Here is a 63601-nt window from a genome sequence, read left to right as displayed (position 1 = left end):
GTGTTTGAGCTTTTGATTTTGCGATTTGATAAGGGACTTCATGTTTTGATATTTTCAATTTCATAGGAGTTCGGTATTTTTGTTTTTATTTTTACCTTTTTGTGTGGTTCCATATCTGACTTTCTGATGGTTTTGGGTTGGGTTTTATGGTTCAATCGTTTTGTTTAACTTGGTTTTATTTTACCCATATTTCAGTCCGTTTGTTGAAACTGTGTTTGAAGGTTCAATATCTGACTCCCTCTGGTGGAACTGGGTTTTACAGTAGTTCCTTTTATTATGTTTGAATGACTTATTTAGTTGTAAACTTATTTCCAAATTCGACATGACCAAAGGAAAAACGAACCAATACTGCATTTCCACTTCATATGTTATAACGGTGAAACATGATTGTGTTTATCATAATGTATTTAAATATATCAATCAATATTTGCTACTGGACGTTAACCGATAAAAACTCAATCAATCCATCGATTTGCAATATAATGCAAAATGTCATAATGCGTTTTAGAAACATAACCTTGAGCGTAAAAGTCCTTTTTTGGATAATGAATCAGTGATAATATAAGACAAGCTTTACCACGGGTTCGCCCTTAATTAAGCATTGTCATTTGTAAAACATACCATAAAAGGGGGCATGACCTTAAGGCAACACATTTGTTTGGCGCAGTTCGACTGTAACTAAATGAAATCGAAATTGAACTGTTTTTGCTGCATAATGTGATCCAAACTCAATTAGCTCTTTGATATATGCTGATGATGTTGTCTAATTATCTACAACAGCAAAGGCAACAAATCTGTATTGATTATCTAGCATAGTTTTCAAATGAATAGAAGATTAATGTTATTCTTGAGAAGACAAAATACCTAGTTTTAACAAAGCTGGACCTAAATCAGGCATTCAAATTATATTTTAAAATGAATTATTGAAAATGCTTTACCATATTAATGTTTAGGGAATAATTTACTGCCTCTTAAACTTTTTATGCAGCTAATAATTATTTGGAAAGAATACTGTGTATCACGGTTAATGTGGATACAAAGAATAAAACACTTTTTTATCCCGTAATGCATAGAAAAATGTGTTATGTATTCAGTAAATAATACGTGTTCTCGGTTGATTGTAAACACGTAGTAGTTCATCATGCATTTTCAAAAAGCTCCGTTGTGTTTCCTGTTTAAGCAGCCTTTAGGGATCATTTAGTTTGGTTCAAACTAGGATCAATGACGATCGTTTTTGTTTGAGTTTCCAAATGCTTGTCTTTCCATTTTCAAAATTATCGTTCCTCCGACACATCGTTTAGCAAGAATGTACAGAGAATCCCAATTCAGTTTTGAGATTATTTTTCTTAGAATAAGTAATATCTTTTTTTTAAAGTAATTTTCCAAAGTTGCATGGTACTTAAATGGCTTCATGGTAAAAAGAAATGCATCCTGTTCATAATTAAGATTTGATAATTGTCATTATTACGGCTTATGAACAATTTCCTTTACTGTAACATACAGAGCCGGAGCGATTGAAAGTATGATATATTTTATAGACACCTGTATGTAATGATGATTGTTTGTTGGTGCAGACATGTCTTAAATGTGTTTTAGTCTTTTGTTTCTCATGTGAAAAAAAGATGATAGGGCTACACAATAAGACTCACAAGTTTTGACAAACTGAAAACGCCCTGGAACAAAACAAGACAGACAACTCCATAAAACATTATATAACCCCTACCAATGATTAGGATGGTCTTATGTGCTCAGAAAGGTAAGTAGATCATGGTTCACCTGTAGGACACATCGTACACGCGGTATATATGTTTATACATTATTATAGTACGTTACAATGAATACATTAAAAGGGAGAAGTTAGTTAGATGAATATATGTACATTTCCTTGTGTTGGGTTGCTGTTTCATTGAAGTATATGTCTCATTGGCAATCATAACACATCTTCTTTTTTATATCATATCTCATTGTATTCCGACTAATGAAGAATTATTCAAAAATTTGAGAAAGTGACAATAATATTTTTTGTTGATTCTACAAAATTAATTTTTGTCGATTTATCTCCTCCTTCATTCCCCTGAATGCCATCTAACGAATAATATTGATCACCAAGTCTGTACTTAAATGAGCAACATGACGGGTAGGCAGGATCTGTGAATTCTTTGACAGCACCTGAGGTCACCTCCGGTTTTTGGTGCGTCTTGTTTTGTACAGTCTTTAGACTTTTATTTTGTGGTATGTATTGTGCTGTTTGTCTTTTTTCATGGTATGGTCATATAAAAAAGAAGATGTGGTATGATTGCCAATGAGACAACTATCCACAAATGACCAAAATGACACAGACATTAACAACTATAGGTCACCGTTTATTTCCGACGTATAAGTTTGAATATCCCCTTAATATCTTTTCGTCTCTCTTTTATAATAGGACAACTTTTGGAAGTTAGTAGCAGTGATGTTTTTACTTTAATAAACACATATATTGTGTGATCATCTTTAATATGAAATAAAAATCATAAAGTTTTTACAACAAATAACGCTGTTATTTCCTCAATTTCCCACACTATTCAAGTATGTCAGCATTTCTGAAAAAGAACATTTTAAATGTGAGGTTTGTTATGTCTTGTTGAACATGTTTTTTTGAAAAAAAACAAATCCTATGTATAAAGAGATACTCCGTATTGATATGTATGAAAAGTGTACATTCTTCCAAAGTTTGGTGATTTGATACTTTTTGTACTAACATTCTTTAAGAGTCGCTTTAAATGTTTTTTTTATAAATTTCATGTGTTACACAGATTTTCTGCTTTGCATATTTTTTCATTCAGATGATTATATGATAATTAAGGAAAGGTTGTTATATTATTTCTGTCTATGATGAAATAACATTAAAAATGTGGTTTGTGTTGTGCACCACACTTTCGATGTTATTTTTAATGGACAGAAAAAAAAATAGTCATTCCTTATAATTCCATTTTAAGCCGTAGTATATCATGAAAAAACATTGATGACATCACAGTTGCATAACAAAATTATGTCTATAAGCTGAAAGACAATACACCAAATCTAATCAGAAGACGCATTGCATCTACAATTAAATTATGAGGAGATAATGGACACATGTCAAATTTGATGCAAATCCGAATTTAACACAAAAGCATTTGCAGTATAAGAGATACATGATACAAATTGATTTAATCATACAACTTTTTGTGTCATAAATCTCGATCGATTAATTACCTGTCTTGGTTAACTCGTGATCATTATTGGTATCACAGAGTCGAACAGTCTCTCTGGCATTCTCTAATGGTGTTTTGCCGTCTTTCGGTTGTGTATATTGCGCCAATTCTGAAGCTGATAATCGACCATTCCTATTATTATCAGCTATCCTATACAAAAAGTTGAGTGTATTTTCATAACCTCTTCTTATGACGAGCTGTAGAAATAGTACAAATGTGATTATTATTAACTATATAAAAAAAAAAAACACATAAAATAATAAAAATAAAAAGCAAACATTAGTTTTGAAAACATTATTGTCAAGTTATTCTGGAAAAATTTTGTCAAAATTTAATTTTGGGGGTGCCAATATTTTAAAATGATTTTGACAATTGAAAAGACAATTTCGTATGTGTAATGTTAATCATTTGCAATTAAAATTTATCAAATCCAAAGAAACCCAATTTGAAGGTTCGCACTTGAAACTCTGCAGAAATATTTGATTCTGATATAAATTCTCAATCGTCTCTGATCTAAAATCTACAACCTTCTTAACATTATAGGCGACACTACTAACATTTTCTAAATTTACCACTTGTTATAGTATAAACATGGACAAAACAGTAATATGTGGTGTTATCACAATATTTTTTAAAATTGTCAACAGAAGTATGACCAACTTCCAACGGAGCTTATTTATTTTGTCAAATTTCATCCGTCATTTTACACAAAAATTATGAAATGTTTTAAGTCTTAATGACTTATGTTCTAGAACATATTTCAAAGGGTTTCCAAAATTAATATTGTAAATATACACACTGCGGTTATTCATAGATAAATAAACAACGTGTATCCTAACATCCAAATATAGCGCTCCTAAGTTAACTTCCTTCATATACCTTGGGTACTCAAAAGGTTAACCTAATGCTGGGAAAATGTTATAGTACTTTTTCACCAGAATTACTTGTTCTAAGAATCAGCTAAGAAGATAATAACAAACAAAAACGACTACAAATTTGATGCGACAGTTTAAAATCCGTTCATAATGAAACATTGGGAGGACCTATCTCTTCTAGCTGACAAAACTCACAGAGAACTACTTTTTTTTATCTTTTATTTCCATAAATCAGATGTACATGTATATTCTAATATTCTTATCAATGATATAAATCAAAGAAAGACACACATTTTTACAAATTCATGACACTAAAACTACTTGCAATTCTGTTGAATGTACGTTTTGTTCTTATATATCTGATTTTTACGTAAAGGTACATATTATTGCTTGTTGTCTTTGTGTAACTGTTACTAAACAATCTTTATTTTGAGTATAAAATTACTCACCCATCGGACAGTGTTTGGCAAAATGTCTGTCACAGATTGATCGTTTTTTTTTCGATATTCTCGTTTTTGTAGAGCAACTTTCCGACCTGTTGGTTGTCAATATATGACTGATCTGTCGTTTGTTCTTTATACTACTTACCGATCTTTTATTTTCTTGTATGTTCCCCAAAATATCTTCCAGTAGGCAGTGTCCTACTATAACAAGTGTCGTCAAAACTAGAAGTGTTTTCATTTTCTAAAAAAATGCAAGTTCGAAGAGTATCGACAAGAAAGTTATAATTATTACAGATGTTGGGACTTACAGTGTATCTTCGGGAGGTTACAAGAGATGTTAAAGCCTATAGTATACATAAGGGAGGTAATCCTTATGAGTGATAAATGGGCTTAAACATAAGTGAGGCAATATTCATTGGAAATTTTGGGACTTAAAGTGTACATAAGGGAGGTAATCCAAATAAGATATAGTTGGGCTTAGATTAAACATGAGAAAGTTAATCCCTATTCGGGACGTTGAGGCTAATAGTGTACAGCAAGGAGGAAATCTATAAAAGAGATGTTAGGATTTTTCCTTATAACGTCGGTTGGATCCTTATTTGTACATAAGGGGGATAATCCTTATAAGAGATGTTTGGGCGTTTTAGGTCTAAGGACGGTCTTCAACATGGTGCCTTGGTTCACACCGAACAGCAAGCTATAAAGGGCATTTAATTTTAAAGGTTGCTTATGGTTTTATAATGTTTAACAGGTCATCGGAAGCTAATTATAACTGAAAGTAATATTTGATACTTACTTGTTGTTTAGCATGTGATCAAATTATTAATAAATCAAGATATCTTAAAACTGAGGGAAATTTCGACGAATCATCATTAGAGTTTTATCGACATTGACAAAACATAGTGAATTGTTTAACTCTCATGATTCTAAAGTTTACCTAAAATTTGCTTAGTTTCATTGTATAAGATGATGAAAATATTTTTTTTTACAGCAATCAAAGCTAACGTGTATATGTTAAAAATTAAAGAACAAATACCTTGTACGAATGTTGCACTGTCTGTAGATCTTAAATGTTGGTGTGTCACTTTACCTCTATTATAAAGATCAGTAGCTATTAAACGTTTATATACAGTCCACATAGCGGAGGAGAAGGACTGTCATTATATTTAATAACGGGGAAAATTACAAACTTAAAAATGACTTCTTCTGTAAAATGTCAATATTCTACAATTTGAAAATAAATGTTATAATTTGAGATATAAAGCAAAATATAAAAATGATATAATTCATCACAAATTGCAAGCATTTATTTTTTTCTATGAGCAATTGCTTGACAATATTGTACTTTAAAAGTTTGGCATGGTTAAGAGCAGACGGTGATCTATAGTTGTTAATCGCTGTGTCATTTGGTATCTTGTGGAGAGTTTTCCCGCTAGCAATTATACCACATCTTCTTTTTTTATATTTGTTGTTCACAATTTTGAAATTTAAAAAATGCACATGCTATATGATGAAACTGCAATTGAACTTATGAAGGATACTCAATATCTTAAAATTAAAATCTATTTATTAAAAAATACACCTCTCCAAAACAACACTCTTTTCATTTTCTCATTCATTATAACCGTTGCTGCTACAGTACACGCTTTCCCCTGTCTTTACATTATATTCTGGATTAACATGTTCCCTTTGTTTACTCTTAATGAGAAATATGAGGAAATAGATGTACCAGTTTAATTAATAAATCATGGTTGACAAAGGGACTATTATTCCAAATGACTTATCGTAAAAATGCTCATCAAATGATAAAATTGTTTTGATTTTTTTAGTTTTTTTTTTACTATAATTCTCCCTACTGTTTTTTACGCTCACCCTTACGCTTCGAATTATTGTCAAGCGTCTTTGTTCTTATGAAATATGCCTTATCTGTCATACATCAGATTTATCATGTTTAGGAGATAGATATAGGAAGATGTAGTATAAGTGTCAATGAACCAACTCTCCATTCAAGTCACAATTTGTAAAAGGTAAATCATTATAGGTGACAGAACGGCCTTCAACGGGGTCTTGATGAAGAACTTTGTCTTCTGGGAAGAGGAGATCTTATATCCAACGTGAGGTTTTATGTATTATTAGATTTTTTCAGTCATTTTTCGTTATTCTTTAATCTTTTTAATCCATTGTTTTCTATCCTTTATATTTTAGCATCTATTTTTTTTTAATTTACTGCCCCATTATCTTCTCTACTGTAAACCTCCATCCTCCGCCTCCAATATCAACAATTTAAATTTTCAAGTTTTTCATAATTTGCAAATTGGTTTAGTGAAGATTGATCTATCCTGTTTCAATGTCCAAGTGAAAGGTTTTTTAGACGCTTTCCAGTGTTGTACTAGGAAACATTCACAGCAATACATATTCTGTTAAGACAAACAAAAGAATCCACATAGTTATTATAATAGTAAATGAAACAGCAATTCAATTACCAGAACCTGTGAACAGTCCCGAGGCGACAGCCTGTAACACTATTCTTACTTTACGGCTATGTTTTTCTGATTTGGAAATATATCACAATGTTGAATGATAGTGACTTAAGTTTAAAGGTTTTTTTAATTTGTGATCACAAGGAGAAGCCGACATTTTTGTTTTACATAGGGGAACTTTACATGATGTCTAAAAATAAAATAAATAATGTACTTGTTATTGTCAAAATGTCAAATGTCAAAAATGAAGCTAAATAAAAATATGCAAGTTTAGGAGAAAAAGTCACATTTAATATCATTTAAATATATTATGCTTTTAAAAGAAGACTCATCTGACTATCGATAGGCCATGATTGACCATTTAATTGGACTATATGTTCTACAACACCTCCATGGTATAAAACACGACCTGTCAGTTATCTATCTACAATTATTTAAATATTAAGATACAGCTTATCAATCATCCTCCTACAAAAAACAAAAATGTTTAAATATACAAATTATACCTGCGTTTAAATTCATATTACTGGAACGCTATGATGATTAGTTAAACCTACACCAAAATTAAAAGCAGCGGTGATGAAATATGAGAAATCTCGATGAATCTAACTGCACATATTTGGCTCTTATTTGATTCATTTGTAACAGCATTGTTAGACTAACATCAATACATTTTTTTCTATCTAAGCATATCTTTTTAAATTAATACTAAAATTACTAGGTCCAATTTGTTAGCCGTCATGGAGTAAAACGGACAAATAAAAGAATTCAACTTTATATATAACTAATATAGGAAAAAAATGGTGTGGATTAAAAATTACACCATTCCAAACTCTTTGTTTTCCACATAATTAATATTGCCAATCATTAACAAGTTCCGGGTCGAATCTGATACCGATACCAATAGTATATTCACCTATTACATATAACCTTATTTGTTCGTTCCGCATCTAACAGGCGCACCACCAAACGGTGTTTTAGGATTTGCTATATACACGGGTCATAATCATAGGTTGAAACTACTAAATTCAATCATTGTCACATTGTTTCCTATTGTAATATCAATCAGCATGACTTTATAAGATGACAATACAAATATTAAAAATTAAAAATCTAGATTTAAAAAGGCGTATAGGTTTAGTTTCTAATTTGTTAGCCGGCATGAGAGAGAGAAAAAATCCAGTTGCAAATGATATTTGCTTTTCTTACTGAACAAATTCAAACTTGCAACCTAAGGGCGAATCTAATACCGATTTTTTTTCTGAATACCAACTATACTCGCTTGTCTCTCAACCTACAAAAGTGTTTCATTCGCTTTCTTCTTCACCTTCAAAAGTGTTTATCAGCTTTATCCTCAATCATCAAATGTGTTTTCCTATATACTATTTTTTTTTTTTTTTTTTTTTATAAAATATTGTTTGCAAAAGTATGAATTATTTGAAACCAGGTATAGATAACCTTAGCCATATTTGAAACAAAGTTTTGGAATTTTGGTCATCAATGCTCTTCAACTTTGGAATTCTTTGGCTTTCTAGCTATTTTGATCTGAGCGTCACTGATGAGTCTTGCGTAGACGAAACGCGCGTTTGACGTATTAAATTATAAGCTTGGCACCTTGTATAACTATAAACACCACTTTGACGCTGCCACTACTATTTTCAAAAGTATGAATTATTCGAAAAACTTAGTATTTCGTACCCCAGGCACAGATAATCCTAGCCGTATTTGGCACAACTTTATGGAATTTTGGGTCAACAATGCTCTTCAAATTTGTAATTGTTTGGCTTTCTTACTATTTTCATTTGAGCGTCACTGATGAGTCTTTTATTTTAACTTTTGTTTTTACGTATATATTTCACTTTGATCTAATTCAAAACTCACATTAAAGTATGTACTTTGACCGTATTTTGACCTATAACTTTAACAAATTGTGACTTGGATGCAGAGGTTTCTCATTGGCATTCATACCACATCTTCTCATTTTATTAAAATGAAATGTAAAATATAAGGCAGTATAGGTTAAAATAACTAAGAAAATCACGAGAAATTGTTCAAAGACAACATAACTTTATTGCAAGTGTCTTAGTCTAAAGTAGTAGTGGAAACAATCGGAATCCATGGATCTGAAACAAACTGACAGATTTACATCATTTATCATCACTAATGAACAGTAAATGTCAATTCGAAAACAAAAATATAAGATGACATCATTATGGTTTATCATTTGTGGGTTTACTCTTTAAGCTGTGTGGGTAGGTGAATAATTATGGTCGGGTGAGGTTGTTCCATCTTCGCTTGCCAATGGTTACAATCCCCTCCCCTCCTTTCCACTCTTAACGGACGAAGAGAAAATATCGGATCAACGAGGGAATGGTTTTCATTGGTTACTGTGGTAATACGACGATATTAAGTGAGAATTTAAATATAATACATTCTATTATTCCCTAATGCTTTTAGCCAATAAGAAAACATAAAGTATACAGTGATTTGATAGTCATTAATCAGACAGCAACATGACAACACAATGACCCCAATAAACATAGTATAGTACAGCATTCAGTCGTCAACAATATAATTTGTAATGCATGTCCTGCAACTGTAAAACATATAAAGAAAAGAAACAAAAACTGTCAAAGGTCTTCCATCAACAATAAAATTCAAAACTCTTTTTATCATATTTTTATTGCACGAATTTTAGACTGGCGTCATTTTCAACATCGACGCTTATTATTATGGTTAAAAGTATTCCTTCGCAGGCAGTGAATAAAATCTCGGTCGCAGATACAGACATTCCGTTTACACGATCCATATTTATCTTAAAAAGAAAAAAGGTCAAATAAACTTAAACAGTTAAACATTTAAATATGAAACAGATTAATATATTAATGCAATCCATGTCAATTCTATACACGAGATTAACATTCAAATTATAGTTATTAGCTAGTTGTCATCCCCCTTTAAAACAATTTTCAAATCTAGCATGAACAAAGTTATTGAGTAATATAGCCGTAACTGCCATTAATAAAGTTTAAATAAAGGAAGCGAATTAAAGATATTTTCTGTTTTCTATTCTGAATGAATTAATCAAAAGATTGAATAACAGAAAGCTGCGTCTAGTCAAACGTGAAACTTTTCCCTACTATTTCATCTTTTATCTCTACAAAGTTGACAAAGTTTAAGTCGACAAATACGAAAGGTTAACCTAGTTTATATTCTTCTTAGAGCTCCTATATTTTTGTTTCAATTCATAACAGATCATTAAATGCTTTGATTTACATTTGATTGCTTTTAAGTCATAATAAAGTTTTGTCTTTTTTTGCAAATTTATATTTATTGAAAAATACTGTGAAGGCAATGTCATTAAGATTTGCATGTTTCTTTTTGTAACTCTGTGTTGGTGTAAAAGTGTTAATTGTACAACCCTATAGAACTACAAAAAATACCATTCAATTGAAATAGTTACAAATTCCCGTACCATGCGAATCTCTTTGTTTATTAATATCATTTTATTTTCTGGGGTCTTATTATTCAAACACAGATTTACCTTTACATATCATTGTATACCCCTGGAATAAGTACGAGTATATTATCCATTTTGGATGGCACCTTAAATTTCTGACAAAACAACGATCGTGAGCTTGACAACACCTATAAATAGAAAACATTAAATGTAAACAAACAATTAATCTATCATTATCATGAGATCCGATCAATAAAAACTTTTCTAGATGGAACAAAATCAATCTGAAAATATATAAACTATCATATGAGAATTATATATTTACCTATCAACGCCATCTACCGGTGTACCTCTCCCTCCCTATCCACAATAACACCCATAACCATTCAGTTCCCAAACTCTTCTTGATCCAAACACATGCTTTATCTGATTTCGGAGCTGTACTAAGTTTCTCTTCTCGATGCGGGAACCGACTGTTGAAAGCAAGAAAAACTGTAACATATACACTTATATTAATCTCTGTTTCCCCTGTTATGATAAACGATTCAGAGTTAGTTAAGGGTAAATATACAATATTAGGTCAATGTCAGGAAAGTAAAAACTTGTTTGTATGAGGCTGAGAAACTTGGTACGGGCGAGGTTCTACTGTACATATATTATTAATTGATTATTTATATAAACTAAACAGTATTTTATTTTAATTATACCAATAATTTATCTATGGATTTTAATCAATACGTTCAGAAATTTATGGGAAACACCTACTACATTGAAATGAATTTTCCTTAAATCTCTTTTAATATTTGAAAATTTTAAGAACTTTTGACTGGTTAAGAACATCTCAGCTACGAACATCCCAAATCAGCTTCGATGGGTGGTATGTGATACATGTATGTCCTATGATATATCATATGACAGGTCGTAGGATAGCTTTGTGAAACCGGCCCCTGATATAATTACATTATATTATTAACACATATCTGAGAGGTTGATAGAGCAGATTGTTACCCCGAGAAAATAATGTCCACCGCGTCGAAGCATACGGTGGGTACCAATCTACTCTAAACCCTCTCATCTATGTGTTATTTAATCTATTATACTGAATGTCCTATCATTATTGTCTTTTACAGATGAATTTTATTTACAAGTTTTTCTATGACGTAACGTCTGTTCTATGGTCGGGTTGTTGTCTCTTTGACACATTCCCCATTTCCATTCTCAATTTCACATAACAACATTACGGCTTTTAGAAAAATAAACAGAAGTGAAGCAAGATTTTTTATTTCTTTTTATTTTGACAGTAAAATAATAGAATCTGAGACTGAATGTGGCGCTTAACCTCTTCTTTGATAACTTGGTGTACAAATTCAATTCATTGTTCTTTGAAGTATCGATTTCCGATTGGTCTGGACGACAGGGTGACATTCAAAACAATTATCACCCGCTCAGGCTTGCAATTGGATAAATTAACACCTTCGTTTTAGCCAATCAAAATATGGCATTGTAACGTTAAGTATAATAACATACATTATTTACCAAGTCTACTTCGAAATGTTGCAAATGACTAGTACAGTGCTGGGGTATGTTTTTCCTGCTAATAAGCTGATGTGACCCGCTTAGGTAAGATTTAATCTGTTATCCAATCATCTTGAGTTTCTATTCCATCAACATCAAGATATGATAATAACTGAACTAAACATCAACTTTATCGTATACTTACCCGTAATACATGAACATATGGTACAGGCAATAAGACAGGCAAATAGAAAATTCATCTGAAATAAGATCAATTTCATGCTATTGTAAACAGTTCTTGTACATATCCATTGTCATCATGTTATCATATTGTCCGTAAGGAAATAGACATCATTGGCAGAACTGTGCTAATCTTTATATAGTTCTTTTTAATGCATTTTACATCGAATGTACCTCCGGATTTAGAAATTTTTAACACTATCTTTTATTGCCTAATGCATATACTATCTATTAGAACCCAAGAGACCACCAAATTACTGATTATTCGCCTTAAAATGAAATGAAATGAAAAAGTATTATTGAATTTCAACATTTCATATTTCTTATTACTACTGATCAAGAAATAAATAAATTAAAATGTTAACTTTAAATATTTCTAGCCTTTTCGATTTAAGGAAATAACAAAACACTTACTACAATGTTCGTATTGTCATTATTGACTATTGATTGAAGCAACAGAAAAAAATAAGAAAGAACAGATCCTGCTCCACATGTGGCACCCGTCGTGTTGCTTATGTGATTACAAATCCGGTAAATAGTCTTATTCGGTAGGTCACATTCATGAAAGGGAAGGGGATTGTAGTTACTACGTAAGGAACATATCCGATATCATTTGTGAAACGGTTATTCCATAACGGTCAACCAACTCGTGATGGCGTCCGTAAAATTTACGAAGGGATGATTTAAACTTCACCATTTGGAACTCTTGGTTTAATAGCTTCCTTGTGAGCAGTAACCCTCTATCAAGAAAATCATGATAGGAAATGCAAGCACGGGAATATCGTATCAATTGGGAGATATATACCCCGTATGCAGGTGCTGCTGGAATGTTGCTACTTAGAAATGGAAAGTTCACAATTGGAAAGCTGAAATCATCTCTTTTGTCGTAAAGTTTTGTTTTCAACCGACCCTCATTGTCTTTTTTTTTTATTCAACAACAATATATCACATGCTGTTAACAGATTTCTTCACTGGTACAGCTATTTCAGTAAAGATCCCTGTTTGTTAGTACCTTAAGACCAGGGTATCTTCAGGTAGTATTTTTATAATTTTGTTAGTTTATATATTATTTGTCATTATACATTGTTTATCATTAAATACATTAATTCTCTATAATTTTACAATTATAACTTCGAATATGAACTTTATATATATATATATTGTAACTATCTGATAGATGTTGGGGATAAAAACAGAATCACGGGTTATTTAAGCGTGTTCCGAATTTGATTTGTGGTTTAATGTATTTCTCTGTTGTCCGGTATAACGGTAAATTCATTTGTTATTTTTTGTGTGGATTATAATTACTTTCACCACGTGCTTGCCAAATTTAAATGAATTAGCCACGGAAGGTAGGTTTACATAAGAATCTTGTTCTCATAATGTATTAAGCATAATTTGCATATCTTATGTATAATATAAAGTTACAGTATATAGATTTAAGGAAAAAGTACATTTGTACTTTCACTTTCAAAACTCATTGAAAAAAAACCATCTATCAAACAATTGAAGTACAAGGAGCTCTGTAAAATACATAAAATATTGCAATACTGACAATAATGCTGTCAAATATAAGAATATATCTTTTCTAGTATCCCTTTACCTTCAATATTAATATATTTTTTTTGTAATAATAATCCTATTTTAAATTCTGACCTAAAAACATTATATATGTTGATATTTTGTGTTCTATATTCTGACAAATAATGTATTTTGTGAATAGTAAATACAATAACTGTAAGTAGAAAGTTTATTTCATAATAATGTTCATCATTAATTTTATATCCCCAGATTAAATTTTTTTCAGTGAGAATGTGTCTACCAATCTTAACTAATTCAAGTATCTTATATATTTCTCCCCAAAACTCATCTAAAAAGTGGCATGTTACAAAAAAATGTTTATAGTCTTCTGTAACGTTACAAAAATTACAAGTAGAGTTATGGCTTATTTTCCATTGTTTTAATAAGACTTTGTTTGGAAGAATAAAGTGTAATAATTTCCATCTGCACATTTTCAGTTTATTATCTTTTAAGTAATTGTGAATAAATTTTTGCACATATTGAGCTTCAGTTTGTATGTTTTCACATTTCAAAATTCTATTCCACTTATGATATCCTATTGGAACTTCTTTATCATATTCTATTAAAATTGAATAAATTTTCTTTGAATCTAATTTTTCTAGTTTATGTTGGCAATTATTTTTTTCACTTATATATAGTGAGTTATTTATTAAAACACTAGTTTTTATTGAACATTCTTCATTTAATATTTTTAACCATTCTTTTGGAATTGCTTTTCTCAATCTTGAGAATTCAGCTATCCAGTTTGATTTATTTTTTAACTTTAAACTTATAATTTTTTCTGAAAAAACTCCATTTTCATCAATGATATCATTTATATGAATGATATTACTGTCTATCCAATTTTGAAAAAGGAGTGTTTTCTTTTGAAATTTAATTAATTGATTTCCCCAAATAACTTCTTGACGGATAAGTCTGTAATTATTTGGATTTTTAGTTTTATTATTTTTATTTTTTAACCATACTTTAATCATATCAAGATAAAATTCTGGTAGCTCTTTAGTACCCGGTATAGAATATATATTATTAGTATTCATCCTTAAGATAAGAAGATTGCTACCAAATTTATTAAGATAAAACTTTGGTATAACCAATTAAGAAATTTATCAGCAGTTAATCTTTTTATCCAACCTATTTTTATAGATTCTATGTATTTATCTATATTTACCATTTTTAATCCACCAGCTAGTTGGTTATAGCTTAATACGGTGCGTTTAACTTTTTCTGTCTTATTGTTCCATAAAAATTCATATATGATTTTTTTAAATTTGTCTAAGTATTCTTTGCTTAAGGTTGACACTGTAGCCAAATAAGTGATTATAGGAATAATTAAAGATTTAATAACTGTTATTCTTCCTATCATGGTTAAGTTTCTTTTTTTCCAGTTTGATATAATTTTTACAGTCTTTTCTAGCTGTTTATCAAAATTTAGTTTTTGACACTCTTTTTTATTATGCCCAAAATATATCCCGAGACTCTTAATTGGTTTTTCTGTGAAGTTAATATTTTCATATTTTTCTTTACAATGTTTTTGCTTCCCTAGCCAAATACCCTCTGTTTTAGATCTGTTAAGTTTTAATCCTGAAAGTGATCCAAATTTTTCAATCATGTTAAGAGCTTTTGAAATATCTTGTTTTGATTTGAGAAAAAGAGTAGTGTCATCTGCTAATTGACTTATTTTTAAAGTGTGTGTTTTTCCATCTATCTTGATTTCAAATCCTTTTAGGTTATGGTCTTGCCTAATTTTACAAGCAAGAATCTCAACATCAATAACAAAAATTATCGCACTGCAAGGGCAGCCTTGACGTATACCACGATATATACTCATGGGTTTAGAGATCCACCCATTGTTTAAAACTGAACTTTTTATGTCAGTGTATAAAAGTTTTGTCATTGTCAATTTCTAGATGTAAGTCAAGATATGAAGCCGACTTAACTGTATCTGTAGTATCATTTATCTCCAATTCGATGGGATAGATGCGTTCCACATAGTCACCAAATTTTGAATTGTTTAGTGACAGAATGTCATCTATATAGCGGAAAGTAGAGTTAAAGGATATTGCTAACTTCTTATCTTTCTTCCTAAGAAGTTCCTGCATGAAGTTAGCCTCATAATAATAAAGAAACAAGTCGACAAGTAGAGGGGCACAGTTTGTTCCCATTGGGATGCCGACAGTCTGTTGAAAAACACGTCCTCCGAACGTTACAAATATGTTGTCAATCAAGAAATCAAGCATCTTGATAATATCGGTTTCAGAGAATTTTTTGTTTGAATCAGAGTGATTCTTTACAAAGTATGAGTTATCCCTCCCTTAGACAAGATACTTGTATCTACGTTGGCCATTCTTTTTCATGAAGCAAAGTAATACCAACTCTTTCAATTTGTCTTTTAGTTTGGAATGTGGAATACTTGTGTAAAGAGTAGAAAAGTCAAATGTTTTAATACTGTTACAAGATGAAAGTGAGTTAGATTGTATGTACTCTAAAAGAGGGACGAAAGATACCAAAGGGACAGTCAAACTCATAAATCTAAAACAAACTGACAACTCTAAATGATCTTTGGAATTTTTAAGTATCCACATCTGATTCACGCCACCTCTAGAATAGGCAGTTTCACAATAACTTTGAAGCCCGTCTTTGATTGCTGATAAAATAGATGTTAATAATTTAGAAAGAGGTTTCGTGGAGCACTTGGAACACCCAGCAATATACCGTTGTTTGCAGGGACACTTATGTAGTTTAGGTATCCAATACAGTGATGGAAGATCCAGTTCTTCATCTTTGTTTGATATACCAAAGGAACAAATAACAGACCTATGATTATCCAGGATTTCCTCTTTGGTAAGTGTCGTGAGGGTATATGTTGAGTTTCCAAGTGAATTGTCTATACCTAATTCGTTTATCAAGCAATTAATGTAGTGACTTTTACAGACAAAAACGATGTTATTTGGGGCTTTGTCTGCGGGGACAACAACATATTTATCATGGAGGTCGGATAAGTGTTTAGCAACATTTGGGTCTTTAAAGATTGACGTAGCATGGGCATTGATGGACCCATTCAGTTTCTTAATTCTGATTTGTATTAACGACCTCACTGCCTTAATCCATTCGGGTAGAGTGTCTACGTCTTCCTTTTCACGCTTAGCCCATTGTCTGGCATAATCCTCGACTGAATCCATCAAAATTTTAAAGTTGTATTTCCAATTGATGGATTTAGGCTCACGATATTTCGGACCTTTCGATAACACATTTCGTAAAGAAGTGATATACCTTTTTAAAAAGGGTTGTTACTAAAAATAGAATTTCTATCAAAATAAACTTGCTATGTTTGATAACATAGGCCTTTGATATACATTAAATGAATATCTTGTAAGCATTCTAGTATGGTTTTAGCAATAATATGAACCAATATGGTACTAATGATTATTCTATTGTTGATTTCCTTTGAAGGACATGTCACAAAAAGGTCAAATTTTAAATTTTACACATTTTGCAAAATTTCAGGATTTCAAAGTCTTCACTGGAAAATCGAAGATATCTGTTTCTTTTATTTTTGGTCATTTAACTTCTGTTATAGCTTTATTTACAAAATTTTAGTTTGATTTCAAAACATGTCTTGAATATTACATTGTAATGCAGTCGTAAACAAACACGAAATCATTCGATCTACAGGGAACTACATTTGTAAAAATATCAGTCTTATGATATATGAGAAATATTTTGGGGTATACCTTAATTAAGGAGAGGATACCAGGAGGAAATTAAAAACAATGTACAAAGAAAAGACAAGACATCAATATAAGTTCTCAAAAAATTTTCTTCTCAATTTAACTATAACCATCAAATTCCCTAAACCTATACAATGAGACACTTTGATTTAGAAAAAGAAAGGAAAAACAATATTAAACCTGAGAATTCTGACATTTGAAGGGTCGATTTACAGTTATGGTATCTTTTTGAAGAGATTGTAGCCGTGAAATACCCTATCGTTTAAAAAACATTCGAACATCAATAAATCTTAACAATTAAATTACAACAACGACTAACGATTTACTAAACCAAACATGTAAAGTATTGAACTAAAACATTTGTATAATATAGTATTTATTGCGACAAACACATCTATACTTACAATTAAAACTGTCCGAAAAGTTGCTGCTACAAACTAAGCAATTGCTATCAATTTCCTACACTTACGCAATATATACTTTAAATATTTTTGCATTACGTAATACTTGCACAGATTTATTTGAGCACGAGGAAAAATAATAAATCAATAGAAATATGTAAGCAGCATATGCACCACCCTAGAAAATTACATGTATGTATAAAATTACTTGCAGTTAAAAATAAATAAAACAAGTTAACATGTTAAGTTACATTGATTGTATAATTAGTCAGTTAAAATTGTATTCGTGATTGTATTGTGTATTGAAAGAAAAAAATGTCAAACAAATTTGACTAAACATTTAGAATGCACATCGCAACGTGCAACTTATCAACCGGTAAAATTATGCAGTTAAAAAAGAAAATTTAGCATATTATGACATACAGTATAGCGCCCCTGATGACTTTTATGTAGACGAAACGCGCATTTGGCGTACATGTACCAAGTTATAAGTATAATATCTTTATAATTTCTTCATTAACATGCAAACAGTTACTTAAATTCAAAGTAAAATGCACAACTTTTACTAACTTCTTTTAAATATACCAATATTTTGCTGTTCAAATGTACCTGTAGAAAACGTATTTCACTTAAATTTTACGGTAATATTGTACTAAAAGCGAGGGAATCACTATGTGAACCGTTAAAACTCGTCAAACCTTAATTGAGCGTTCCTGATGAAGGTGAATCCAGAAAAGCGCTAAAAACGTGTTGATTTCAATTTTTTTTTTTGACATATAGCTCTTCAACGATTTTCGGTACTTATCTATCTTCGGATTTCAAATGTTTGGCTTTGAGCGTTCCTGATGAAGGTGAATCCAGAAAAGCGCTTCGAACGCAAGAAATTATCAAATGTGTTGTTTTCAATTTCTTAAAATGAAAGTTGATATCTTATAGTTGGTTTCTGTGTGTTGCATTGTCGTTTTGGTGTTCTGTCGGACTTCATTGAAAGACTAGGAGGGTCTGATCCTTATTTAAGCGGTCTCATGTAGGTTTTCACTATATATTTTGAATATCCAATTGGCACTTTGGGCCCTACGTAAACATAGAAGACAGGAAGTGTATCCGAATTCTTTTTAGTTACGTTTGTATCTATATAATAACTAACTATCTACTTAATATTAAACAGATTGAAAAATCTGGGGCTTTCACAATGTCCCTGTGCTCTTTGTCCTGCAATTTTGACATTTTCTAGCTGAAAAGTGACATTCTAAGCCCTCCATAGATATCGAAGATGACATTATTCTGAGAAATCCTTTTGATACAATCTTTATATCTACAGAGTTTATGAATTCGTCGAATTTTATGGACATTGAAAGAACAGGGGCTCTCATCGTCACTTAAGCGGTCTCAGGTAGGTTTTCGCTATTATATATTTTTTGGGGGGCTTTCCATATATATTTCTATTTATAATTCAAAATGTTTCTAGAGTGATCTTTTTTATTTTTGTTTTCAAACATAATAGATATGAAAAAACAGTTTTGATATCGGTTTATTGATAAAAATCTATATAACATAGAGACAAATATGCAACTGACATAAGCATAGATAAAGGTTTATATTCGAGGACAACGAGAGTTAAATACAACTTGATGCTAGCAGCCGGTTGGATATTGAATATCGAATAACGAACCGACTGCTAACTTCACACCCATCCACAAAACTGCTATAATTTTCGTCTATGTACATAATTACTGCTTACCTACTAATAAAGCAACCATTTAACTTCAAGGGGGAGGGTTATGTTTTTTTGTCGTATTCATAAAAATGATTTCGACGCTATCAATCAAAAGTGATATTGCAACATTTTGAGCACTATTTGGAGTCAGAATATTTGTTTTAGACATTTGCTTGACGAGAAGTATTTGTTCTAATCAAATTGGGCATCAGCATAATTTTTTAGACATAACTAATCCCAATCTTCTTTGAATATAATGGTCGTTCCCTAAATCAACAGGTCCGCGGTCTTCAACAAATGTATTATGCTCATCAGCTTCGTTGTTTTATTTGCCCTTTTTAACTTTTTTTATTATTAAGATTGTCACTGAGGAGTCTTTATTTGTACACAAATAAGACTTATAAGATTAAGATTTATTAAATGTCTATTTATGGTTTTTTCCCGTTTGTTTCTCATAAGAAAAAAGGGCCGGGTTAACACAATTAAACCTTTAAAACTCACTATTAAACATATACCAAAAAACACCATGGAATAAACAAAAGACAACAACATAAAATATTATATAGACCATAAAAAGCTGGACAACAAGAACCACATCACAGACTGGGGAAGCTCAGGAGCACCAGTAGCACACGTTATGAACGCTGCATCATTTTTTTTTTTATACATTTTACGTTTTGTATGTTGGTGACTGTTTGTACATTTCCTTGTGTTGGATTGCTGTTTTATCGAAGTATACGTCTCTTTGGTAATCATACCACATCTTTTTTTATATCATATCTCATTGTATTCCGAAATACGAGAATTTATTTGAATAAATTATACCAGTGGCAATATTTTCTTTTTAATGCTACATAACTAATTTTCGTTTATATATCACGTCCTACTTGTCCCCGAATGTATCTACCGAAATAGATCTACCACCAAGTGTGTACTTAAATTAGTAACATATAAGGGTTCTTCATAAGGCAGGATATGTTAGTTCTTCGGGAGCACCTGAGATCACTTCTGGTTTTTGGTGAGGTTCGTGTTGTACAGTCTTCATACTTTTATTTTGTGGTTTGTGTAGTGTTTCTCTTTCTTTTTTTATATTTTGCATGGCATTGTTGAAGGCCGTACGGTGACCTATAGTTGTTAATTTCTGTGTTATTGGTCTCTTTTGGAGAGTTTTCTCATTGGCAATTATACCACATCTTCTTTTTTATTATGTCAGTTTATTTTCAAAATATGCATTTGAATATCCCTTTAATATATTTTCGCCTCTCTTTTACAATTGGATAACTTTTTGCCATTAGTAGCATTGATGTTTATAATTTAATAAACACCTATGTTGTGTTATCATCTTTAATATCAAATAAAAATCATATTGTTTTTAAAATAACTAACGTCGTTCGTTCCTCAACTTTCCGAAACTTTTCAAGCATGTCAGCATTTCTGAAAAAGAAAATTTTAAATTAGAGGTAGAAGTTATTCAAACTCTCTGTTTTCCCTCTCTCTAAACAAAATCATCTCAGATATGATACAATAGGAATAGGTATTACTATATGTATTTATATATGCATTGTTCGGAGACTTTCTGTGGTATCATTTGTCAGGACTTGTTCAACAATGTTTTTAAATTATAAATCAGGTGTATAAATAGATACTCCATATTTACATGTATGTAAAGTGTACATTCTTCCAAAGTTTGGTGACTTGATACATTGTGTGCTAACATTCTTTTAAAGTCGCGTGGAAGGGGTTCTTTTTTTATGAATTTCGTGAGTTACACAAATTTCCTCCTTTGCAGATCTTTTTTTATTATGATAATTATATATGATAAAAGGAGATAATGGATACATATAACTGAGACAGCTAACAAACGATACAAGTCAATAGGTAAACGGTCTTCCACAATATACAATTGTTTATACAAAATTTCAAATTTTAAGCAAATCCGAATTCAACACAAATTAAAGTATTAGCAGTATGGGAGATTCCTGATACAAAAAGACTTAAATTTTACAACATTGTTTGTGTCATATATCGATAAATTACCTTTTTTGCTCAACTCGCGATCATCATTGGTATCACATAGTCCAACAATCTCCCTCGCCTTCTCTATTGGTGTCTTTCCGTCTTTCGGTTTTGTATATTGAGCCAATTCTGAAGCTGATAAAAGGCCATTCCTATTATCATCAGCTAACCTATACAAAAAGTTGAGTGTATTTTCATGACTTCTTCTCATGCGGAGCTGTATAAATAATACAAATACAAATGTGATCATTTTTAATTATATGAAAAACACATAAAATAATAAGAATAAAAAGCAAACATTAATTTTGAAAACATAAGTGTCGATTTATTCTGGAAAAATTAGGTCAAAATTTATTTCTGATGGTGCTAATATTTTAAATTGACGTTGGCAGATTTGGGCAGATGAAAAGACAATTTCTTATGTAAACCTATTTGCAACCAAAGATAGTCAAATCCCAAGAAACACAATTTGTAGGTTCGTACTTGAAACTCAGGAGGAATATTTAATTCTGATATAAATTTTCCTTCGTCTCTAATATCAAACTAAAATCTACAACCCTCATTCTATCAAATTGTCTTCATTGTTGTAGTAACGATCTGTCGTGTAGCCTCGATTCCATAGCTAATCACAAAACCAGCAGAAAAGCCATTAGAGTTCTAGAAAACTACATTCTATTAGGACTCATTGTCTTTAAACTGCTGGTTTAACAGTTCTCGAGAAATATATTTTTCAGAATAACACTCCATAACAAAATGGCGCCCGAAGTAATCAATTATATCTACACCCGTTTCAACAGTTCCTAGAAGACCACTCGTGTTTAAGCTCGCACAAATGCTCATCGCAGGAGACCTTTTTTTATAATTTGTGAATCATTCCTGCATTTGCATTTCATTAATATTTTGTTTAATCGACAACGCTTAATTATATTATGTTCGTTTGAACTTATCAAAGAAAATAACGTTTCAATATAACAAACATGTTAAGAAGACAACATTACAATGAAAACTGCAAATAATGAAATATAATGTATTTAACTTAATAAATGAACTAAGTATCCATTGAGTAGATAATAACAAACAAAAACTACTACAAATTTTATTTCATTGACAATGTATATTTTTACGACCTTTCAAATTGATAAAAAGGAAGACAAATCTGCTCTGGCTTACAAAACGCGCACAGAACTACTTAATTTATTTATCAATTCAGCAAATAAAACATATTTTCTACTATACTTCACCATTCCATAAATCAAGAAATCAGATAAATCTAAAAAGATAAACTACAACAAAATCTGTTGAAGGTGCGTTTTGTGGTTATAGATCTGTTAGTTTTCGTTATAGTACAGATCGATTGCTTGGGTTTTTTTTTGTGTGTAACTAAACGATCCTTATTTTGAGTGTATAATTATTTCCGTATCTGATATTTTTTGGCAAAATCAATTTACTGATTGTTCGATTGTTTATGTTGTTGTGTCACATTGAAATCTGTTAGTGGTCAATATATGACTGATCTGTCGTGTGTTATATATGCTACTTACCGATCTTTTATTTGACGATATGTTACCCAAAATATCGTCCAGTAGGCAGTGTCCCACTATCACAAGTGTCGCAAAAACTAAAAGTGTTTTCATTTTCTGGAAATACAAGGTGGAAGAATATAGATAATAAGTTATGTTAAGTGTTCATAAGATACAAATGATATCATCTTTGTTAAATTCAGTCGAAGGGTATCAAAGGGAACAGCAGTGTCATTAATCAAAAAAAGTCCAAGAACGCCTTTTCGAAAAAACAAAAATACAATAGAAAACATACAAACAACAGTAACAAAACACAGCATAAATAAATAAAGACTGACCAGTTGCTCCATATGGGTGAGCAGATCCTGCTCCACATGTGGCAACTGTCGTGTTTCTCGTGCGATAACAAACAAGGTAATAAAATGTCGATTTCACAAAACAATTTTTCTTTTAAGATTGTCGTCAACAGTTTATGAAGACCAGTTCGATATCATTGGACTGTGTAAAATTGTTAAAATGTGTTATAAAAAAAATATTATTTCGACTCTTTCATATTCAAATATTAGTTGGTTCAAACAGATGTTTGAATTATTCATTGTGAGTTTGATATTTTTTAGAAGTGAAACTTGGTCCAACATGTTTCTTTTTGAACAACAATATAAACTTATGACTTTGGAAAGTTTGAGCGCGCGCTTTTTTTTTGACAGAAAATTAATTCATTTTATCAAATCAACTGTTATCAAAAGTCTATAAAAAAATCAATCAGGAAAATAGACAATATCATGATCACATGATACAAATGTAACGTAAAAAAATAGGAACTTATCATTTTAAGCTTTTTTTATTTTTTAAACTAAATCTGATCTTTAATTCTACTAACTAAATGTTCTTTTTTTGTATAATCATCTTTAATAAAAGCAACAGTAGTATACTGCTGTTCGAAATTCATAAATCGTTTGAGAAAAAAAATATCCGGGTTTTATTGACATTGACAATAAACAGGGAATTAGTTAACCCTCATATGATTCTAATGTTGACTTAAACAGCAAAATGTGTTCTAGTTACCAGCAACGTTGTACGAAGGTACTTGCTGTCAGTTGTAATAAGATAATGACAAAGTGGGGGATAGAGGTGTAGTTATTTACATTCACAAGTCTTTGACCGCTTTTAAAGTAGACATTTTATCAGAATCTGGTTTTAATGAATCAGTGTGGTGTGAAGTTAAATTAGAAGGAACTGATAAACTGTTATTGGGCTGTATTTATAGGAGTCCGTCATCTGTATCGTGTAATAATAAGAAATTGAATGATTTAATATGTCATGCTCGTAACTTAAAGTACAGCCATTATTTAATTATGGGAGACTTTAACTACCCTGAAAACAAGTGGGTTGATAATGAAATATAAAGTGGTATTTACACATATCCTTTTAAATTTTATGAGTGTATGCAAAACAATTTCCTTTTTCAACATATATGTACACCGACACGTTTTCGTACTGCCAATGCCAATTTACTTGACCTGGTTATTACGAATGAAGACAATATGATAGCCAAAGACTCTATACAAATGGATTCGCCAGTTGGAAAGAGTGACCATTGCATGATAACTTTCGATTTTTGTTGCTATTTGAATAATTAGAATACTTCTGGCGATCGTTTTTCATATTTTAGAGGTAACTATGAGCTTTTTAATGAGACTCTACACGACATTGAGTGAGATGTTCTGCTAAATAATAAAAGCATTAATGAAATGTTGAAATGTTTCTCTTCTGTTATGTCCGATAACATTGATAGATTTATTCCGAAGAAAAAAACTGACCGTAAGTTTATAAGCCCACCTTTGTGGATGGATAGAGCTACTAAATCTGCAATTGTCAAGAAACGTAAATCATGGAAAAAATATAAATATTCAAGAAATAATTTGTCATATGTTAAATATGTGAAGGATCGCAATGAATGTACAAATGCTGTTAAAAATGCCAAACATAGTTTTGAACAAAAAGTGGCCTTAGAATCAAAGACTAATGTTAAGTCGTTTTGGTATTATGTTAACAGTAAACTCAAGACTAGATCAGGAATAGGCACGCTTGAGAAACCGGATGGTACTTTAGCATCCAGTACTGCTGACAAAGTTGAGGTTTTAAATCAGTTTTTTACTAGTGTTTTTACTCAAACAGAGGACTTGAAAGATTATGATACTAATTCAGTGTCGAACAATTTTTTAAATGATATTAATATTTGCCAGGAAGATGTGTTAAAGAAACTAATAAATTAAAGACAGATAAATCTGCAGGACCTGATGGTCTTCATCCGAAAGTTTTATACGAAATTAGACATGCAATTTGTTATCTATTGTTTCTAATTTTTAATAAGTCTATCAAAGAGGGTAAAGTTCCAGACGATTGGAAAAATGCCATAGTATCACCGATATTTAAGAAAGAGAAAAAACTGAAACCTGGTAATTATAGACCTGTAAGCTTAACATCAGTGGAATGTAAGATATGTGAATCAAACATTAGAGACAAAATTATGAAGTTTGTTCTCACGAACAATTTTTTTACTAGTAGTCAATATGGCTTCCGTCCAGGTAGATCATGTGTTACTCAACTCCTAGAGGTTCTGGATGAGTGGTCAGAATTAATTGATAGTGGTTTTCCACTGGACTCGGTTTTCCTTGATTTTTCCAAGGCGTTTGATACCGTGCCACATCAGAGTTTATTTTTGAAACTTGAAAAACTTGGAATAAAGGGCTGCATTTTGAATTGGATAAACAGTTTTCTATCTGGGCGTAACCAATGTGTTCGTATAAATAACACAACATCAACATGGTTAGACGTGGTGAGTGGTGTACCTCAGGGAAGTGTTTTAGGACCAGTCCTTTTCTTAACATTTATAAATGATCTTCTTGATGTAGTAGAGGGTATAGTGAAAGTTTGTGCTGATGATTGTAAAGTTTATTTTAAAGTCTCGTCAGATTATGAGCGATGTAAGTTACAGGAAAATTTGGACAGATTATGTGAATGGTCAGATATGTGGAAATTAAAATTTAATGCTGCTAAATGTAAAGTATTGCATATTAATCCTGACAATGACCTGCAATATCGTTATACCATGTTGGATGAATCCGGAAATTTTATTGCATTATCTACAGTGAACGAAGAAAAGGATCTGGGAGTAACTTTCGAGTCTAATTTGAAATTTGAAAAACATATAAGTGATATTTATAACAAAGCGCAGAGAGTATTGTCTCTTATTCATCATTCTTTTGATTACATGGATCAAGATATGTTTCTTACTATTTATAAATCAATAGTGCGTCCACTGCTAGAATATGCGACATGTGTCTGGTCACCGTATCTTAAAAAAGACATCCGCGAACTGGAATCTGTACAAAGAAGGGCCACAAAACTGGTAAAAAATATTTGTCATCTTAATTATGAAGACAGGCTACGTTCATTGGGTTTGCCAACCTTGGAATATCGTAGGGATAGGAATGATATGATACAAGTCTACAAAGCGTTGCATGGTATAGATGACATCGATTGGATGAGCCTATTTACTTTAGCACCATCTAATAGTACTAGAGGTCACTCATTAAAACTTAAAAAAAAACAGTGTAAGATCACACATAGACTAAATACTTTTTCAATTAGAGTAGTGGATCAGTGGAATAACCTGTCAGATTTAACGGTGACGAAAAAGACTCTGAATAATTTTAAGTCTGCATTAAATGGCGAAAATTGGAACCTATATAAATTCATATGTTCGTGTTAATTGTTTCAGCTGCGCACACCTAAATAAGTATTTTTTTATAAGTTTAATATATTATATATAAATATATTATTATGAGATGAGAAATCATATACGACAATCCAAGATGAGTGGTCAGTAGAAGCCTTTGGCTTATGTAACGACCCGAAGATAAAGGTATAAAGGTATAAAGGTATGAAAATAGAAAATAACAACAATCAAAGCTAAAGTGTACATATGATAAAAAAATAAAATATTAAATACCTTGTACAAATTTTGCTCTGTCTGTAGATCTTTGATGTTGGTATATGTCACTTTATCCCTGTTATGAAGATCAGTAGCCACCCCAAGTTTATATACATTGCCCACAGTAGAGGTGGACTGTCATTATATCTAATAATTGCGAAAATTACTTTTAAATGACTTTTTCTGTTAAATGTCATTATTCCAAAATTTGAAAATAAATGTTATAATTCGTCACATTAAACAAAATTTAAAAGTTCATCACAAATTGGAAGCATTTAATTTTCTGATGAGCAATTTTTTTGGGCATTATTGCACTTAAAAAAGGTTGACAATGTTAAGGTATAATGGAAAGGGGGGTCTAAATTTAAATACATACCTATTTTTTAATAATTCGTCGAAATGTAGTATATATCATAATAAAATTGAGAATGGAAATGGGGAATGTGTCAAAGAGACAACAACCCGACCAAATAAAAAACAACAGCAGAGGGTCACCAACAGGTCTTCAATGTAGCGAGAAATTCCCGCACCAGGAGGCGTCCCTCAGCTGGCCCCTAAACAAACATATACTAGTCCAGTGATAATGAACGCCATACTAATTTCCAAATTGTACACAAGAAACTAAAATTAAAATAATACAAGACTAACAAAGGCCAGAGGCTCCTGACTTGGGACAGGCGCAAAAATGAGGCGGGGTTAAACATGTTTGTGAGATCTCAACCCTCCCCCTATACCTTTAACCATTGTAGAAAATGTTTTTTTCAAAATATAGTAAAAAGTATGGGTCACTGGGCTTTTTTTTTTCTTGCTTCGGATTGTGGAAAAATTGTAAGCTTTTGTAAAGATCTTTTTTTTTATAGATAAAAATGAAAACTGCACCAAAGAATGCAAAGATAAAATATGAGAAGATAAGGGGGAAATAATGTCACCGGTGTCGTTTTCAAGCTTCATTACAATATAGGTAAATTCACAACACATTATTTACGAAAACCACTTTATCTGAATTATCTCGCCTTAAATCTGAGTTTTTCTCCCTTCAACCCACCATTTCATCATAAAATGCCCTGTACCAAGTCACCAAGTCAGGAAAATGGCCATTGTTATATTATAGTTCGTTTCTGTGTGTGTTACATTTCAGTGTTGTGTCTCTGTTGTGTCGTAGTTCTCTTATATTTGATACGTTTCCCTCAGTTTTAGTTTGTAGCCTGGATATGTTTTTTTCTATAGATTTATGAATTTTGAACAGCGGTATACTACTATTGCCTTTATTTATATCTGAGTAACCTTCCCTTTTATGGCAAAGTTCAAAAAAATAGTTTTAAAAAAAGTACAGAATAAATGTTAGAAACAAATACTCGACCATTAGTTTTGCTCTCGGCAATATTTGAGAAAATCTACCTTCAGACATATAGAAGACACATGCACAAAGAATGACATACATAGTTAAATTAAAATGAAAATTTAAAAAAACATTCCAACGATAATAAATAATCTGAAAACGGTTATAGATATGAGAGTCTGGATGGTTTTTTTTTTTATTTCTGTATTCTTTAGTTTTTTTGCCCTTTTTATCTATTCTTGAAGCTTTTTATCCATTATTTTCTATTCTTAATAAGTTAGCACGTCATTATTATCTACTCTTTATTTTTTGGCCCAAATTTTCTCCTGCTGTTTACCTCCATCCACCGCCTCCAGTATCAACAATCTCAATTTTGAAGTTTTTTTAAATTTGCAAATAAGTTCAGTGTAGCTTCATCTATCCCGTTTCATTATCCAAGTGACAGTGTCTTTGGAAATGCTGTATAATGTTGAATTGTAAAAAATAAAAGTTCAAATATGCAAATTATTAATATAAAAATTATAATCCTGGAACGTTATGATAATTTGTTACACCCACACCCAACTAAATAGCCGCTGTGATGAAATATGAAATGTCTCAATGTTATCCAGCTTAATCCTGAATATATTTATTGGCTCTTATTCGATCTTTTTTTTTACCCTGTTAGATTAACACCAAAACAATACTGATGATAGAATTATTCAATCTAAGCATATAGATGTGAAAGAAAGCAAAAATTATCAAAGAAATATTAAGTTCATCAAATGACCATTAACAATAGACAATCGCCGAGGTTCGGACTTTAAAATTGATAATTTAACTATCTCGATTGGATAAATCCGATAATCCACTGGTATCAATGTAATAATCTATATTTATACAATGAAATTCTGTACAGTTATTAACGAAGAAAATGACGGGTTGCTACTAAAAGTGGAACATATCAGTGGTCAATAACGGTCAGTCAAATCATCATTGTGTCCATTGATAGAGAAGTAAAAGTCACCATGAATCCAGGTAAAGCTGGTTATATTTAAATGTGATACCGGTAGTAAAAAGTACTTTGTAAACCGAACTTAGTTCTTTTGTAATTATATTAACAGTGTTATTTTGAGTATGGGCGATTTAAAGCTTGGTAAATTTTATAGACCCATGTCTGTTGTTCACAGTGTTATTTGAGCCGGGGCGATTTAAAGCTTGGTATATTTTATAGACCCATGTCTGTTGTTGAAGATTGTATGTTGATGCCTAGATGTCTTAAATGTCTAATTTGTTTATGTTGTTTGTTTTTAATTGGAATAAAGATGCGGGTGATACACAATTAGACATTCACAACTCACTAGTAAACATATACATCATATACTGAAAACGCCATGGAAAAAAAAGACGATGAACAGACAACTCCATAAACCATTATATAGACAAAAAAGACTGGCCAACAAAAACCCAACCAACGATTGGGGGTGATATTATGTGCTCAGGATGGTAAAGTAGATCATGGTTCACCAGTAGCACACTTCGTGCACGCGGCATCTCTTTTTATACATTAAAGTACGTTTTGTATTACAATAAATACATTGAAGGGAAGATGATTGTTAGATGAATGTTTGTACGTTTCCTTGTATTGGGTTGCTGTTTCATTGAAGTATATGTCTCATTTGGCAATCATAACACATCTTTTTTTATATCATATCTCATTTTGTTAATGCTACATAATTCATTTTCGTCGATCTATCACGTCCTTCTTTTCCCCGAATGTCATCTAACGAATCAGATTTATCATCGGGTTTGTACTTAGATAAGCAACACGACGGATCGCACATGTGAAGCAAGATCTGTGTATCCTTTGGGAACACCTGGTTTTTGGTAGGGTTTGTGTTGCTCAGTCTTTAGTTTTTTATTTTGTGGTTTGTATGGTGTTGTTTGTCTTTTGGTCATTTTTCTTTATTTTTCATGGCATTGTCAGTTTATTTTCGTTTGAATATCCCTTTGGTATCGTTTCGCCTCTCTTTTACAATTGGATAACTTTTTGCAATTGGTAGCATTAATGTTTATAATTTAATAAACACCTATGTTGTGTTATCATCTTTAATATGAAATAAAAATCATATTGTTTTGAAAATAAGTAACGTCGCTCGTTCTTCAATTTTCTAAACTTTTCAAGTATGTCAGCATTTCTGAAAAAGAAAATTTTAAATAAGAGGTAGAAGTTATTCAAACTCTCTGTTTTCCCTCTCTCTAAACAAAATCATCTCAGAAATGATACAATAGGCATAGGTATTACTATATGTATTTATGTATGCATTGTTCGGAGACTTTCTGTGGTATCATTTGTCAAGACTTGTTCAACAATGTTTTTAAATTATAAATCAGCTGTATAAATAGATACTCCATATTTACATGTATGTAAAGTGTACATTCTTCAAAAGTTTGGTGACTTGATACATTGTGTGCTAACATTCTTTTAAAGTCGCGTGGAAGGGGTTCTTTTTTATGAATTTCAAGAGTTACACAAATTTCCTCCTTTGCATATCTTTTTTTATTATGATAATTATATATGATAAAAGGAGATATTGGATACATATAACTGAGACAGCAAACAAACGACACAAGTCAATAGGTAAACGGTCTTCAACAATATACACTTGTTTATACAAAATGTCAAATTTTAAGCAAATCCGAATTTAACACAAATTAAAGTATTAGCAGTATGGGAGATTCCTGATACAAAAAGACGTAAATTTTACAACTTTGTTTGTGTCATAGATCGATAAATTACCTGTTTTGCTCAACTCGCGATCACCATTGGTATCACAGAGTCGAACAGTCTCCCTTGCCTTCTCTATTGGTGTCTTTCCGTCTTTCGGTTTTGTATATTGAGCCAATTCTGAAGCTGATAAAAGGCCATTCCTATTATCATCAGCTAACCTATACAAAAAGTTGAGTGTATTTTCATGACTTCTTCTCATGCGGAGCTGTATAAATAATACAAATACAAATGTGATAATTTTTGAATTATATGAAAAACACATAAAATAATAAGAATAAAAAGCAAACATTAATTTTGAAAACATTAGTGTCGATTTATTCTGGAAAAATTAGGTCAAAATTTATTTCTGATGGTGCTAATATTTTAAATTGATTTTGGCAGATTTGGGCATATGAAAAGACAATTTCGTATATGCTTTATATAAACCTATTTGCTACCAAAGATAGTCAAATCCCAAGAAACACAATTTGTAGGTTCGTACTTGAAACTCAGGAGGAATATTTAATTCTAATATAAATTTTCCTTCATCTCTAATATCAAACTAAAATCTACAACCCTCATTCTATCAAATTGTCTTTATTGTTGTAGTAACGATCTGTCATGTAGCCTCGATTCCATAGCTAATCACAAAACCAGCAGAAAAGTCATTAGAGTTCTACAAAACTACATTCTATTAGGACTCATTGTCTTTAAACTGCTGGTTTAATAGTTCTCGAGAAATATATTTTTCAGAATAACACTCAATAAAAAATTGGCACCCGAAGTAATCAATTATATCCATACCCGTTGAAACAGTTCCTATAACACCACTCGTGTTTAAGCTCGCACAAATGCTCATCGCAGGAGACCTTTTTTATAATTTGTGAATCATTCCTGCATTTGCATTTCATTAATATTTTGTTTAATCAACAACGCTTAATTATCTTATGTTCGTTTGAACTTATCAAAGAAAATAACGTTTCAATATAACAAACATGTTAGGAAGACAACATTACAATGAAAACTGCAAATATAATGTATTGAACTTAATACATGAACTAAGTATCCATTTAGTAGATAATAACAAACACAAACTACTGCAAATTTTATTTCATTGACAATGCATAGTTTTACGACCTTTCAAATTGAAATAAAGGAAGACAAATCTGCTCTGGCTGCCAAAACTCGCACAGAACTACTTTTTTATTTATCAATTCAGCAAATAAGACATATTTTCTACTATACATCACCATTCCATTAATCAAGAAATCAGATAAATCTAAAACGATAAACTACAACAAAATCTGTTGAAGGTGCGTTTTGTGCTTATAGATCTGTTAGTTTTCGTTATAGTTTAGATCGAGTGCTTGGTTTTTTATGTGTGTAACTAAACGATCCATATTTTGAGTGTATACTTATTTCCGTATCTGATCTTTTTTGGCAAATCATGTTACTGATTGATTGATTGATTGTTAATGTTTGTGTGTCACATTCAAATCTGTTAGTGGTCAATATATGACCGATCTGTCGTGTGTTATATATGCTACTTACCGATTTTTTATTTTCCGGTATGTTCCCCAAAATATCTTCCAGTAGGCAGTGTCCCACTATCACAAGTGTCGCAAAAACTAAAAGTGTTTTCATTTTCTGAAAATACAAGGTGAAAGAATATAGATAAGAAGGTATGTTAAGTGATCATAAGATACAAATGATCTCATCTTTGTTTAATTCAGTCGAAGGGTAGGTATCAAAGGGAACCGCAGTGTCATTAATCAAAAATAGTCCAAGAACGCCTTGTCGAAAAAACAAAAATACAAAAGAAAACAGACAAACAACAGTAACAAAACACAACATAAAAAATTAAAGACTGAGCAGTTGCTCCATATGGGTGACCAGATCCTGCTCCACATGTAGCAACTGTCATGTTTTCGTGCGATAACAAACAAGGTAATAAAATGATTGTCTTCAACAGTTTATAAAGACCAGGGGCCGGTTTCACAAAGCTATCCTAAGACTTGTCCTAAGATATGTCTTAGGACATGTCTTATGATCCTCTTATGACTATCCTAGGACATATCTCAGACCTCGTCTTGAAGATGTCTTAGGATGATCTTAGCCAAGATATCCTAACCATGTCGCAAGTTCTTTAAATTTTCAAATATTAACATGGATTTATTGAACCATTCATGTAAATGTAGTATGTGGTTCCCATAAATTACTAAACGTATTCCATCATTAGATAACGTGTAAAACTAATATAAAAAAGTAACTTGTAATATATAGAAATAATCGATTAATAATGCACCAATTTACAAAAATTCAAAAACATATTTGAGGAAAATTAATTTATAAAGTGATGATCTTTTTTTTTGTGGGTAAAAGTGAGTTGAATTCATTTTGTCATTGTATCGGTTACAGTAAATGAATTAGGTTAACGGATAAAATCGTGCATTATTTCTAAACTTATATCGAATGTTTTTTTATTGATGAATCATTGTTGATAATTCGTCAACCTATAAAGAATTAATTAACAGCCGTAAAGGGTGATTTTCTAATTAGATAATAGATAAATAATTTGCAAAATTAATATAGAAAATAAGTTTAAATTATATAAATAAAAGTATGACTATCCTAAGACCATCATAAGACACCTCTCGAGTAGTCCTAATTTTATGACCAACTTTAAGAGATGTCCTAAGTTAGGACCACTTTGTGAAACCCACTTAGGACTAAGATATGTCATAAGACCATCCTAAGACATGTCTTAGTCCTAAGACAGCTTCGTGAAACTGGCCCCAGTTCGATATCATTGGACTGTGCAAGATTGTTAAAATATGATGATTATAATGTTGACTTAACCAGCAACATTTGTTCTAGTTACCTGCAACGTTGTACGAAGGTACTTGCTGTCAGTTGTAATAAAATAATGAAAATAGAAATTAACAGCAATCAATGCTAAAGTGTACATATGATAAAAAAAATAAAATATTAAATACCTTGTCGAATGTTGCTCTGTCTGTAGATCTTTGATGTTGGTATATGTCACTTTATCCCTGTATTGAAGATCAGCAGCCACCCCAAGTTTATATACATTGCCAAAAGTGGAGGTGGACTGTCATTATATCTAATAATGGAGAAAATTACTTTTAAATGACTTTTTCTGTTAAATGTCATTATTCCAAAATTTGAAAATAAATGTTATAATTCGTCACATTAACCCAAATATAAAAGTTCATCACAAATTACAAGCATTTAATTTTTTGATGAGCAATGATTTTTACATATCGTCGAAATGTAGTAAATATCATGTCTTTTTCAAAATATAGTAAAAGGTATGAGTCACTGGGGTTTTTTTTCTTGCTTCGGATCGTGGAAAATTGTCAGCTTTTGTAAAGATTTTTTTTATAGATAAAAATGAAAACTGCAGCTTAGAATTCAAAGTTAAAATATGAAAAGATAGCTATTGTAGTGTTGTGTCGTTGTTCTCCTCTTATATTTATGCGTTTTCGTCAGTTTTAGTTTGTTACCCCGATTTTGTTTTTTGTCCATGGATTTATGAGTTTGAACAGCGGTATACTACTGTTGCCTTTATTTATAGGATGCTTTCCGATAAGAAAAGGGGAAAATAGGGTTACTTGTTTAGTTGTCATGCTTCATTACAATAGAGGTAAATTCACAACACATTATTTTACAAAAACCACTTTATCTAAATTATTTCGCCTAATATCTGAGTTATCTTCCCTTATATCTGAGATACCTCCCATTTTGTGGCAAAGTTGAAAAAAAAGGACAGAACAAATGTAAGAAACAAATACTCAACCATTAGTTTTGATATTTGAGAAAATCTACTTTCAGACATATAGAAGACACATGCCCAAAGAAGGCATACATGATTTTGATTAGTTAAATTAAAACAAAAACAAAAACAAACATTCCAAAGACAATGAATAATCTTAAAACGTTTATAGATATGAGAGTCTGGATGGGTTTTTTTTATTTCGTTGTTTTTCCTTTTTTTCTATTCTTGAAGCTTTTTATCCATTATTTTCTATTCTTTATATGTTAGCACCTCATTATTATCTACTCTTTATTTTTTGGCCTTTTTCTCCTTCTGTTAACCTCCATCCACCGCCTCCACTATCATCAATCTCAATTTTGAAGGATTTTTTTTAATTTGCGAATAAGTGTAGCTAGTCCGGCCGATTGGTGCAGATATAGAGCAGAATTGTTCACTTGATGAGGAAAGCATGAAACTTTGCATAGTAGTTATTGGTTATATACCCTTTGATTTCAGCTATGGACCCACTCTGAAAAATCCAATATGGCTGCCATTTTCAAGATGGCGGAAAAACGGTATAAAAATCAAGATTGTCCTAAAGGTATTCTATATAATTTCGGAAATTAAAGTTATGATTCTTCAAAAATGGACTTCATGTTCTTGAATTTGTTATCAATTAATTTTTAAAAAATAAAAAAAATTAATTTGGTTATTTCTATTACACATACATTTGCAAATATGGCTGCACATACAAAAATAAATAGTGAAATTCAAAATGTTAATCAATATGTTACATGTTATTCTTTAAACGCTTTCAGTTTTAATGGTTGGAATGAAATAGGTTGAAACGAGTTGATTGAACGTCAATATAGGTCGGTTAAATGTGGTGGAATAGTCGATAACTCATCTGAACTTTGAGGCAGTGCCGAGGGCACCCTGTCTCGTGTCTCTTCAATGTACCGGTTTACGTCACTTATCGCGTTTTCATCTGCCGTACGCACTACATCGTCAAATTTTTCTATGTTATCAATAGGTGTACCTTTCTTCAGGCGGAATAGGCGATTCCCATCATTTAAAATGGTTAAGGGGCTACTATTTCCTTTTCCAACGACGTGCGAAACCAATTCGCAACTATTCAGGGAGCATGGTCCTAAAATGCACTCCTGATCAGCACTTTTATTAGTTTTAATGGTAACAGTCATTTCTGAGTTTGGTGGAACTGTGATGGTTCGTTTTATGCAAACTTGCTGAGTTGAAATCTCGTTTCCACCGTTAACAAATGCCGCATTTATCACTTTATTGTTGATGGTAATTGTGGGAGTACTCAGGTTTATCACTGCGCTCAGTATGTCCAAAATATCTAGCCTAAGTATAACATCGTGTGTTTACTCTATTAATGTCAAAATCTCCATTTTCTGCCGGAATTAATTTCTCATTTACTAATGTTATCATTGCAGCAGTGTTCACAATCATGCTCACATTCTGGTCTTGTATAGTACCTCGTTCTGCTAAGCTCTTTCAAATGGTTCGTCTGATGACAATATCGGACGAGGCCGTGGGCCTCTGTTCGATTTTGTGATGAGGTGATGTTTCATGGCCAATGGACTTTGGAATCGTGCGTTGGCCTACTGGCCCGACCCTTTGCTGTTTAAAGACTCCATTGTTGGAAGAGCACTTTGATTTGTTCCGTATCCTTGTGAAGGTGATCGTTGTCTGAAATAACCGGGATTTCTGGAGTTTGTCCGTGGAGATGCTAACCGTTGTCTTTAGGGACTATTAGTGGGGGTGTTGCTGATCGATAGGCATTAAGCTTGGGTGTATTCTATCAGGCGATCTACCGCAAATGTATTGCTCAGGAGATCCTCCATGTGTATATTGATCAGGTGATCTTCCATTGAACTGGTGATCTTCCATGATTATATTTGATCAGAAGATCCGAGGTTATACTGATCGGCCAATCCACGGCTATGCTGATTAGTTGATAGATTAGCATAATATCAGCTAGTTTTGTGACAATTTGTGCGAGGTTATGCCCCTCATTATCCAAAGGTCTGCTCATATTTCCTTTATCGGTCGGTGATACTGCGCCATCAGCAAAGTAGACTTGTCGATGGTTATAATTGGCACTTTTTGATTCATATATCGCAATCTGGTTTGCTATTGAGGTTGTTAGTTGATTCAACGCCTTGTTGAAATTTTCTGGGTTCCTCTTTATTACATGCCTTGAAGAATCTTTGTCTTTACATTCTCGACGGAATGCTTCGGTTCCAATCTGGTTTGATCGTCTTTCTTGCTGAAGCGCTGCTCCAAATGAATGCTTTTTTAAGGCCTTGGAATCATCATCTGTGCGAGCGTACTCAAAGCCAACATCGGCCTGCAATATGGGGCCTACACACATTTTTCTGTTTTCCCATTGTCATCTACCGGCAAATCGTTCAAATTGGTAAATGAACGCCTCCCAAGTCATGGATCCTCTCCAATTGAGTTTTTTTAATTTTTGGGAGCTGTGGGCTTCGTCTCCGGTCCCTTGCACCAAGATTTTCTTGCCATCGGGTATATTCTCTCTCCAATGAGGAGTCTGAAGAAGAGGTGTTGCCACACTCTTTTGGTTTCCTCTGCCCTTTCCTGGACCGGCCAGTGGAGTCAGCTTGCTGTTATGGGAAGCCTGTTAGAGTTCCAGGAGCTGACGAGGTTGTCATAATAGGAGTGATAAATGTGGGATTTGCCATTGACTCGACAGGTTGATACCGTAAGTAGGAACTGCATTTAGCATTGGAGAAACTTGATAGAATCCTCTTGCATTCAATTGTTTCTGTAATGGTGTGCTGCTCTGAACTAAATATTATTGACTCATAGTAGATGGTAAGTGTGCGTAAGACGACACATAAGCCTGTTGCTGGTATCCTTGATAAGTACTAGAGGGTTTTAGTATGTTCTTAATTGGAGGTTGTTGTTGAATAATTTGAACTGTTTCATGCAGGGCCAAAAACCCTGACATAGGACTTTTGACTTAAGGTGAAGACACCTTCAACAGAGTTGGCGCGGTTGCTGGTTCATGCGAATTATAATTGGGGAAAGACCCAAGGCATGGATTTTGTTGTGTACTTTTGGTAAACTTGCGTTGTACTGGCTAAGGTCAATTTTTGGCTTAGATGATGTGTCCATTGCAGGAATTTTAACTTTTTTATTTCGATTGTCCACTAATTCATTTACAACAGATGCCAGTTTTTGGAGGGTACCCTGCTGTTCAAATGCACTTTTAAATTGAACTGTGTCTACTTCCTCAGGTGTTGTCAGCTTGTCCATTCGTCTCACAACAGCATTGAATATCTTATTGGTCTGACCATCAATTCCGCCAAGCAATTATTGTGGTCTATCCTGTCTTCAGACTGCTGAAGTTGCTGAGATATTGCTCTCATCTGTTCGTTATTAATATACATTGCCTCTTTCTGTTCAGCTTGAATCGTAATGAGACCAACACATATTTTATCAATTCGCGATGATTCGCTCTGTTTTATATTGCGGTAATCTCAGCTGTTCTTTGGGCATTAAATTTACTACCTGCTTCAAATTCTTGGTACAATTGTTTAATAGTCATTTCTGAGCTGTCCTCTGTTAAAGTGTCCGAGTTCAGCTGTGGGTTTCTCCATATCCCCAAGTGATTAATTTTCTGCCATTTCAATGTTCTTGTCCTTGTTGTCCCCAATTGCTGCCATTTCACTGATATGTGTTTAAATGATTCTCAATTCACAGTTTGATATCTCAAATCCCAGCTTTTATGTGTGACCCAAGACAACAAATAGTGCAGCTTTTAATGAAAGCTGCTACTGCAGCTTTTTATGAAGGCTACTACTTTATGTATGAAATGACAAGCAAGGCAAAATCAAAAAAGGACAGATACTAAATGACACTTTATATCAATAAAATGCTTATATTCAGGTCAATTCTCAATAATGAATATTTGCTCCTTTTTAAGGCGGCCATTTTGAAAATAGCCGCCATTTTGTATTTCAAAGATAGATCAAAACAAAATCTTGGAATGCTAAGTACACCAAGTCATTCAAATATGTTGATTTTTGTGCTTCCAGCATCAAATCCACTGTGGTTTGTGTAATACTGGAAAATATTTTAGAACGTACGGCAGCCATCTTGAAATAAGCCGCCATATTGAATTTTGAGGGTGGGTCCATAGCTAATATTGCTCAGTACACAAAAATGTACCATCATGCAAAAACTGGTGCTTTCCTCATTATTTGAGCAATTTTTTCACCGATCGTCCGGACTAAGCTTCATCTATCCCGTTTCATTATCCAAGTGACAGTTTCTTTGGAAGTGCTTTATAATGTTGAATGTATTCACTAACATTTGATTTTTTATTTATTCATTTTAAAGATTGTAAGTAGAGGCTCACAAATGTTTACATATGATAACTTTACGGGATGTATAAAAATAAAATAAACAAAATGTACTTGTTATTGTCAAAATGTCAAATGTCAAAAATGAGGCCGAATGAAATTATGCAAGCAAGCAATGATGACATTTTAATATAATATGCTTTAATTAGACTCATTTGACTATAAATTATCCTAAATTGACCATCTAATTGGACATTACATTCTACAACTCCTCCATGGTATGGTAACACGACCGTTCAGTACCCTCTTCGCATAATCTGTCTACAATTATCTGAAGATAAAGAGACAGCCTATCAATCATCCTCTTCAAAATAAAAGTTCAAATATGCAAATTATTAATATAAAATTATACTCCTAGATTATTATTATAATTTGTAACACCTACACCCACTGAAAAGCCGCGTTGATGAAATATAAAAAGTCTCAATGTTATCCAGCTTAATCCTGAATATATTTATTGGCTCTCATTCGATCTTTTTTTACCCCTGTTAGATTAACACCAAAACAATACTGATGATAGAATTCAATCTAAGCATATAGTTATCAAAGAAATATTAAGTTCATCAAATGACCATTAACAATAGACAATGCAATATACAATCTGTAAGCTGAATATCTTCACTGTGTATATCTTCAACAGAATTTTCACGATGTTAATGGTTTTTTTTCTGTACGATTTTATTCCACTACAACAGAAAATTAACTACATGAAGAATTTCTCCAATTTGTATATTTTTTGTTGTATAATTTGCTAAGTCAAAATGATCAGTTAAATGGTCTAGTTTATAAACCAATAAAATCCTTTAAAAAGTCATTAAATCCTATAGTATTGAACCCTGTATGTATACATTTTGCTATTTGATGACAAATTAATTAGTTCTATAAACACATATTTCTTTTAATTTTATACGCATTTATTTATTTTGATGAACATTTATATATTTTAAGAACAATTTTTTTTTTCGAACAATTTATTTATGTGTTATGCATATATATATTCTATGTCATGACCAAATAGATTGATTCTATAAATATAAATATCTCTATAAAAATACACTCGATTTTACGTTGTGAATAAAAGAACGTTTGACACTCCATAAAACTGTTTGTACAGATCATTTATCTAACGAATATCAAATTTCAAAACAGTCGAAAAATCTCATTGAAATTTTATTTGCTGTAACGAAAAAGGAAAGTATGCTAGATATACTTACTGGAAATGTGAGGATATGATTGAAGCTTTAAATTTTCTACTAGATAATATTTATGTACGTTTCGGCGATAAAGAGTATCGTCAGGTAGTAGGTATTCCTAAGGGCACTAACTGTGCCCCTTTAATAGCAGATTTATTTCTATATTGCAATGAATCTCAGTTTATGACCAAACTCAGTAAAGACCCATCATTGTTATATTTGGTTGATACATTCAAAAATACCTACCGTTATCTGGATGATATTTTTTCGTTGAATAATCCAGCAGCAGTTGTCCTTTTCTTCATTCTAAAATTTACGACAAAAGAGACGATTTTTCATTTCCTATTGTTAATTTTTCTTTTTAGACGGCGATGTGCCTTTGGCTCCATCATACCATACGGTGTTTATATATCCCAACTCGTTTGGTTTGCCCGTAGGTGTTCTGATCTGATAGATTTTAACAAACGTAATCAATGCATCACTGGGAAATTATTGTGTCAGGGATTTCGTTACCATAAATTACTTAAAACTTTTACTAAACTTTTTTCATAAAAACAAAGATTTGATTAGTAAATTTGGCTGCACCTGTAGAATACTTATGTAAAAATGGTATTTCACATCCTAAATTTTACGGTAATATTGTACTTAAAGCGATGAAATCACTATGTGATCCGTGTAAACTCATCGAACCTTTGAATAAACTTATAGTAAGGGTTATCGTACCAATATTTTAATTAGATCTCTGAATTTAGTTTTCATTGACATTAATATCGATTTTGTCATTACCAAATTAAAACATAACTAAAACTTCTTTTGAGGCGGGATGTATAAAGACACAGACACAAACACGCTAATTTGTATCTCTGTAGAAGTCGCTACTACCTATCGATACATTTATTTTTGGCATTGCACAAGTCATGTCTTCTCTGACTGTTCATGACGTTAAAATACTAAATCTCTTGGATGTGTTTTAGTTCATTTTAGTCTCTGATGCATGATTTTTTATTATTAATTGTTTTTGGCTTTTAACTAGCTGTCAGTAACTGCGAGTACTCTCAAATCGTATGTTCTTGTTAATTCGACCTGTTGATACTGTTTATAATACTTTTTTGTTATTTTATATTAATATGGATCTTGTCTATATACACGTTTGATTATTTGGAATATCTTCTAATTTTCACTTTTTCATTCTACATTTGTATAAACTTCAAGATTTACTTGTATTATTAAAACCGTTATTTTTTTTTTCAAAAGTGATTATTTTTGAAGGGTTAAATATTTCACAGTGGTGTCTTGCAACGGCTTTGTTTTGACTTGTTTGTTTGCTTTTTGGCGTTGAATGTGTGTCCCTAATATTTTATTAACTGTGCATTTGCATTCAGATATCGCAGATCAAATTTATTCGTTCATAGTGTGTTAATTTACATTTTTTGATTGAGTTAAGCCTGCCAATTGATATTTTATCGTTTGTTTTCATAGGTTGTGATCTTATGCTATTTTTTCAGAAACAGGGAGAAGGTTGGGTACCATTAAAACGTTTAATTCCGCTGCAAATGTTTGCACCTGTCCTAAGTCAGGAATCTGATGTACAGTAGTTGGCGTTTGTTTATGTAATTTATACATGTTTCTCGTTTGTCGTTTTTTTTTATGTAGATTAGACCCTTGGTTTTCCCGTTTGAATGGTTTTACACTAGTAATTTTAGGGCCCTTTAAAGCTTGTTGTTAGGTGTGAATCAAGGCTCCGTGTTGAAGGCCGTATATTTTTCCTATAATGGTTTACTTTTATAAATTGTTATTTGGATGGAGAGTTGTCTCATTGGCACTCACACCATATCTTCCTATATCTATCTACAATTACAAAGAGTTCAATAGAATTAAAATTCATGTTTAGAATAAACCCAAAATATACTGATGTAGATTTCAGAGAAAAATATTATGTCATTTTGATGACATTTTCGGAGTAAAAGTTAGCAGGTAACATTATTCACAGTTTTAAATATCTTTTAGTATCACCACAAGCTGTTGTTTTGGCTTGAAATATGACATTTGATCAAACATTTATATATAGCATTAAGTTAAAATATACAAATTAACCAATATCAAGAATATAGAATTATCGTTTGTACTATTTCAACTTTACAATATGTATTACGGCTACTGTAAGCTAGACTCCTAGTGTTAAGTATATAAATTAGTATCTTCTCAATTTCACAATTTGAAATCACAGTACTTTTCTCTGGAAACAAAACTCTATAATTTAAGTTAAAACGTGTTTTCAGAGACAAGTGCGTGTGTTTGATATGTGTAAGAACTAAAATAAAGATTGCAAATGTGTTATACGACAAACCATAGAGAAACTTGTGGCAGATGTTGGACATTTATAACAATGGAAAATTAAAATCGTCTAATCATTGACCTGATGTAAAGAAAAAGTCAAATCACAAAAATACCTTTGCAAAAGACACATCCACACATATTGTGAACAACTTTACCAGAGGTATCTCTATCTTAATGATTTTTTTCTGAATGATTTTATTCCACTATCCAAAAAATGGTATATATTTAAGTACATGCATGTGAAAATTTCTCAAAACTATTTTTGTTATAATTTGCTAAGAAAAAAATAACAAATATCACATCACATCACATCACAGGAAAAGTGGTCCTTAATCTTGAATAGACATAATATTATTTGGAATAAAATATACAGACTTCCGTTTTACATTACTAAAAACTCAAAATTACAGTGGCTCCAATATAGGATTAATCACAGAATTTTGGGAACTAATAAATTACTCTACAAAATTAAAGTCACACAAAACAATAAATGCACTTTCTGTTCGCACTCAATAGAAACTATTGAACACATATTCTGGACATGTCCAAACGTTTTTGATGTTTGGGAAGAACTTAATAAATGGATATATTCAAAAGTCCAAATTAAACTACCACTTAATTTAGATATTGTCTTATTTGGGATATTAGAAAAAACAGAAAAAAAACTACATAAGAAATCTCATAATACAATTAACTAAATACTATATATACAAAACAAAAATGCAATGTGGACAAGTAAATAGTGTAGCCTTAAAAAATTATCTTAAAGAAAATTTGTTTATTGAAAAAAATAATATTTTATAAAATAAACCACTGCAAAGAGCGTACACCTGCTGGAACCCCTGGCTCCAACTAATAAAATGATTTTATAAGTTAACTTTCACGTATACAAATATCTACCCAATCCATGCTACCTCAGATTAAGATTTTCTATTTTTTTTTTAATTATTATTAATAATTATTATATGTTTATAGAAGGATTCAAAATATCAACTTTATGCACTTGTCTCGATTTTGCTGATGTACTATGAACTTATTTAATATTGTTAATATACATGTAGTTCTTTCCCAATAAACACATTACAAAAAAAATTGCTAAGTCAAAATGGTCAGTCAAATGGTCCAGTTTATACACCCAAAAATTCCTTTTAAACGTCGTTTAATCCTGTGATATTGATAATATTTTAATGAGCAACTCATTATTTTTATGAACAAATGTTTACTTCTTATGAAAAATTATTAGTTTTTGAGCTTATATATATTTTGTTTCATGAACACATAGATATATTATTTCAATATATATTTTTTATGAACATATATTCGATTTAACAAACTCTTTTAGAATATTCAATAATTTTTTAGTGAATATTACAAATTTGCCATGCCATAATAACATGTTTGTACACTTTATTTTAACAAATATCAAATAACAAAACAATCTACAATAATCAATAGAATTAAAATTCAAGTGACAAATAAACCCAATATCCTAATGAAGATTTCACAGAAAAATAATATGCTATGTTGATGACATTAGCGCAGTAAGTATGTGTTACATTATACACAGTTTTAAATATCTTTTGGTATCGCCACAAGCTGTTGTTTTGGCTTGAAATATGACATTTGATGAAACATTTATATACTATATGTTATTTGGTTTTATTTACACAGTAACCAATATACAATGTTTGTCGCTGGTTTATGTGTAACATATTTGTTTTTCGATCATTTTATGTACATAAGTTAAGCCGTTCGTTTACTCGTTTAAATGGTTTCACAATGTAATTTCGAGGCCTTTTATAGCTGATTATGCGGTTTAGGCTTTGTTCATTGTTGACTGCCGCACGGTAACCTATAATTGTTAATTTCTGAGTCATTTGGTCTCTTGTGAAGAGTTGTCTCACATCTTATTTTTTTACAATTATTGTTTGTATTGTTTAATTTAATTTTTTTTTATTACGGCTACACTTCTAGTGTAAAGTATACACATTAAAAAGTTATCAAAGGTACCAGGATTATAATTTAGTACGCCAGACGCGCGTTTCATCTACATAAGACTCATCAGTGACGCTCATATCAAAATATTTGTAAAGCCAAACAGGTAAATAGTTGAAGAGCATTGAGGATCCAAAATTCCAAAAAGTTGTGCCAAATACGGCTTAAGTAATCTATGCCTGGGATAAAAAAATCCTTAGTTTTCGAAAAATTCAAAGTTTTGTAAACAGATAATTTATAAAAATTACCTCATTATTGATATTCATGTCAACACCGAAGTGTTCACTACTGGGCTGGTGATACCCTCGGGGACGAAACGTCCACCAGCAGTGGCATCGACCCAGTGGTGTAAAAGTTATCAAAGGTACCAGGATTATAATTTAGTACGCGAGACGCGCGTTAAATATTGTAAATTTAACAATTTAAAATCACAGGCACTTGTTTTCAGGGAGAATTACCTGTGTTTGATATGTGCTTGGAATAAATTAAAGACTCTAAATGTGTTATAGGAACAAAACATAGAGAAACTTATGGGAGATGAAGGACGCTTACTACAATCGAACATAGAAATCGCCCAACTATTGACTTTACCTCTGATATTCAAAGAAAAACCTAATTTAACAAAAATATCAAACATCGAGGATAAATCAAAACGAAAGTCCTTAATCCCTTAGCAAAATCAAAAGACACATACACACTGTAAATGAATTGGTGGATGCATACATTTATTTTGAAAAACACTGAACAATATAAAACAATGCAAGAATAATGACTTGTTTTTTTACAAAATGCAATATACAAAATAAAGTGACGTTTTAGTTTTAATTTTTCAAAGAATTAAATGACAAAAATACTGAACGCCGAGGAAAATTCGAAACGGGAAGCTCTCCACTCAAAAGACAAAATCAAAAGCTGAAACACACCTAACGAATGAATAACAACAGTCATATTCCTGACTTGGTACAGGCTTTGTCTTTTGTAGACAATGGTGGATTAAAGCAGGTTTTATAGCTAGCTAAATCTCTCTCTTGTATAGCAGTCTCATAAACATTTACTATATTGAAACGTTGTGTGAACAAAACAAAGAGTACCTAGTCACGGCAAATATAGGCTAAATAATATTCATGAAGACAACTTTAAAAATACTATAACAAGTTTCATAAGATGATAAACAACGTCAGTATCTAGAATCTATACTTCAAGACGTCATGTGCTATTTATGAAGCTGTTACTGGTGTTTTTTTAAATGGTTTTCTTTCAGTACTTCTACAACGAATTGAGCCCTTTTCAACCAAGTGATGTCCCCGGTGAATGAGAGGGTTGAGCGCTCACAAACATGTTTAACCCCACTACTTTCTGTACGTGCATGTCTCAAGTTAGCAGCTTGTAGTTCAGTGGTTTTCGTTGGTTCATGTCTGTCATATTTGTGTTCCGTATTGTTTTGTTTTGTAATTATTTAGGCCGTCATTTTCTCAATTGGTTCGTTACGCATTTATTGTGGTCGGCGCTACACGGTATTGGTTTTTCTCATTATTGAAAGCCGTACATACAGTTGGCGTTAATTGCTTACGTCCACTTCATTTGATCATTTGCGGACAACTGTCTAAAGGGTATTCATAACACATCTCCTTATGTGCATACATGTTATATTTTGTTTTATTTCATTTCAATCTATACCATATTTTAACCATAAAAAGTGAATGCCTAACTGTCCCTGTAGATCAGTGGATGTCTGTCATATTTGTTTTTGTTATAAATAGTTTTGTTATGAATTAGGCTGTTAGTTTCCTCATTTAAATTGCAAAGTGTTTTTCTTGTCGGGCCTTTTATAGCCGATTATGCGATGTTCATATTATGCATTGTTGAAGGTCGTAAGGATGGCTATAACTGCTTACATCCACTTCATTTGAACTTTAGTGGATAGTTGTGTAAAGGAAAATCATATCACATCTCCTGATTTCTATATATGTCAACCGTTCTTATATTTCTTCTCGATATATTTCAAAACTGACTTAAATAAAGGCAACAGTAGTAAACTGCTGTTTAAAAGTCATAAATCGACTGAGAGAAAACAAATCTGGGTTACAAACTAAAAACGAGGGAAACACATCAACTATAACTATACGAGATATCACAAAGACAACATAATTTTATTGAAAGTTTCTCAATCATATACTAACGTAGTGAAACAATCGGAATCCAACGAACTAAAACAAATGGAAAGGTTAGCATCATGTATCATAACTTATGAACTATGAAGGGGTATAAATAGTAAATGACAAATCGACAAATATTATAAACGTTAATTAGACAACAACCCAACAACACAAATGCAAAAACAAACAAAAAAGAATTGCAGGATAACATGTGTGCGTTTATCCTACATGTTATATAGTGTAGATATGTTATGTGGAGAGGTGATGAAGTAGTGTGGGGTGGGGGTTGTAAATGTTTACATAACACTAGTTTAACACCACCACATACCATGCCTATGAAAGAAGAACATGAATATTATAAAATCTATTATGTATTATGCTTTTAGCCGAAAAGAAAACACAAATTGTGAACTGATGTAATAAACATCAATTAGACAACAACGGCACAACACACCGACCAATAGATATGTACAGTACAACAAACAGTCGTCAGATATATTTATTATAATGTATGTACAATAAGTTCAGAGTAAAATCGTCCTGCATTTATAAAAAGAGTAAACATGCGAAACAGGAACTATCAAAGGTCTACCTTCAACAATACAATTAAAAATATTGTTTATTATATTTTTATTAGAAGAATTTTAAATCAACGTCATTTTCAGCATCGATCCATATTACTACGGTTAAACGTATTCCTTCGCAGGCAGTGAATAAAATCCCGGTCGCAGATACAGACATTTCGGTCACACGATCCAGATTTATCTAAAAAGAAACGAAAGTAGATCTGAGAATTTCAATATGAAACCCATGTATGTTTTTAAATCATCCTTGTCAATTGTTTATACAGGAGTAACATTCAAATAATAATCAGTAGCAAGTTGTTATTCCCGTTTTTAACAATTTTCAAATATAACCTGGACAAAGTGACTCAATACTATAGCCGTTACGTACATTATTAACTAATAATTAATAATAAAAAAAAAAAAAATGGCAGACAGCTGCGTCTACTCAAAGGTGGACTTTTTACCTGATCTTTTATCCTTAATCTTTTAAACAAAGTTCACAAAATCTCAGTCGACAAATTAGATTAGTAAACCCAGTTCCTTTTCCTCATGGAGCTGATTTAAAAAAAAATTCAATTCATAAAGAAATTAAAATATCAAAATGATTATTAAAGACTGTGATTTGCAATTGATCGTTTTAAATTTATAAAAAATAATTTTGCTGTAGGCACTTTGATTAAGAAATGAGTGTTTCTGTTTGTTATTCTAATTGGGTGCAAAAATGAACAGTTCTTTGAAATTATAAAAAAAATAGCAAATAATTTCAATTCAAATAGTTTCAACTTCCCGTACTGTTAGAATCTTTTTGTTTAATCAAATAATTTTATTTTCTCGAGTCTTATTATAAAACACAGAAGTGACGATTTACCTTTACATATCATTGTATTCCCCTGGAATGAGTACGAGTAGATATTCCATTTTGGTGAGCACCTAGAATGTCGGCCATAGCAACGATCGTGAGCTTGACAACATCTAAATATAAAAAAATATTACTTCGTCCTGAAAACAATAAATTTAAGCAAACACTTTAACATTTTTAGGCGATTCGATCCAAAGAAAACTGATGAATTTTTATAAATGGAACAAAATCATTCTGCGACTATATGAGCTATCCTATAAGTATGATATATTTACCTATCAACGCCATCTACCGGTGTACCACTTCCTCCCCAGCCACAATAACACCCATAACCATTCAGTTCCCCAACTCTTCTAGATCCAAACACGTGCTTTATCTGATTTCGGAGATGCACTAAATTTCTCTTCTCGATGAGAGAACCGACTGTTACATATACAATTATATAATTTATACATGTTTCCCTTATTATAATAAATGATTAAGAGTTAGTTATAGGATGCAATAACTAGGGAATAAATTTAATTTAAACTTTGCAAATGTTTGCACGTCCTTGTAGCAGTTGTTTCGTCACAAAATATATGAGCAAACTTTTAAGACCCCTGATTGGCTTCGTAAAATTACATCATACACCTCGAATTATTGCAAATGACTGGACATGAGTAGATGTTTTTATTACTATTAAGCTGTCGTGACCCGCTTATGTTAGATTATATTTGTAATCCAATCATCTCGAGTTTCTATTTCATCAAAATAAAGGTATGATAATAACAGAACTAAACATATACTTTATCGTATACTTACCCGCAATATATGAGCATACGGTACAGGCAATAAGACAGGTAAATAGAAAATTCATCTGAAATTTGACAAAATCCATGCTATTGTATAAAATCTTTGTTCATTTTCATTTTCATCTTTTTATCAAATTGTTCTTTGAGGAAATATGCAGCCTTGGCAGATCTGTACTAATCTTTTTCTTATAAATTCATTGACACATGATCTATACCAGGGGCGATTAACTTACTTTATAGATATTGTCTGTTTGAAAATGTATTATTTGTTCCTGTGAAATTCTTCGACGTATAGGATTTTAACTATTCGTACATTAGCAGCAGTCAAAAGTAGTTTAAATCATTCTGTATTTATAAGTTTAAACAAAGACACTAGAACGATACCATGAAGAATGGATGCAATTAATTCAAAACTATTGCAGAATGAATTTATAAATATTCTTCGGTCTCATCGTCGCAAATTTGATTGCGTATAGTTTTTTTTTTTTGTGAATTCATAACTATCAAACAGGCTATCCTTAACACGTACCTACTGCTGGCCTAAAAAATAACTGATACTTTTTTATATCGCAGTTAACCTTTCAGGTTGTCATGAAATATGTTTTTGGTAAATTATACTATGAAAATTATAATAAATAAAAAAAAATATTAATATTTCACTATAACTCACCTTTATCAAATCACCATGCAGTTTACTTAAACAAGATGATCAAATGTTAGGCATTTGTTTTTAAATCATTTTAGGGGGGTCATTATAATGCTATCAAGGTATAGTTCTTTTTCATGTATTGTATACCGATTGTATGTACGGAATTATGGATTCATAACATTTTTTTCTAATTACTCAATCCATATTCAATTTATCAGACTCATAGAGGCCACCTAATAATGAATAATTGCCTTATAATGAAATAGAAGAAAAATGTTTAATTTTAACATTAGATATTTCTTATTACTACTGATCAAGAAATTAATAAATTAGAATGTTACCTTGAAATATTTCTAACCTTTTCGATCTATAGAAATCCAAATAAAAACTTACCACAATGTTCGTTTTTTCATTTATTCGTTAACTTTAAACTTAACTATTGATTGAAGAAACAAAAACAAAAACAAAAATATATCATATTCAAAGAATGTGAAAGTAATACTTTTCAAATAGATGCCAAAATAACCCACACACAGTCTACTATTACCAAAAACATAATATTATTTCAACTATAGGTAAATAATTTAAAAACATTGATGACAAATTCATGGAAAATTGTATATTTTTTTAATAACAAATGGTGCCACCATGTGTTACATTTATTTACGGTTTCAAATTCTTTTGGTATTAAAAGTAGCTAATTGTCTAACGGGTTAGATATTAAAATGTATTACTCGTTAAGATATTTACCTAATGAATGTGGTGTATTGTTACAAATTAAACATTTCAGAAGATCTAGGATTAAAATTTTCAGGTTAATCTGTTTTCATTTTCTTCTAAACAGTTATTTGAATAATATCTATTATCTGTTAAATAAAGAAGACAATAAGCAATCCATCATTATCATTTCTATTCTTATTTTTACAATGGTAGATGATATTCTTGTTCTTCTTAAATATCTTTATTGTTGTAACTTTTCGCACCATAACTCGTCCGTTCTACATAATCGATTATCAAATGTACAGTTTGTTAGCCTTTGTCAATTTTGTTTAACGTATTTTGATGGATCGTCCATTTAGGTTTATTAAGGGGTTCTTTGAAAGACACTTGGACGGGGCCTGTGTATTCATATCTTAAAACACAATATGGTGTGTAGTATTTTACAATTGATAACAATATTAATCAATGAATAGTCTGTACTATATGTTAGCAAGCATAGCCTCCATACGGATTTTAAAATGGGATTATAGCAAGGGAGACTTTGAATTCTTGAAGGACAAAAAAAGACAAATATACAAAAATTTCAAATTCCATGGAAATTAGAAACGGGGGGTCTCTTGTCAAATGGAAAACAGAATCAAAGCTTAAACATACCGACAAAAAAGTGTTAGCATCATTTTATTTTCCAAAACAAAATTATCAGCAGGATTACTATTCTTTTTTCCAACAACCCCTCATAGTCATGATAGTTCGGCTCAGGAAAGGGGAACCCCTGCTCAATCTTAATTAGGGCCGTAAAATGTAGACAACTACATTTTCTGATGTTTAAACGGGGAAATGAGTCAGATGAGTCCAGTCAAGTTTTGATTTTAGCAAAGCTTTCGAATAGATTTTAATGCAGTTTTGAGTTCAAAAAGTCTACGGTTGTATTTCTGAAAATATAGAAAATGCAATTTTCTATTGAAACTCCCTTTGCGGCTTAAACTGTGTCACTTGTACAATGAAACTAAAAGAAACAAGTATATCCTAGAAATGAAAGTTGATATGCACTACTATTTTATTGAAAGTTTATCAAATACAAACTGTGTTTTGTTGTTAGTTTTCTTGCTATTTAATATTGTATCTACTATAAATATTTACGTAAATGTTTCTAATATAAACGATTCATATATCATGGCACTTGACTACATGCATTAAAACTAGACGTTAATTCCAAAGAAAATACAAATTTACCAAACACAATAAATATATCAAATTAACAAATCAGACGATTTTCGTACTCTTTGGTAATTGTTCCCTTTTTATCAGTGATGTTCCTTTTGGTCGTACGTCTACTCATGGTTGTATATTTCCTGCTCCTAGTACGTATGTATAATGACGTCTAGGATCAATTTTGATCAATCATGGTAGTACTCGATCCGTTCCTAAAAACTATAATGTTACTTTAAATGTATATTTTTTTAATTTTGGATGTAACGCGTCTTCTGATTGGCTGACGTTATTTTGTTATCAGCCCATAGACATAATTTAGTCATGTGACTGTGACGTCATCAACATTTTTCGTGGTTTTCTACGATTTAAAATGGAATTTAGAATCAAATTATAAGAAATGACTGTAATATTTTTTCTGTCTATTCGAAATAACATAACATAACGCGCGTTATTCAGACTGCACCACATTTTTTATGTTATTTCTTCATAGACAGAAAAAATGTTACAGTAATTCCTTAAATTTATCATTATTTTGATCTGAGCGTCACTTGTGAGTCTTATGTAGACGAAACTCGCGTCTGGCGTATTAAATTATAATCCTGGTACCTTTGATAACAATTATGTACAAAACATGATTGTGTGATACAATCTCACTTTCAGCTCCATATATGAATGTGTAAATACAGTGTTAGCATCATTAGTGGTTATAGTGTGTATCCATAAAGATCATAAAGTGAAAGGATTTTATTTTTATTTAAAGACATTAACTTTTTTAGTATATTTATAACTATACCAACTTTATACCTTTCAATTCTAATTAAGTACCATCACCTTTCATTTCGTTTACATATAAAACACCAAGAAGAAAATTTAAAAGTTATTCAAAAAAAGACCATCATTGTCCTTTAACTAAAATAGGTTAGACATTGTGTCTTCAGGTCATGATCGACCATAGAGTAATATGGAATAAAATAGTTAATAGCCAATTACAACTTATAAAACGTTATATGCATATGACTGAAATATCAAGCTGTACAACTCCAACATCAACAGGACAGTGTAAAAACGTCATTAACAGAATTTAAGTTAATTCGCTTTACCATAATATTGGTATTGATTGGGGTTTTGTTTCATAGAATTATAAACAAATACCTTTCAAGAAAAACGCGGAAGTCATTGCTATTGAAATAACATGTTTGGAAAGATGAGTTGTTTTTTAAAACAGATGTTAAAACTGAAAAGTCTCGAAGTATCCAAAATTTAATTAAACTAGAATTCAAGTTCTAAATAAACCCAAACCCATTAATTCAGAGTAGGTTACTTTGATAGAATTGTTCAGAGGAGGACGGATGTGAAGTCAGCATGTGTTACATTAATATACAGTTTCAAATATCTGTTGGTACAAGTTTACTGTTGTTTTCACATGACCAATAGTTAAATACCATTATTATAGTTTATCTTTTATTTAGCGAGTTTTTATACGTACAAAAATGACAAACATATACGACATGTACCTTGCTTTTCTTAATACGCCTACATAAAATATCTACAAAAATGACCAATTTGTCGGATTTCAAATGTTTGGCTCTGAGCATTCCCGATGAAGGTAAATCCAGAAAAGCGCTTCGAACGCAAGCAATTATTAAACGTGGTGCTTTCAGGTTTTTTTTGTAAAAGATTTTGATTAAAAATGAAGAGCATGTTTCTCGCAATATATTTCCAAAATCATTTTCAAAATGTAATGTAGGGTTTCAAATAACTGTTGCTATTAACACTTACTGTTGAGATTGGGTTCAATCGTTATTATTATTATTTTTATAACGGTAAATCAAGGTTAGATTAGCTCAATTTCTTTGTTCAGATTGCATATTTTACTTAATAATCACACAATAAGGAATAGTTTTTGGAGGACAAATAACGTTTACTACCACCAAAACAAAACATATCGCATTTCCAGTGATTGTTTTTTTAATCAAAAGAACATCTATAATTTCTTATCTGTCCCTATATATTCTTTGTTGTCAACTTGTCACTCATATAGTCTATTTCTTCTTTTATTAGTATTACGGATCCAATACTATCTATACTCATAGTGCGAAGTTTTAACAGGAAAGAGTCAAAATATTCAAACTGCATTCCTCCTTCCGTTTGTCTTTTGTATTATTCTTTAACTGGTCTCATACATAATTATAATAAAAGAAGGCATAATAACATTGCACACACACTGGAGTTTATATAAATTTGGTAAGTCCGATTAGCTTTTCTTTCTGCCTTCATCGCGAACTCTCAGCACCTACATTTTAAAAATCATGCTAAGGATAAATACTTGAACACGTGAAAAGCCATATGACCAAAAGGGACATAAAAAAGGAAAACCCATCAAAGGTCAACTTTGCTAAAGGAGATGGAACGACAGTTTTAAAATGATTTCTAATTTCGTCAATATACAAAATGCTAAACTTATGAATGTACTTATATTAAAACGATTTCTTTCCATAATTACTTTTTTGACTGACAATGTTAAAAAGAAGATATGGCATGATTGCCACTGACAATCCTCCACAAGAGACCAAATCACACAGAAATTACCAGCTATAGGTCTTCATACGGCCTTCATTAAAGCCCATACCGCATAGTCAGCTATACAAAGCCCTTAAATGACAAATGTAAATCAATTCAAACGAGAAAACTAACGAGTGTATATGTATGGAACGCCAAAACTGTCTTGTTATGGCCATTTGTCATTAGATGATGTGCATTTACCTTTATATGACGTGCACTTGTCATTATATGATGTGCAATTACCCTTATATGATGTGCACTTGTCATTATATGATGTGCAAACACCTTTATATGACGTGCAAATATGCTTATATTATGTCCAAGTATTTTTTATATGATGTCCAAACATCTTTATATGATGTCCAAACATCTTTATATGATGTGCAAATGTACTTATATGAAGTGCAAATATACTTATATGATGTGCAAATGTCCTTATATGATGTGCAAATATACTTATATAATGTGCAAATATCCTTATATGATGTGCATTTTCCCTTATATTATGGGCAAACATCTTTATATGATGTGCAAATATCCTTATATGATGTGCATTTTCCAATATAGTATGTGCAAACATCTTTATATGATGTACAAATATCCTTATATGATGTGCATTTCCCCTTATATCATGTGCAAACATCTTTATATGATGTGGTTGTGTCATTATATTGTGTGCTTGTAATCATGTGGTTCGGTTAACTTCATTATATGATGTCGAAACGTCATTATATGATGTGCTTTCATCGTCGTAATGGTCAATGAACATGATTACGATTAAAATGATTACTGTCTACGTCATAACTGATTCCGATCTGCTTTTCAGAACTGATATCAACCCGGATCAAATCTTAAGTTATTTAAAAAGAGAAAAACCTTGACATGTTTGTTTCTCGATTTAAGATGAAAAAAAATCACACCAATATTGATGGAAAATTTTCAAATTATGAATTGTAATCGGTGGGTCTACAATAATGAATATACGGGATCTACAATAATGAGCATACAGTTAACTTATTACGTTTTAGAAATAGATCTTTAATCCTTTAAGCGAAAGTGCATTTTTAAGATAAAGTGAGACAGTGCATTTTAACAAAAATTAACGTTTCAAACATTTCGGCGAAAGATTAAGATCAACTAATGAAGGAACTAGTTGAAGAATTTCCCGGCAGCGGCGAAAATATGATGAAACAAATTGTGTGGCTCGTATTTATAGCTTGTTGTTCGGTTTGAGTAAAATCTCCGTGTTGAAGGCTGTAATTTGACCTATAATTGTTTCCTTTTTACACATTATAATTTAGATGTAGAGTTGTTTCATTGGCACTCATATCATATCTTCCTATTTCTATCCATTGCAAAAGTCACCAATGATACTCAAAGTCATTTATAACGATAGCTACAAAATTATCCTCTCTTGCATATATAATTATACCGGTAGGGATGATTGGTTTGTTATTTTGTTGATTCGTTTTTTTGTTTTTGTTAATGTTTGATTCCAAGTTTCTTGAAAGATATTTTATCTTTTTTCAGGAGGGAATCAAAATAATTGTTTCCATTGATAATGACAGAAAAATTCAAAAAAAAAATAAAATTAAAAAAAATAACCATATTATTTTTTAAAAAGAGTTTTTACATTAAAGTCGAAAAATGTGTGTTTGTCCGGGAACAAGGAACACGTCCTCCTGCCCACACTTCATGTTTACATCACGATGACCGTGAGGCATTCCGATGTATTGTCGCAACAGAGATTTGACATTTGTAAGTAATATATATGCACACATACAGAACAATTGTGTTAACGCATGCGGAAGAATATCTCAAGAACATCTATGCGGGAAAAATGAATGTCTACATAAATCCAAACTATTAGAAAATCCGAATTATTACAGAAGAGTTTTCACCATGAACTTGCACTGCACTATTATTAGAATAGAATTATAGAATGTAATAGCATCTGGAACAAAATTATGTATACATGTAACTGTTATGGTATAGAACCACTAATTCAGGCCTGGTTGGAAAGAACATACAAGAAACTACATGTAGTACATATTTTAAACAAAGTAGTTGCTACGCATAGCTGTATATTTGTCAATAGTGGGTATATTTGGGTAGTGTTGGTATCAAATGAAAGCTTGGGGACTTGGGTTCACTGTACAAACCTTGTTGAAAGATTTACTTGAATAATAAAGAAGTATATGAAAGTTTGATAGAAGGGCACATTTGACCGGTTGTTCAGATCAGACATTCCTGTTTTTGTACTATCAAACTTCAGGGAACCAGTACGCTCTAATATGCAATTAAAGGTATGTTGATTTTTGCAGCACAAGTCAGGATAAGGTACAGTTTTGACATGAAATAACTACCACTTTATTTGAACTTAAGGTGAGAGGTACGTAAATGAACGCCTCTAGCGGATAACGGGAAAATAGACGTTTGTTGATATGGGAGTTATCTCCCGTACACCATGTTGTGATCCCGAGTATATACAAGATCAATATATACCTTGGATGGTCGTTCCTGCAGTCAGGAACGGCCGATTGCTCTTCTAGTGAATTCGTCTGCTGTATAGCCATTAAGTTTCAACCGGAAGAGGATGGTTTCTGGGAAGTTCTTCGGACATCTCTAGATGGTCTGTCTGATGACCTAAAACTAACCCTCCGGATACTACAACCACAAAAAATATTTTCAAAATGTCGGAATATATCCCGCTTCGTCGGAATAATGGTCAATTTGGTGAAAAAGTATTGAATGTAACTCATCAAAAATATATCTAAAATTGAAGAATGTAAAATGAAATATCTCGTAACAGAAAAACAGTGCTTTCCTCCCATGAAAATGAAAGAAACTTGGCATGTCGTGATGGCCGAAGAGCGACTGAGTTGGGTTTACTAATACTAGCGGACCAACTTAAAGCTTGCATATAAATTACGTTTCTACAAAACTGTTTAAAGTACAAAGAATTGGTCTCGGAACTATTTTGTTAATACCTTGGGGTATTTGTCCATACATGAACTTACTATACGCCGGTAATCGGCTTAAAAAATCGCGAATGTTGATATGTGACGTAAAAACCAAATGAAGTTTGTATATTGATACTGTAAGAACATCATAAACACGTACATGCATTACACACGTAAACTCCCACAATAGCAAATTAAAGCTTATACCATATATTGTCATTTTATTTATTGAAATTCCAAAGCAAACTTTGTCACGGTCTTACATTCAGTCTTTTGCATTCAAAGAAATAAATTTTCCCAAAACAACTGTCAACGGTGAGTGAAAACGGCTAGGACGTATTCAATCCTCGACACACAAAAAAAAGAGGTTAATACTAATATTTTTTTAATTTGATATTCCTGTTATAACTGTTACATAACCATTTTCTCATATAAATATAAACATAAATCTTTCTTTACAGTGCTTTCTTTCACGTCCGCGATTTGGTCTATAAATAGAATTTGAAAATGAAAGTACAGTCTAGTACTATTAAAAACAAATAATTTATGTTTAGTAAAAATAAATATTGAAAAGCAAAAGAATGTAAATGCTTTCTGTGTGACATGAAATTTGTAAAATATAATGTCGGAAATTACTTCAGACGGGTAAGCAAGAGAAAGTGACAAACGAGAATCGTAATGACTAATGGTGATGGGACCTTACGCATGAACAAACGGGAACTCCTAAGTAAAACTGTCTTTCAAAATTAACGAAAATTTAAAAAAAAAAATGAATACATGTTGCTTTTCAGTCAATTTGAATTGAATGGAACATTGCGAATTACAAGCTTCCAGCATGAAAAAGCGGCAAGGGAAAAATATAGATCCGCTGATTGAAAATTACGGCTTTACCATGTTTACCGCCACTTCAAAAATAAAATAATTAGCAAAGTATATATATTATACTGAAGATATAGAAATTTCTGTTTGCATCAATCAATTCATTTTTAATTGCACAAAATTTCGGAATTACAGTTATTTCGATTTCAGTTGATACTGTTTATATACGTGCAAATGCTGCCATAAAAATTTAGAATTAGAGTTTTTATTTTTGCTTTACGTATTTCTTCTCAATTTTCGCAAAACTTGCAAAAAATTCTAAAGTACGAACAGGAATATTGTTGGCATAAATTACGAGGTCCATAATACTGTTGGCGATTTCCAATCTCTGCAACATCTATAACATACGTTAAAATCCCTCGAAGACGGTTCTTCAAAATCACACGCAGCTTTTCTATTCAGTATATTGTTAGCTCGATCATTACAGCTCACAAAATCTAGACTGGATACATTTATCTGAACGTCATATAAAGTGTGTTCAAAGTCTATGTTGAACAATTTATAACAACACATAGCTAAGTGAGGGATAGAGCAGATTGGTATCCCTAGAAAACATTGTCAACCGCGGCGAAACCAAATAACAAAAAAAAAAACAAACAACCAAATGATAAATAAGTTGGAATTTATATACATTTGTTTTTAGATATTCACATATATGCACTCTCCGCAATATAATAACGGAACAAAACCAACGATGGAAAAAAAAGTAGGGATAATATGCAACAAACCTTGAAATAATTTTTTTGTTGGTCTGGCCTATAATCTACAATTCTACATCTCCTTTCGTGTCATATTAAACATACTACTTAAGTTTGCAAATTACCAGTACTATTTGGATCGAAGTATGTGTTCATGTTTATGTTAATATGTTCTCGTGTCATTGAACCATAATTTTATATATTTTATATGCATGACCTCCTGCAACTATCGGAGGATTAAAAGTTAAATGTTGTGTTTTTTTTCATGCACACGCCGTATCGGAGGGGGCACTACTTTTACCAATTGTCCGTCTGTCCGTCCATCGTACCGTCCGAAATTGGTTTCCGTTCTCTAACTTGAGTTTGCCTCAAACAAATGTTAGAAGACTTATACACAATGCTGATTACCAAAACAAATCCTAGATCTAGTTTAAATTTTGGTGGCGTCACTTTTAAAGATTTTTAGTAATATCATTTTATAACATCATATGCAAGCGGGCGCATCATCTGTGTCCCATGGACACATTTCCCTATTTATTTACCATTGTTTGTCTTTTGGCCGTTTTTCGTTTTTTTCACATGACATTGTCAGTATGTTTTCGGCTTATAAGTTTCAATTTCCCGTTGCACGGTATATTTCGCCTCCAATATTGTGAAGCAGCAAAATTGTGGTCGAATATGTGAACATTGAATGTATCTCGTCATTCGGAGAATCTTTTTTAATGATAGATCTTTTATCGTTTCTGTTCAATAAGTTTATAAACATATATCCTTAAACATTGTGTTTTAAATCATTCCAGACATACGTTATAAATACTTAGGACTTCGCATAATCACTGAAAAAACAGTAATAGATAATCAATCCTGTTTTCCAGGCAGGATAATATGCTCTATAGCGCATTTGAATAACCAAACAAATTATAATGAGGCAGTCGTTGTCTTTACAATTCTGCTGAAATAGCCTTGACGTTGCGTAATCCTTTCGGCGACGTCATGATTTTTTCTGTCTTTTCCAATCAACAACACCCTTTCAACGGCTGATATATGAAAGAGGAGTTCGGTAACCCCATGAAAATTATATATCAAAAGAAAGAAAAATAATACCTCAAAAACATTTGATTTTTATAGAAAAATCGTAGGATTTATTTAAACTGCAGAATAAATAAAGCATGAAATTTCTTATTTTTGGTTCAAATTTGACGTTATGTCTATGTACTTTATGTCGTTTCATTACCATTTTCAAATGCCTGGAACTCGGAAATTAGATCGGTGACCAACTTAAATTTTTCGATTTTTCATTATCTTTTGATAAGTTCTACGTGTATACAATTTCTTTTAAAAATCGCAGGACAAGCCATTTACGTACCTGTTACCTTAAGACAAAGTAGCCATAAATTAATGAAATTGCAGAATTTAACATAAAAAGCAATGGGGCTATGAATTAGTGGGTTTATACCTTATATACAAATATTAATTTAATGTATAACAACAAACCTGAGTATACTGATTTGTATCACTACAATATAATTGTGATTACGGTGAGGTTGAATTCCCTGTCATTTATTCATCATCCAAGTACGAACTTGTCTCAAGAAAAAATATATCTCTGTAAAATTACCTCACTTTCAGGTATTGAGATGTGATTTTCTTTTAGACAAGTGCGTGTGACCATCCACGAGAACTTGCGGTCATCCGATGTTCAGTACTTCAGTTCATTGAAACTGGTTGTTCTGGTAAATATTACATCAGCCAATGAAATTCAGTTTTCACATTTTTGAAGGTGTATATAATTCCGACAAAACCGAGAATCCGAATGGTCTTTAAACAGAAAACAAAATGGAGCCTTTTCAGATCCGCGTAAGCATAGCTTGGACACACAATATCTGTAATTTAATTTAGATTTGTGTCTGAATGAACATAAAAACACTGTATTTATTTTTTGTTTACTGAGGCCTGGTGGTCTCTGACATATAGAGATTTGTGTTTTCAGTTTTTCTAAGTAAAGATTTACGGCGGTGACTTTTAATATTTTGCGTTTATCTTTAAAGCTACAATAGATTAAAAAAAAATAATAGTGCAATGTATGTGAATATATTCTATGGTAAATTTTAAGGTCCCATTTTGGGCAATTGTCATTTTCATCATTGGTGGTGGGAACGGGGTAGGAAAAATGGGAATTCCTCTAATTTTTTCCAAGTCATAATTGAAATAGGAAAAAAAAACAATAATTCCAACGGCATAAATTTTACCCCCCCCCCCCCCTTCCCCTAATAAAACCCACCAGAGAACAATTACACACATCTTTCTCAATACATTTGTTCGTAATAACAAAAAAAATTGCATTAAATTACTTTTGCATTATACAAGTTTAAAATAGCACGTCAATAGTGGATCTAGAACTTCAAGTGTGGAAGTTGTTTGCAACTTGAATTTAATTTGGCTATACCGGTTAGGGTCTCATTGATATTTATCACACCTTCATTCACTATTACTAGTTTCAGATGAAACCATTCTCTGCTAGAAGAAAATTAATTATTTGTTGAAAAAATAAGGATTTAGATTTTAACCGATGAGGCTAGAGGAGCTAGGCGTTAAATTGGCGTCTTTCGAGTCAAAACTATTAATTTTTACGGGTGGGGGATGGGGGGGGAGTACGATGAGGGTCGAACCCTAAACAGTTAGGGAAGGTATGGACATAACCATTCCAGCTTTATACAGGTCTTAATTTGAATTAATTTATTATTCAATATCTGACACACCATAGGTTTGTGACACATAATAAATGGGGTCTAAGATTTTCAAAAGTTGAAATTGGGCAATTACCTATTATATTGTCCGAAATCTTAAGATATTGCTAGATTCAACATATCAAAGAACCTAAGAACTGCTTGTTTTCAGTGCCGTTTTGGTCCCTTATTTCTAAAAAGTTTTTGTCTGGCAACAAAGTATTTACGGACAACGAACACATCGCAAAAACATTATGCTGCGTTTAAATCTATAAATATAAACAATTGAATACCACCACTTTATTTTAAAAAAAAATCTAAATTAAAGGCTCCCTTAATTCTTCCTATCCCCTCTTTGGGGGGGTTGCAAATGACCGGTCCATTATATTAGTCATTACTCTATCAATGTCCGGTTTTTGTCCATTTTTGTGTTTTTCTTCAGAAAAGTGATATATAAAGACAAACTTCTACAGCTAAAATGATCAGCAAAGCAAACTTTACAAAACAATAAACATACAGGAAATTCATGTATTTACTTCTTTAAAAAAAGCCACTAACGTAAGATATAAAGATATTGTCAAATATAAGCCCAGTACAATAAGCATAGAGCATGGCGTAAAAGAACCATTTCTTTAATTTAATAATTTTAACTGTATGCCAATTATTGCAGACCTCGTATGTTCATGATTGTAGACCCATTGATTAAAACTAAACTTTGCAATTCACAATTTGACAATTTTCAAATAATATCTGGTGTGATTTTTTTCATCTTAAATCGAAGAACAAACGTGTCAAGGTTTTCTACTTTTTACATCTCAACCATTTTCCAAACGATAGCTACAGATTTGATCCTGGTTTATATTAATTCTGCAGAAGCAGATCAGAATCAGTTATGACGTAGACAGTAATCATTCTAATTGTAATCATGTTCATTGACCGTAACGACGACGAAAGCACATCATATAATGACGTTTCGACATCATAATGAAGTTAACCGAACCACATGATATAAGAATACAAGCACATAATATAATGACACAACCACATCATATAAAGATGTTTGCACATGATATAAGGGAAAATGCCCATTATATGAGAATGTTTGCACATCATATAAGGAGTTTGCACATCATATAAGGATGTTTGCACATCATATAAGGATGTTTGCACATCATATAAGGATGTTTGCACATCATATAAGTATATTTGCACATCATATAAGTATTTATGCACATGCATCATATAAGTATTTATGCACATGCATCATATAACTATATATGCACATCATATAGAGATGTTTGGACATCATATATAGATACTTGCACATAATATAAGCATATTTGCACGTCATATAAAGGTGTTTGCACATCATATAATAACAAGTTTACAGCATGTAAGTACATTTGCACATCATATAAGTATATTTGCACATCATATAAGTATATATGCACACCATATAAGTATATTTGCACATCATATAAGTATATATGCACATCATATAAGTATGTTTGCACATCATATAATAATGTTTGCACATCACATAAGAATATTTGCACACCATATAGGTGTAATACCACCATTGATTTTTCCCTATTAGTCTTTGTTAAATTGGCACTTTTAAAAAAATCGTACAGTATTTACCTTTATTTCAACCAAAGAAATACTTTGCATGTGTAAAGTTCAATCCTTTCCAGTGATACAGTGAAAATTTCACACTACATTTCATTGCATATAAGAAAGTAACCACCGCCGAGGGTAGACAACCCAATTTTTACACTGTTATTTACTGGTTACCTGCTTTGGTA

At 31.6% G+C, this 63601-nt stretch overlaps 4 protein-coding genes across 5 annotated transcripts; all 4 read right to left on the bottom strand.

Moving 5' to 3' along the window:
• Positions 1 to 2479: 2479 nt before the first annotated feature.
• Positions 2480 to 5707, bottom strand: LOC139500041 (uncharacterized). Its single transcript, XM_071288750.1, has 4 exons — positions 5591 to 5707; positions 4700 to 4795; positions 3238 to 3433; positions 2480 to 2582 (listed from the first exon to the last, which is right to left on the bottom strand). The coding sequence occupies exons 2-4, from the start codon at positions 4790 to 4792 to the stop codon at positions 2548 to 2550; spliced, it is 324 nt and encodes a 107-aa protein (XP_071144851.1). The 5' UTR covers positions 4793 to 4795; positions 5591 to 5707; the 3' UTR covers positions 2480 to 2547.
• Positions 5708 to 21006: 15299 nt separating this feature from the next.
• On the bottom strand, positions 21007 to 27366 carry LOC139500040 (uncharacterized). The gene is made up of 4 exons (XM_071288748.1): positions 27228 to 27366; positions 23234 to 23329; positions 21714 to 21909; positions 21007 to 21110 (listed from the first exon to the last, which is right to left on the bottom strand). The coding sequence occupies exons 2-4, from the start codon at positions 23324 to 23326 to the stop codon at positions 21058 to 21060; spliced, it is 342 nt and encodes a 113-aa protein (XP_071144849.1). The 5' UTR covers positions 23327 to 23329; positions 27228 to 27366; the 3' UTR covers positions 21007 to 21057.
• A 3256-nt stretch (positions 27367 to 30622) lies between these two features.
• Positions 30623 to 34312, bottom strand: LOC139500039 (uncharacterized). The gene is made up of 4 exons (XM_071288747.1): positions 34294 to 34312; positions 32849 to 32944; positions 31328 to 31523; positions 30623 to 30725 (listed from the first exon to the last, which is right to left on the bottom strand). The coding sequence occupies exons 2-4, from the start codon at positions 32939 to 32941 to the stop codon at positions 30691 to 30693; spliced, it is 324 nt and encodes a 107-aa protein (XP_071144848.1). The 5' UTR covers positions 32942 to 32944; positions 34294 to 34312; the 3' UTR covers positions 30623 to 30690.
• Positions 34313 to 47656: 13344 nt separating this feature from the next.
• On the bottom strand, positions 47657 to 50481 carry LOC139500764 (basic phospholipase A2 Cc2-PLA2-like). Of its 2 annotated transcripts, none has more exons than XM_071289599.1 (5): positions 50378 to 50481; positions 49398 to 49452; positions 48872 to 49019; positions 48606 to 48709; positions 47657 to 47936 (listed from the first exon to the last, which is right to left on the bottom strand). In XM_071289599.1, the coding sequence occupies exons 2-5, from the start codon at positions 49450 to 49452 to the stop codon at positions 47833 to 47835; spliced, it is 411 nt and encodes a 136-aa protein (XP_071145700.1). In that variant the 5' UTR covers positions 50378 to 50481; the 3' UTR covers positions 47657 to 47832. The 2 variants fall into 2 exon arrangements, with proteins under 2 accessions (XP_071145700.1, XP_071145701.1); XM_071289600.1 differs by having other exon boundaries at positions 50395 to 50460.
• Between the last annotated feature and the right edge of the window lie 13120 nt (positions 50482 to 63601).

Source organism: Mytilus edulis, chromosome 13 (genome assembly GCF_963676685.1).
Source record: "Mytilus edulis chromosome 13, xbMytEdul2.2, whole genome shotgun sequence".
Taxonomy (NCBI): Eukaryota; Metazoa; Mollusca; class Bivalvia; order Mytilida; family Mytilidae; genus Mytilus; species Mytilus edulis.
This window is presented reverse-complemented; position numbering and strand designations above follow the sequence as displayed.

Bases quoted from the DNA above. Each gene is read 5' to 3' on its own strand.
- LOC139500764 (XM_071289599.1), bottom strand. From the start codon at position 49,452: ATGAATTTTCTATTTACCTGTCTTATTGCCTGTACCGTATGCTCATAT. The intron at 48,710-48,871 runs GTAAATATATCA...TTTTATATTTAG, and splicing joins CCGGTAGATGGCGTTGATAG to ATGTTGTCAAGCTCACGATC. The intron at 47,937-48,605 runs GTAAATCGTCAC...GTTTCTTTTTAG, and splicing joins GAATACAATGATATGTAAAG to ATAAATCTGGATCGTGTGAC.
- LOC139500039 (XM_071288747.1), bottom strand. From the start codon at position 32,941: ATGAAAACACTTTTAGTTTTTGCGACACTTGTGATAGTGGGACACTGC. The intron at 31,524-32,848 runs GTAAGTAGCATA...TTATTTATACAG, and splicing joins TACCGGAAAATAAAAAATCG to CTCCGCATGAGAAGAAGTCA. The intron at 30,726-31,327 runs GTAATTTATCGA...TTTCTTTTTCAG, and splicing joins TCGCGAGTTGAGCAAAACAG to AAATGCTGACATACTTGAAA.
- LOC139500040 (XM_071288748.1), bottom strand. From the start codon at position 23,326: ATGAAAACACTTTTAGTTTTTGCGACACTTGTGATAGTGGGACACTGC. The intron at 21,910-23,233 runs GTAAGTAGCATA...TTATTTATACAG, and splicing joins TATCGTCAAATAAAAGATCG to CTCCGCATGAGAAGAAGTCA. The intron at 21,111-21,713 runs GTAATTTATCGA...TTTCTTTTTCAG, and splicing joins TCGCGAGTTGAGCAAAAAAG to AAATGCTGACATGCTTGAAA.
- LOC139500041 (XM_071288750.1), bottom strand. From the start codon at position 4,792: ATGAAAACACTTCTAGTTTTGACGACACTTGTTATAGTAGGACACTGC. The intron at 3,434-4,699 runs GTAAGTAGTATA...CTATTTCTACAG, and splicing joins TACAAGAAAATAAAAGATCG to CTCGTCATAAGAAGAGGTTA. The intron at 2,583-3,237 runs GTAATTAATCGA...GTTCTTTTTCAG, and splicing joins TCACGAGTTAACCAAGACAG to AAATGCTGACATACTTGAAT.